The 72,089-nt window shown below is 42.7% G+C and overlaps 2 long non-coding RNA genes across 2 annotated transcripts; both read left to right on the top strand.

Moving 5' to 3' along the window:
- The first annotated feature begins 33,666 nt into the window (after nt 1-33,666).
- On the top strand, nt 33,667-35,319 carry LOC148315960 (uncharacterized). The gene is made up of 3 exons (XR_015840490.1): nt 33,667-33,808; nt 34,467-34,586; nt 35,188-35,319. It is a non-coding gene; the product is annotated as an uncharacterized LOC148315960 (long non-coding RNA).
- Nucleotides 35,320-36,621: 1,302 nt separating this feature from the next.
- Nucleotides 36,622-40,762, top strand: LOC148315959 (uncharacterized). Its single transcript, XR_015840491.1, has 4 exons — nt 36,622-36,793; nt 39,088-39,183; nt 40,146-40,298; nt 40,403-40,762. It is a non-coding gene; the product is annotated as an uncharacterized LOC148315959 (long non-coding RNA).
- The last annotated feature ends 31,327 nt before the right edge of the window (nt 40,763-72,089 follow it).

Here is a 72,089-nt window from a genome sequence, read left to right as displayed (position 1 = left end):
ATTATTATTAGGGCCTGAGCAGCGACCGCTGCGAAGTCCCTGTTGTTTTTGTAGAAATTATTATTATTATTATCATTTTTCCGATTGTACGATCGCATTTTTGACCCCGAAACATGCACAAAAACTCACCAAACTTGGCAGTCTCATCGGGCATGGCGAGAAATTTGATATTTTAACGTCTAATATGAACAGGAAGTGAGTTATGAATTTTTGAAAGTCCGACTTTTGCCCTTTTTTGCATGTTTACAGGGGTCATTCTTTTGCACCCTGATCCTAAAGGCTTCATCTGATTGCCTTAAAATTCTGTCTGTAGCATCTTAAGACCTGGGACAAACACTGGGGCTAAAATCTTTTGTTTCCGAAATACTATATGACGGGGGCGGGGCTTCAAAGTTTTCACTTAAGATTTCCTTCGCCGCAATGGACAAAATGCTTAATAACTCTCCTGCATATGCTGCTAAAAATCCAAAACTTCACATGTACATAAAGAGTCGGTACCTGAAGACATCTATATGTTTATATTCTGTTATACACCTTGCGCCAATCAATAACATTTTTTACATTTTGACGTACTGCACGGTGCCCTTTTAACGAATCCGATTGAAAATTGGCTAGAAAAGACTCAAGACATTGATCTTACTCTATCCCTATTTTTGTGACTTTCCTTCGAAGGGCGTGGCTATTGCGGTGCCGCAGAGTCTGATTATTCTCCGTGGCAACAAAAGTTCCTGCAAAATGATTCAGATGATCCATCTTCTCGAAATTTTTCACATTTGAGGATATTCAGGCCCTGAAGACGGCTGCCAACTTATTTTTGATCGCAGTGGTAGCGCCACCAACTGGTTAAAACAAATACAAATTATTTTCGTTGATGTTTTTCTCCGGGCAGGTTCACAAAATCTACCTTATATTTGCTCGGATGAGTGTTTAGGCCTTGAGGATGTCACAATACGAAAGTCTTTCGCCTTCTTCAGAGTGTCACATGATGGTGTCTTGTGACCCGTCTTTATCAGCTGATGTTCCATGAGGGCGTGACTTACCTTTCACAAGAATGAAGGCAAGTCACACCCCCCGCTGTCCGTTCACTCCGCCAAGATGCTGCTCTAGGTGGTAGAGAGGATGAAGGCTCCCTTGTCTCTGTTCATGGTTTTTATGCCTCGCTTGCAGATCTCAATGGCCTCTCTGATCCAGCGCTGTTGTTTGTTCTCTTCGGTGCGGATGACCCTGCCCTTCTCCCGGTCCATGATGTGGTTTTCCCTTTTGCAGTGGTCAGTGATTGCTGATTTGTAATGTTCATGTTGTGCTTGTTCTTTTACTGCTCTGATTTTTCATTTTTTTGACAGGTAAGTCACACCCTCATGGAACATCAGCTGATAAAGACGGGTCTCAAGACACCATCATGCGACACTCTGAAGAAGGCGAAAGACTCGCCGAAACATGTCAGGTAAAAAATTAACCTAAAACATAATTGTCTGCTTTTAATGAATCAGTCAAATATCAATAATAAGAAGACAAAATGAACCTAATACAAATAAATGAATGCTTAATAACTCCCCTGCACATGCTCCTGAAAATCCAAACCTTCACCTGTAAATAAAACGTCCCGACCTGAAGACATCTTAATGTTATTATTTTGTTATACACACAGCGCCGCCAAGTGGAATCAAAAATGTGTTTTTATTTTAATTTTCACATCCTGCACGGTGCCCTTTTGACAAATCCGACTGAAAATTAGTCAGAAAAGACTCAAGACAATGATCTTTCTCTCTGCCGAATTTTGTGACGTTTTGGCAAAAGGCGTGGCTATTACGGTGCTGAAAAGTCAGATTGTACTCTGTGGCAACAAAAGCTCCGGCAACATGACTCAGATGATCCTATCTTCTCGAAGTTGTACACATTTGAGGATACTTCAGCCCTGAAGACATCTACCAACTTATTTTTCATCGTAGTAGTAGCGCCACCAACTGGTAAAAGCTAATACAAGTTATTTTCTTGGATGTTTTTCTCCGTGCAACTCAACAAGGCCGCCCTCATATATGCTCGGATGACTGTTTCGGCCATGAGGATGTCACAATACGAAATTCGTCCTTTTTCGTGTAAAGTTGTGGGAGTGGCATTGCACTGTTCGGGAAATCAAACAACGCTGATTATGAGGTTCTAAATATGAACGACAACTCGTGAAACTTTACACACACATCAGGCCGAGCAAATTTATCAATATTTTATACGTTAGTTGTGCAGCTTTTTTGAAATGGCTCGCCATGGCCCTCGAGAAATGTTAAAAAAAGCAGCCCTGGTTGAGTGTTTCACCTCGCTTTTTGTAAATTTTATGGAGTACAGTGAACCCTCGGTAATCGCGGTTAATGGGGACAGAGACCACCCGCGAAAACTGAAAATCCGCGAAGTAGCGGCGCACCTTCAAAAATGCTTAAAAAAATATACAATATATATAATAAATATATAAATATATATATATATATATATATATATATATATATATATACGGAGAGAGAGAGAGTGAAATTCATGTTATAACAAAAAAACCAAATTATTATTAAAACGTATTATTTTTTTATTCCCCAGCCATTCTTTTTGTATTTATTTAATTACTCCGACTTTTATCTGCTGGTACGCCGTCCGGTGTGCCCTGTGAAATGAAAGGTGGCATTCTTTATTCATTTATTTATTTATTCTTTTATACATTCATAACTGACAGCTTCGCGCTCCGCTCGTGCCCGGGCGGAAGAGGTGCTCCAATTCGGCTTAACTGTGACACACACCCGCCCTCCTCCCCCGGAGCTTCCATTCGGTTAAACTTAGGGGCCGCTTGGCACCGCCCGTGCCCGGGGAAGGTGCTCCTCTTCGGCTTACTGTGACGCGAGCATGCCCTCCTCCTCCGGAGCTTCCATTCGGTTAAACTTAGGGGCCGCTTGGAATCGCCCGTGCCCGGGGAAGGTGCTCCTCTTCGGCTTACTGTGACGCGAGCATGCCCTCCTCCTCCGGAGCTTCCATTCGGTTAAACTTAGGGGCCGCTTGGCACCGCCCGTGCCCGGGGAAGGTTCTCCTCTACGGCTTAACTGCCACGCACGCCGGCCGGAGCTCTGGTACTGTCCGAACCGCGCGAAACGTCGCCACCGATCGTGTCCGGGGGAACGTGCTCTTCTTCGTCCACTCTCCTCTTCGCCCACGCTCTTCTTCGGCGCACACCGGCCGTCTAACCGCTCCAGCGCCCCGTCGTGCCGCTCGGCGAAACTACAATGCCCCCGAATATTTTTTAGACCCGCGAAGCACTGAACCCGCGAAAGGTGAACCGCCAAGTAGCGAGGGTTCACTGTATGTATAAGACCAAGACCTACAAAAAAGTCTCTTGGAGCAATGAGCTAGGTTTTACAGGAAGTCGGCCATTTTGAATTTACTTAAAAGGGGGCGGGTCACCACAATGGACTTTGTGTAGAAATTATAATTGGGGCCCGAGCAGCGACCGCGGCGAGGTCCCTATTGTTTTTGTAGAAATTATTATTAGGGCCCGAGCAGCGACCGCTACGAGGTCCCCATTGTTTTTGTGGAAATTATTATTATTATTATTATTAGGGCCCGAGCAGTGACCGCTGCGAGGTCCCTATTGTTTTTCTAGAAATTGTTATTAGGGCCCGAGCTGCGACGGCTGCGAGGTCCCTATTGTTTTTGTAGAAAATATTATTACTTTTATTATTATTATTATTATTATTATTAGGGCCTGAGCAGCGACCGCTGCGAAGTCCCTGTTGTTTTTGTAGAAATTATTATTATTATTATTTTTCCGATTGTTCGATTGCATTTTTGACCCCCGAAACATGCACAAAAACTCACCAAACTTGGCAGTCTCATCGGGCATGGCGAGAAATTTGATATTTTAAACGTCTAATATGAACAGGAAGTGAGTTATGAATTTTTGAAAGTCCGACTTTTGCCCTTTTTTGCATGTTTACAGGGGTCATTCTTTTGCACCCTGATCCTAAAGGCTTCATCTGATTGCCTTAAAATTCTGTCTGTAGCATCTTAAGACCTGGGACAAACACTGGGGCTAAAATTGGGGCTAAAATCTTTTGTTTCCGAAATACTATATGACGGGGGCGTGGCTTCAAAGTTTTCACTTAAGATTTCCTTCGCCGCAATGGACAAAATGCTTAATAACTCTCCTGCACATGCTGCTAAAAATCCAAAACTTCACATGTACATAAAGAGTCGGTACCTGAAGACATCTATATGTTTATACTCTGTTATACACCTTGCGCCAATCAATATAATTTTTTACATTTTGACGTACTGCACGGTGCCCTTTTAACGAATCCGATTGAAAATTGGCTAGAAAAGACTCAAGACATTGATCTTACTCTATCCCTATTTTTGTGACTTTCCTTCGAAGGGCGTGGCTATTACGGTGCCGCAGAGTCTGATTATTCTCCGTGGCAACAAAAGTTCCTGCAAAATGATTCAGATGATCCATCTTCTCGAAATTTTTCACATTTGAGGATATTCAGGCCCTGAAGACGGCTGCCAACTTATTTTTGATCGCAGTGGTAGCGCCACCAACTGGTTAAAACAAATACAAATTATTTTCGTTGATTTTTTTCTCCGGGCAGGTTAACAAAATCTACCTTATATTTGCTCGGATGAGTGTTTAGGCCTTGAGGATGTCACAATACGAAAGTCTTTCGCCTTCTTCAGAGTGTCACATGATGGTGTCTTGTGACCCGTCTTTATCAGCTGATGTTCCATGAGGGCATGACTTACCTGTCACAAGAATGAAGGCAAGTCACGCCCCCCGCTGTCCGTTCACTCCGCCAAGATGCTGCTCCAGGTGGTAGAGAGGATGAAGGCTCCCTTGTCTCTGTTCATGGTTTTTATGCCTCGCTTGCAGATCTCAATGGCCTCTCTGATCCAGCGCTGTTGTTTGTTCTCTTCGGTGCGGATGACCCTGCCCTTCTCCCGGTCCATGATGTGGTTTTCCCTTTTGCAGTGGTCAGTGATTGCTGATTTGTAATGTTCATGTTGTGCTTGTCATGATCCGCGTCGGGCATGACAGCCTTTTGTTATTGTTTTCATATGCATGCGGTTTTTGTTATTGTTTTTGTTGTTATTTTCTCCCCTCCTTCCTGCCATGTGCCTTTTCCTGTCTGTTTTGATCAGCTGAGCAGGGGCGTTTCCCCTCAGCACCTCGCCCTCACCAGCCACGCACCTGCTCCTCATCAACGATCACACACCTGCTCCCCATCTGCTCCCCTGATTACCGGACTACTTAAGCCTTCCATGCTCTCAACCCAGTGTCGGGTCATTGCCGAAAATCACGGACAGCCACGACCACCTTTGTTCACGTTCTGCTCCTTGTTCATGTTCATGCTCTGGTTCCCCTCTTCATTCCCGTCTTTCAGTGTTGTTCCTCGCCCTGCCTCCCAGTCTGGTCACGTTAAGTTTGTCTTTTGTTATTTTTCACCCTGCCACATTGTTTGCCCTGGTTGTTTCAGTTAATAAATTCCCTTCACGTTTCTGACCTCTCTGCCTCCTCGCCTTTTGGGTCCACCTCCTCCTCGCCGACCGGCGAGTCCTGACAGTGCTTGTTCTTTTACTGCTCTGATTTTTCATTTTTTTGACAGGTAAGTCACACCCACATGGAACATCAGCTGATAAAGACGGGTCTCAAGACACCATCATGCGACACTCTGAAGAAGGCGAAAGACTCGCCGAAACATGTCAGGTAAAAAATTAACCTAAAACATAATTGTCTGCTTTTAATGAATCAGTCAAATATCAATAATAAGAAGACAAAATGAACCTAATACAAATAAATGAATGCTTAATAACGCCCCTGCACATGCTCCTAAAAATCCAAACCTTCACCTGTAAATAAAACGTCCCGACCTGAAGACATCTTAATGTTATTATTTTGTTATACACACAGCGCCGCCAAGTGGAATCAAAAATGTGTTTTTATTTTAATTTTCACGTACTGCACGGTGCCCTTTTGACGAATCCGACTGAAAATTAGTCAGAAAAGACTCAAGACAATGATCTTACTCTCTGCCGAATTTTGTGACGTTTTGGCAAAAGGCGTGGCTATTACGGTGCTGAAAAGTCAGATTGTACTCTGTGGCAACAAAAGCTCCGGCAACATGACTCAGATGATCCTATCTTCTCGAAGTTGTACACATTTGAGGATACTTCAGCCCTGAAGACATCTACCAACTTATTTTTCATCGTAGTAGTAGCGCCACCAACTGGTAAAAGCTAATACAAGTTATTTTCTTGGATGTTTTTCTCCGTGCAACTCAACAAGGTCGCCCTCATATATGCTCGGAGGACTGTTTCGGCCATGAGGATGTCACAATACGAAATTCATCCTTTTTCGTGAAAAGTTGTGGGAGTGGCATTGCACTGTTCGGCAATAAAACAACGCTGATTATGAGGTTCTAAATATGAACGACAACTCGTGAAACTTTACACACACATCAGGCAGAGCAAATTTATCAATATTTTATACGTTAGTTGTGCAGCTTTTTTGAAATGGCTCGCCATGGCCCTCGAGAAATGTTAAAAAAAGCAGCCCTGGTTGAGTGTTTCACCTTGCTTTTTGTAAATTTTATGGAGTACAGTGAACCCTCGGTTATCGCGGTTAATGGGGACAGAGACCACCCGCGAAAACTGAAAATCCGCGAAGTAGCGGCGCACCTTCAAAAATGCTTAAAAAAAAATACAATATATATAATAATTATATATATATATATATATATATAGACAGAGAGAGAGAGTGAAATTCATGTTATAACAAAAAAAACAAATTATTATTAAAACGTATTATTTTTTTATTCCCCAGCCATTCTTTTTGTATTTATTTAATTACTCCGACTTTTACCTGCTGGTACGCCGTCCGGTGTGCCCTGTGAAATGAAAGGTGGCATTCTTTATTTATTTATTTATTTATTTATTTATTCATTTATTCATTCATAACTGACAGCTTCGCGCTCCGTTCGTGCCCGGGCGGAAGAGGTGTTCCAATTCGGCTTTACTGTGACACACGCCCGCCCTCCTGCCCCGGAGCTTCCATTCGGTTAAACTTAGGGGCCGCTTGGCACCGCCCGTGCCCGGGGAAGGTGCTCCTCTTCGGCTTACTGTGACGCGAGCATGCCCGCCTCCTCCGGAGCTTCCATTCGGTTAAACTTAGGGGCCGCTTGGAACCGCCCGTGCCCGGGGAAGGTGCTCCTCTTTGGCTTACTGTGACGCGAGCATGCCCTCCTCCTCCGGAGCTTCCATTCGGTTAAACTTAGGGGCCGCTTGGCACCGCCCGTGCCCGGGGAAGGTGCTCCTCTACGGCTTAACTGCCACGCACGCCGGCCGGAGCTCTGGTACGGTCCGAACCGCGCGAAACGTCGCCACCGATCGTGTCCGGGGGAACGTGCTCTTCTTCGTCCACTCTCCTCTTCGCCCACGCTCTTCTTCGGCGCACGCCGGCCGTCTAACCGCTCCAGCGCCCGTCGTGCCGCTCGGCGAAACTACAATGCCCCCGAATATTTTTTATACCCGCGAAGCACTGAACCCGCGAAAGGTGAACCGCGAAGTAGCGAGGATTCACCGTATGTATAAGACCAAGACCTACAAAAAAGTCTCTTGGAGCAATGAGCTAGGTTTTACAGGAAGTCGGCCATTTTGAATTTACTTAAAAGGGGCGGGTCACCACAATGGACTTTGTGTAGAAATTATTATTGGGGCCCGAGCAGCGACCGCGGCGAGGTCCCTATTGTTTATGTAGAAATTATTATTAGGGCCCGAGCAGCGACCGCTACGAGGTCCCCATTGTTTTTGTGGAAATTATTATTATTTTTATTATTATTATTATTAGGGCCCGAGCAGTGACCGCTGCGAGGTCCCTATTGTTTTTCTAGAAATTGTTATTAGGGCCCAAGCTGCGACGGCTGCGAGGTCCCTACTGTTTTTGTAGAAAATATTATTACTTTTATTATTATTATTATTATTATTATTATTAGGGCCTGAGCAGCGACCGCTGCGAAGTCCCTATTGTTTTTGTAGAAATTATTATTATTATTATTTTTCCGATTGTTCGATTGCATTTTTGTCCCCCGAAACATGCACAAAAATTCACCAAACTTGGCAGTCTCATCGGGCATGGCGAAAAATTTGATATTTTAACGTCTAATATGAACAGGAAGTGAGTTATGAATTTTTGAAAGTCCGACTTTTGCCCTTTTTTGCATGTTTACAGGGGTCATTCTTTTGCACCCTGATCCTAAAGGCTTCATCTGATTGCCTTAAAATTCTGTCTGTAGCATCTTAAGACCTGGGACAAACACTGGGACTAAAATATTTTGTTTCCGAAATACTATATGACGGGGGCGGGGCTTCGAAGTTTTCACTTAAGATTTCCTTCGCCGCAATGGACAAAATGCTTAATAACTCTCTTGCACATGCTGCTAAAAATCCAAAACTTCACATGTACATAAAGAGTCGGTACCTGAAGACATCTATATGTTTATATTCAGTTATACACCTTGCGCCAATCAATATCATTTTTTACATTTTGACGTACTGCACGGTGCCCTTTTAACGAATCCGATTGAAAATTGGCTAGAAAAGACTCAAGACATTGATCTTACTCTATCCCTATTTTTGTGACTTTCCTTCGAAGGGCGTGGCTATTACGGTGCCGCAGAGTCTGATTATTCTCCGTGGCAACAAAAGTTCCTGCAAAATGATTCAGATGATCCATCTTCTCGAAATTTTTCACATTTGAGGATATTCAGGCCCTGAAGACGGCTGCCAACTTATTTTTGATCGCAGTGGTAGCGCCACCAACTGGTTAAAACAAATACAAATTATTTTCGTTGATGTTTTTCTCCGGGCAGGTTAACAAAATCTACCTTATATTTGCTCGGATGAGTGTTTAGGCCTTGAGGATGTCACAATACGAAAGTCTTTCGCCTTCTTCAGAGTGTCACATGATGGTGTCTTGTGGCCCGTCTTTATCAGCTGATGTTCCATGAGGGCGTGACTTACCTGTCACAAGAATGAAGGCAAGTCACGCCCCCCGCTGTCCGTTAACTCCGCCAAGATGCTGCTCCAGGTGGTAGAGAGGATGAAGGCTCCCTTGTCTCTGTTCATGGTTTTTATGCCTCGCTTGCAGATCTCAATGGCCTCTCTGATCCAGCGCTGTTGTTTGTTCTCTTCTGTGCGGATGACCCTGCCCTTCTCCCGGTCCATGATGTGGTTTTCCCTTTTGCAGTGGTCAGTGATTGCTGATTTGTAATGTTCATGTTGTGCTTGTTCTTTTACTGCTCTGATTTTTTTCATTTTTTTGACAGGTAAGTCACACCCTCATGGAACATCAGCTCAAGACACCATCATGCGACACTCTGAAGAAGGCGAAAGACTCGCCGAAACATGTCAGTGAATAAATTAACCTAAAACATAATTGTCTGCTTTTAATGAATCTGTCAAATATCAATAATAAGAAGACAAAATGAACCTAATACAAATAAATGAATGCTCAATAACTCCCCTGCACATGCTCCTAAAAATCCAAACATTCACCTGTAAATAAAATGTCCCGACCTGAAGACATCTTAATGTTATTATTTTGTTATACACACAGCGCCGCCAAGTGGAATCAAAAATTTGTTTTTATTTTAATTTTCACGTACTGCACGGTGCCCTTTTGACGAATCCGACTGAAAATTAGTCAGAAAAGACTCAAGACAATGATCTTACTCTCTGCCGAGTTTTGTGACGTTTTGGCAAAAGGCGTGGCTATTACGGTGCTGAAAAGTCCGATTGTACTTTGTGGCAACAAAAGCTCCGGCAACATGACTGAGATGATCCTATCTTCTCGAAGTTGTACACATTTGAGGATACTTCAGCCCTGAAGACATCTACCAACTTATTTTTCATCGTAGTAGTAGCGCCACCAACTGGTAAAAGCTAATACAAGTTATTTTCTTGGATGTTTTTCTCCGTGCAACTCAACAAGGTCGCCCTCATATATGCTCGGATGACTGTTTCGGCCATGAGGATGTCACAATACGAAATTCGTCCTTTTTCTTGTAAAGTTGTGGGAGTGGCATTGCACTGTTCGGCAATAAAACAACGCTGATTATGAGGTTCTAAATATGAACGACAACTCGTGAAACTTTACACACACATCAGGCCGAGCAAATTTATCAATATTTTATACGTTAGTTGTGCAGCTTTTTTGAAATGGCTCGCCATGGCCCTCGAGAAATGTTCAAAAAAGCAGCCCTGGTTGAGTGTTTCACCTCGCTTTTTGTAAATTTTATGGAGTACAGTGAACCCTCGGTTATCGCGGTTAATGGGGACCGAGACCACCCGCGAAAACTGAAAATCCGCGAAGTAGCGGCGCACCTTCAAAAATGCTTAAAAAAAATATACAATATATATAATAAATATATAAATATTTATATTTATATATATATATATATATATACGGGGAGAGAGAGAGAGAGAGAGAGTGAAATTCATGTTATAACAAAAAAATTATTATTAAAACGTATTATTTTTTTATTCCCCAGCCATTCTTTTTGTATTTATTTAATTACTCCGACTTTAACCTGATGGTACGCCGTCCGGTGTGCCCTGTGAAAAAAAGGTGGCATTCTTTATTTATTTATTCTTTCATAACGGACAGCCTCGCGCTCCGCTCGTGCCCGGGCGGAAGAGGTGCTCCAATTCGGCTTAACTGTGACACACGCCCGACCTCCTCCCCCGGAACTTCCATTCGGTTAAACTTAGGGGCCGCTTGGCACCGCCCGTGCCCGGGGAAGGTGCTCCTCTTCGGCTTACTGTGACGCGAGCATGCCCTCCTCCTCCGGAGCTTCCATTCAGTTAAACGTAGGGGCCGCTTGGAACCGCCCGTGCCCGGGGAAGGTGCTCCTCTTCGGCTTACTGTGACGCGAGCATGCCCTCCTCCTCCGGAGCTTCCATTCGGTTAAACTTAGGGGCCGCTTGGAACCGCCCGTGCCCGGGGAAGGTGCTCCTCTTCGGCTTACTGTGACGCGAGCATGCCCTCCTCCTCCGGAGCTTCCATTTGGTTAAACTTAGGGGCCGCTTGGCACCGCCCGTGCCCGGGGAAGTGTTAAAGAAATTTAAGTTTGTATGTTCATCTGTTAGTTTTGTTGTTTAGTTTGTCATCTTAGCAAGTTTCAAACTATAACTAATCTTACAGGCCCCCTTTGTTGCACATGCATTCGTATCTTTCTGGCCTCTAATTAAACTTTTGACAGCTACGGGTGCCAGGTACGGCCTCATCGCGAATGTGACTCCCCAACGCCAGAACCCTTTTCTGTAAACACCTCCCTTGGGGTGTTGATGACCTCTTTAACCCTTCGTAGATAATGTTGGGGCCCGAGGCCTCTTAAGGCTGTAACTTATGCATTTAGGGAGGTCCAACACAAGGCTTGGTATTTCTAAAGCAACAATATCGTCATGGCCATAAAATAAGTTCAACATGTTAAGCCTTGTGAAAATACACTACACAGGTCAAATGAATTTCAGAGTGAACATGCTCCCTTTTGCTGTTAGAATAAGCAGAAGTATGAACAAAAGGTGTCTTGTAAGCTGAAACCGTTAGAATAGGCAGGAAGAGGGTGGGCAAGTGGGATGGAGTCAAATGTCAAGTTTTCCATTCTGTATGTATTGCATATTCAAATTGCTTATGCTGATGCAAATAAAAACCATGTGTGCAGTCGAACACGCTGGCTTCGCCTCGGAGTTCGAGGGCTGCCCCGCGCGGAAATGACAGACAATCTTGGCTGGTTGATTCATTTGTTCAGGCTTGTTTTGATAGAAACATCCTTAACATTACTTGGTCCTTCGAATGCCGGATGAAAACGTGTGATCTGCGGTGGACGATTGACGACGACTGAAAACGGCGCCATCGTGAAAAGTCCTCTCTTCCAGGAGGCCGGTCCTCGGCCATCCTCCACCGGAGAGAACACAGACTTCATCCATGAACCGCGAGTGTCTCGACCAGCGGAGAGATTGTCACAGGTCAGTGGTTGTATACAACAGATAGTAAAAAACTTTTTTGGGTTTTTGAAGGATAGTAGGGTTTCAGGGAGTTCCTTTACCCGAAGAGATAGTACATCTTAGCTTAGCTATTTTCTGGAAGAAATACAGATTTAACTTTGCTATTTTGGAAGACTTGTTGGAAGACTCGGACAGTACAGAATTAACTGTTGTTTATTCTGGAAGGCAGATTAAGGCATTCCTTGTCTGGTAGAGAGTACAAGTGTAGTTGATTATATCTGCTCGGATAGTACAGAATTAACTGTTGTTTTTTCTGGAAGACAGATTTAGGGGTCCTTATTTCTGGTAGAGTACAGATGTAATTATTACTATATTTGGAAGTGATAGTACAACGTTTGTTATTTATAGAAGACGAAAATAGTTTATCTATTTTCACAGACACAGAACTGATCAATCTGTGAGTGTGTATGTGTATTGTATGAATGTCCAACGTTTGAGAAATCTAAAACTGACCGAGGGTTGTGAGTAAAAACACCCAGGAATACCCGCTCCAAATTGGGAGTAGAAGCTTGGTATTCAACCCAAAGTCAGGCAATTTGAATTTTTCTCAACACTGAGGAACCATAACTAGACACCATAACAATTAAGACTGTCAGAAATGGCGGCAGAATTGATGAAGGAAGTTAACTGTCAACTTTCCGAATTTGAAATAAAGGAAAAATGTAGGTTAGTTGAAATTGAAAAATATTGATTAGCTTCTCGTTTGTAGCTGTTCAATGTTGAGAACTGTGTGTGTTGTTTTGTGGGCCCGTGTATATGTCTGAGTCTGACTATGTGTGTGTGTGAGAACAAAGAAGAGAAAGGGTGGGGGTTGAGTCAGTGAGCTGGAGTGTGTGCGATTGGGGATTACTAATACCACTTGGTATTTTATCCCATGTAATACAGTAGGATTATAAACAGCAGACTGTTGTGGATGTAATAGACAAGAAATCTCCACCTGAAAAAGTTGAAGTGAGAATTGCCACAACAGGAAAATTGAGTTGCTGTCCTACTGATGAGAAACCAGTTTTTAGAACACCCTAGGTGTTGACAAACTGGTCCAATTTTCTAAAATTGGGGTATTGGGTAGTATAGTAAAGTCCAGGGAAACTTTGCAGTGTAGAGATTGGAAGTTAATAAGAAAAGAAAAGGAATGTGTAAAGAAAGAAAAAGAATGTGTAGAAAAGGGAAAGGAACAATTAATGTTCCATAGAAAGGATTGATGAAGTCCAAATGATAGGGCAAGTGAGAAAGGTGTCATAGGCAGATTTGCAAGTGGAAAACTGTATCGAGTAACAGAATTAGAACCTATGTGGTTGAGGGATGTAAGACACTGAGTTGGTTGCATGAATTGAAAGAGAGAAGTAGGTGTTATGAAAGATGGAATGAAGGTTTTGAAAGTGAACATGAGGAATCTTTGCAAAAGCATAGGTGTTTCCTGATTTTGAATTTTAAGTGGTGTCAAACCTGAGGTGCGGGGGCAGAATTTGGTTCTCTAACTGAGAGGCAAGGTAGGTTGAGAAGGAAAAGCGTAAGTGAAATAGGATGAGCGGAAAGTTAAGAGGGGGTTGGAGATGACTGAGAGGTAAAGTAGGTTGGGCAGATGCCAGAAGGAAAGCGTAAGTGAATTGGAACGAGCGGAAAGTTTAGGGGGAAGGAGCTGTTGCCATTGGCTTGAGATTGCCTGCTCGTAAATTGGCAGGGAGGAGTGGCCAGTAAACTGGAGCCTTTGGTAGGGGGCGTAACCCCTGGCAGCTTGGTTGCCTGGGGACCGCGTGATTGGCGTATGAACAGTGAGGCCCCCCCCCTCCCTTCTTTTTCTGCTGTGAGCGTCTAGGATAGGCTTGCACACGAGGGCGGCCAAGGAGAAGACGAGTAATTTACATAATGAATGAAGGGTTTGAGAACTTGTTTTAAGGAAGTGTACGATTGGGAAAATGAATGACTAGGCCGGGACCCCAGTGGGGCTTCGGACTGCGAGTTGATGTCCAAACCTCTGGATTCCCCCTCTGACAGTGACAACAGTGAGGACATTGAGGAAGATATTAAACATATGTTTGACCTCGAGAATTACTTAATGCGTCATCAAACTGAACCGATGAGATGCAGCTGTTAAAAAAGGAAGTCACATATTTAGGCCGCATTTTGACTGAAAAGGGGCGCATTTTTGGTGACAAGCAAAAAGAAGGCGTTGCCCGAGCCCTAAAACCAATAACAAAGAAGTAAATGATGTCCCTTATAGGTGTACGCAATTATTGCCAGGCATGGATTGCAAAGTACTTAGAAATCACACGACAATGACATTTGAGGAAAAAAAAAATGTTTGAACACTTGAGGTTGACAAGCTTTTGAACTTGTCAAGTGTGAACTCATTGATTAAGATGTATTAGCACTACCAAATTACTATGAGCCATTTGAGCAAACAGTGACTGCAAAAAATGGTTTCATGACCTTGTGTGGCTGCAGACGCGCAGGGCTCATGAAATCACTTGCATATTAGTCACAACAATTGGATCAAGCAGCCTTCACCCACCACATTCACATTGCACGGCGACCTAATTGTCACATTACACTGATAAGGTGCGCTCAGCCCAGCGTCACTTTTTCCCGCACCAGTAGAAGGCACACCACACGACTGTGGAAGCCGAGTCCAAATTACCACCAAACAGCGACCTGACCTCTTGGACACCTTTCTCCCGACTGGAGAGACAGTTTTTTGACGGCCGCAAAGGGGTGGGAATTTTTTTTTTAACAAAGCATTTTGTTTCAAGGGATATTAAAATCTGTATGTGCAGGACAAGCAGCAGAAACTTCTGTGCTGATCCAGAATTGTAAGATGTTTTCTAAAAAACATTTTACAATTTGGACTGACTGCCAAGATATATGTTTATGTGTTCTGTCGACATTGGGCAAACGGCGTTTTAAAAAATCACAAAAGATGAAAGAAAAGTTGTGCATAAAGCACGTCTAAATAAGTATTTGTAAATGCAAAATTTTCTGAACAGAAAATGAAACGATTACAATTGAATACTGCCTCGCTGACAATGCAGCAAGGGGTAATGCGCACACACACACACACACACACACACGCAGCAAATCAACTTGACAATTTGATCTCACGCCAGGGAAAAATACACCACTAATTGAATGCACACATTGGGAGAAAAAAGGTGCAAACATTGCTGAGGAGTAGAGGAGTAACATGAGTGACACATGTGTGTCAACAGGGGGAAGTATGATATGAAATTGTTCCCACATATAGACTTTTCAACAAAAAACTTTTTTTTAGACAAAGTGTTAGTTGTTTGGGTTGCAATATTGTTTGGTTATAATTAATGTGTTTTCAAAATGGATTACGTTGTTTCCAACAACACATGATGATGTTAAAACAGTTGGAAAAAGTGTTGTGTAATCGAATTATCCTGACATTTGGAATTTCAAGAGTGATTTAAAGTGAAAATGATGCATTTTGTGAATAATGTCTGTAACAAGTGGGACAGTTGTTGCAAAATTGACTCAAAGCGTCATTTTGCATACAGTCTGCAGGACTTGTGGAACGCACGAATGGAACTGACTTATCAAGACAAAGAAAAAAAAAAGAGACAATGGCCAGACTGTGTTTCAATCACAGCAATGAGGATAGTGCCAGCCGAAGGAAGGACACTATCCCCTTTTTATCCTATATGGCCTCACACATAGACTCTCAGGTTCATCAGAACCACCAGCGACTGGCACATCTGTCCCAGTCCACATGAAAGACATGTTTGACCACAATTACTGGCCAGTGTGTTTTGATCCACAGATAAACCACGTCCATGTGGGAGACCAACTCTTCCTCAAGGTGCTGAAACGACCTCGTTGGGACAGTGAACGCTGGGACGGCCCTCATCAGGTGATTGCAGTGACCCCGACGGCAGCAAAGGTCGAGGGGCGTGGCGGCTGGAACCATCAGTCGCAGTGCAAGCTTCTCCGGTCCCTGCTGAAGGCTGAGCGACGCAAGTCCCTTGGAGAGGATCTCCACCACGTACACTCCAATGTACCAACAAAAGACCACAGTTGGAAAGAGGGTTTTCCGTGGCAAACACACCCCTCTCGGAAGGATGGAGCAAGCCGCCGAACAGCAACTGGGCACTGCCCTGTCGACCAGATGCATCATCTACTTCCTTGCAGGGCTGTGCCTGGTCAGCGCACAACCTCGAGACCAGGACAACGTCAAACGCAGACGAGTTGCACAGGCGCAGACTGCTGACTACACGCACATCAAATAAAACCTGCAGCCTCTGAAAAAACGCTCAAGGTCACTGATTCATGTAACTTGCATCACAGAAAAGAGTTGCAGTTGTGAATGTTTGATGTTCCGGGTTTATTTTGTACATACATGTATTGGACCAAAAACTGCATTAGCTTTGCTTTATTATCTTTTAATTGTTATTATTTTTTTGGGCTTCTCGTTCGGGGCATGGGTTTCTACCCTTTTCTCCAAGAATTTTTGAGTTTTTGGGTAGTTTTTCTCCCCCCTCAAGCGACAGCCTTTGATGATGAGATTTGAAACTTGATAAACAGGAGGGATATGTTAAAGAAATTTAAGTTTGTATGTTCATCTGTTAGTTTTGTTGTTTAGTTTGTCATCTTAGCAAGTTTCAAACTATAACTAATCTTACAGGCCCCCTTTGTTGCACATGCATTCGTATCTTTCTGGCCTCTAATTAAACTTTCGACAGCTACGGGTGCCAGGTACGGCCTCCTCGCGAATGTGACTCCCCAACGCCAGAACCCTTTTCTGTAAACACCTCCCTTGGGGTGTTGATGACCTCTTTAACCCTTCGTAGATAATGTTGGGGCCCGAGGCCTCTTAAGGCTGTAACTTCTGCATTTAGGGAGGTCCAACACAAGGCTTGGTATTTCTAAAGCAACAATATCGTCATGGCCATAAAATAAGTTCAACACGTTAAGCCTTGTGAAAATACACTACACAGGTCAAATGAAGTTCAGAGTGAACTTTTGCTGTTAGAATAAGCAGAAGTATGAACAAAAGGTGTCTTGTAAGCTGAAACCGTTAGAATAGGCAGGAAGAGGGTGGGCAAGTGGGATGGAGTCAAATGTCAAGTTTTCCATTCTGTATGTATTGCATATTCAAATTGCTTATGCTGATGCAAATAAAAACCATGTGTGCAGTCGAACACGCTGGCTTCGCCTCGGAGTTCGAGGGCTGCCCCGCGCGTAAATGACAGACAATCTTGGCTGGTTGATTCATTTGTTCAGGCTTGTTTTGATAGAAACATCCTTAACAGGAAGGTGCTCCTCTACGGCTTAACTGCCACGCACGCCGGCCGGAGCTCTGGTACGGTCCGAACCGCGCGAAACGTCGCCACCGATCGTGTCCGGGGGAACGTGCTCTTCTTCGTCCACTCTCCTCTTCGCCCACGCTCTTCTTCGGCGCACGCCGGCCGTCTAACCGCTCCAGCGCCCTGTCGTGCCGCTCGGCGAAACTACAATGCCCCCGAATATTTTTTAGACCCGCGAAGCACTGAACCCACGAAAGGTGAACCGCGAAGTAGCGAGGGTTCACTGTATGTATAAGACCAAGACCTACAAAAAAGTCTCTTGGAGCAATGAGCTAGGTTTTACAGGAAGTCGGCCACTTTGAATTTACTTAAAAGGGGGCGGGTCACCACAATGGACTTTGTGTAGAAATTATTATTGGGGCCCGAGCAGCGACCGCGGCAAGGTCCCTATTGTTTTTGTAGAAATTATTATTAGGGCCCGAGCAGCGACCGCTACGAGGTCCCCATTGTTTTTGTGGAAATCATTATTATTTTTATTATTATTATTAGGGCCCGAGCAGTGGCCGCTGCGATGTCCCTATTGTTTTTCTAGAAATTGTTATTAGGGCCCGAGCTGCGACGGCGGCGAGGTCCCTATTGTTTTTGTAGAAATTATTATTAGGGCCCGAGCAGCGACCGCTACGAGGTCCCCATTAACCGCGATAACCGAGGGTTCACTGTATTACTCTTACTCGATCTTGGCGCCGCTTTTGACACTTGATCATAACATATTATTAAAACGCCTTGAAACTTGTGTTGGCATTTCAGGTTCAGCGCTTTCTTGGATTAATTCGTATCTGTCGGAGACGACGCACCGTGTAATTCATGGCAATGCGTCTTCTGATCTTTGTAAGATCACACGCGGAGTTCCGCAGGGATTGGTACTAGATGCTACCGCTTGGTGATATTATACGGAAATATCACATTAGTTTTCATTGTTATGCTGATGATACGCAATTATACATGCCGTTGGATATAACGAATCCGTGTGATTGCTATAAATTAGAGGCATGCCTTGCCGAAATTAAACTATGAATGTCTTTCAATTTTTTGCGTCTTAACTCAGATAAAACCGAGATGCTGATCATTGGACCAGCGCGTCATCTGTACCTTTTTCAAAGACACCACTATGAGTATCGATAAATTGCCCAAAAGGATTCAACAAAAAATCTCGGTCTTATATTTGACACAACTATGTCATTTCAAATGCACATTAAAAATATTACTAGAACTGCATTTGTTCATCTGCGTAACATTGCTAAAATTCGCCCAATTCTATCAACTTGTGATGCAAAAATCTTAATCCATGCGTTTGTTACGTCTCGCCTCGACTATTGTAACGTTTTGCTCTCGGGTCTCCCCATGTCTAGTATTAAAAGTTAGTTCAAAATGCAGCAGCTAGACTCTTGACTAGAACGAGAAAGTTTGATCATATTACCCCGATACTTGCCAATTTGAATTGGCTTCCGGTCCACTTGAGATGTGATTTTAAAGTTCTGCTACTTGCCTATAAAATATTGCATGGCTTAGCACCTTCCTATCTCGTTGACCTCGTGGTACCATATGTTCCGTCCCGAAACCTTCGCTCACAAAATGCTGGTCTTTTAGTGATCCCGCGAGCCAAAAAGAAGTCCACAGGTTCTAGAGCGTTCTCTATTCGGGCACCAATGCTTTGGAATGTACTTCCCTCAGGTATTAGAGGCGCCACCTCAGTAGAAATGTTCAAAACACTATTAAAGACGCATTTATACTCTTGTGCATTTAGTTGAACTATTTGTTGGCCTGTTTACTGCCGCTTTTTCTCTTATCTTCTCTTTTCTGCCCCCTTTTCCCCGGCTGGGGGATTAGGTGACGGTGACCCACTAGGAAGTTTAAGGCATTGACAAACTGGGCATGCACCTGTTCCAGTGATGTCGTCTTCCTGCAGCGCGACATTTATTTATATACTTTAGCATCTAATTTAATTATTTGTTGGCCTGTTTACTGCCGCTTCTCCTCTTTTCTGCCCCCTCTTCCCCTGCTTGGGAATTAGGTGATGGTGACCTGCTATGAAGATTACGGCACTGACCAACCGGGGAGGGACCTTCTCTGCCGAAGTCGTCTTCATGCAGCACCTCTTCTGATTTCCCTATATTTCAGCACTTCGTTGAACTACTTGTTGGCCTGTTTACTATTTCTGTTCTTTTTTTTCTGTTCCCAATTCCACGGCTTGGGAATTAGGTGATGGTGATTCACTTGGAAGTGGCTGTTCTGAATTTACCCCAAACTGACTATTTCAAGATCAAAGGCTCAACCTCGGATATGCTGCCATGGCGATTACGGTCCTGGATGAGGACCCACTCCACTAAAGTCATCTTCCTGCAGCACTTCATTTAATTGACTCTCACATTATCTCATCTAACATTGTATAGCATCATTGTATGTGTCAAATGTTGCCCACTTGGCATCCAAAGCAGCCTGGTCATCCTGGAAGGGGGTTTCCCCCCCATCTGTGGTCCCTTCTCAAGTTTTCTCACTTTTCCCCCAATGGGGTTTTGAGTTTTTCCTTGCCCTCCTGGGGGTTAAGATCAGTGGATGTTGATTGTGGTTATGTAAAGCCCTTTGAGACTGTCTGTGATTAAGGGCTATACACATAAAATTGACTTGACTCGACTTGGACCAGAATAGAAGTGGATGAGGGAAAAAGGGAGGGGCGGTGTTGACTGATATTGTGCAGATGGAAGTAGGCTGACCGGGTTGTGTTATTATGCTTATGGAAAGATAGAGTGCTGTCAAGGATGACACCCAGACTCTTGACCTGAGGGGATGGGAAAACAATGGAGGGGCCAACAGGAATGGGAAAACTGCCAACTTTGGATTGTATTGATTTTGTACTGAAAAGAATAACTTCTGTTTTGTCGCTGTTAAGCCTCATGAAATTATTAGAAAACCAGTCATTGATTTCAGATAGACAGGAGGTGACGGAGGTGGGAGGGAGTGATATGCTGGGTTTGCAGGAGAACTAGAGCTGGGTGTCATCCGCGAAGCAATGGAAAGCGATATTGAATTTTCGGAAAATGCTGCCAAGGGGAAGGAGGTATATGATAAATAATAGGGGGGCCAGGACAGAGCCTTGGGGCAAACCTGAGGTGACTGGGAGGGACTTTGATGAGAAATATTTAAGCTGGATGAACTGAGTGCGGTCTTTGAAGTATGAATGGAACCAGTTGAGGGCGGTGTGGGTGATGCCGATGGAAGAAAGTCTTTTGAGAAGGATGGTGTGTGAGATGGTGTCAAAGGCCGCAGTCAGGTTAAGAAGGATGACAATGGAGAATGAATCTGAGTCAGCTGCAATGAGGAGAGCAGAGGTGACCTTGAGTAGAGTTGATTCAGTGCTGTGAAGTGCACGGAAACCGGACTGAAAGGGTTATTGCAGGTGAGATGAGAGTGGAGTTGAGTGGCGACTACATTATCTAGGACTTTTGAAATGAATGGTAGGTAGGAAATAGGGCGGAGGTTCAGGAAATAGTACTGAGCGGCTTTTTCTTAATCTCATGAGAAAATGTACTCGGGCAAGCACAGTCGAAAAGAGTCGTGCGTTATCTCAGCCCAGCCTCACATTCTTCCCCCGGCACGGGTCTACGTCCAAGGGAAGGTCCTCTCCAGATTAATCATTGTCTGGATGGTTGATTCCCAGCTGGTCCCCAAGACTGGTATTTCACGGCTGGCCTTCTCCGGCGGGCAGTCTCTCCGTCTCTCCTGCTGGTATTCCCCTGTAATCTTGTCAGTGTGCATGTATGTGTGCTCCAAAATCAAATTATGTCTTTCAGAATGTGTTTTTGCAATGGCGTCCCCTTGAACCCTCCAATCAATCAATCAAATTTTATTTATAAGAGCACTTTTCATACATAAAATGCGGCTCAAAGTGCTGTACAATAAAAACATCCAAATTACAACGAAAAACTAAAACCCATTCCACCCACTCAACATAAACACAAGACACATCCACATACACGCCTGAACTCGCACACACACAGAACACTCGCATTCACACAACTTAATAAACCATCTTAGTAGAAAGACAGGGTAAGGCACAGAGAAACCATATGAGAAAATGTACCCAGGGTAGGTCATCCGCGCTGAGAGGGATGACGGCTCACGCCCACAGGGAGCTGCGCCAACACACAGGCCCCTAGCCCAGACTGACCGGGGTAGACCCTACACATAGTGCAGAGGGCCCCGGTCCGCCGGGCCTAAGGAGCTTTCGGGATGAAGCCCCCTGTGAGAAGGCCAGCCACACCTCCCAGCGCGGAGGCCCCCCTTGAGGAAACACTGGAGCTAAAATATATAAAAGAAAATGATAATGCTAAACAAAAAAGAAGCTAAAAATTAAAGGACAATAATATAAAAAGACGAAGCTAAAATATATAAGAAAAATTATGATACTAAAAGACAGAGAAGAAGCTAAAAATTAAAAGACAATAATATAAAACGACGCAGCTAAAATATATAAGAAAAATGATGATACTAAAAGACAAAGAAGCTAAAAAAAATTAAAGACAATGATAATATATAAAATGACAATCCTGAATTAAAAGACTAAGATAAATTATTTAAAAGCCAAACAAAAAAGGTGAGTCTTGAGCAGGGGTGGGCAATTATTTTTTCCATGGGGCCACATAAGAAACATTAAATATTGTGGACGGCCGGGCCAAAAGGCTGAACTCAATTCTGCATAATATTAATTGTATTTCTTTTTTAAAAAGCAGTAAATAGCACTGTTTTGACAAGCTGGCATTAAAGTTAAGCAATGAAACTAAATACCAAATAAACTGAAAAAATGAGGTTGCCTTACAAAAATGTATTCATTCAAATTTCTCAACACAATGGTAGACAAAATATTAACATTTTTTACTATTTGTGACTCATATTAGTAAACATATTCTGTCACATTCACTTCAAAACACATTTTGAGTTCCATATACTGTTGGATAGTTGTGTAAAGGTTCTGAGCATTTTAAAGACATCACAATATTGTCTTTTTGCACCAGACATTAAGCAAGATACAACATATTGACTGTCACTGAACTGTGATTTTGAGAAAAAGTGTCCCAGTTCATTGTTATCTGGTGCCGTTTTTATATTTCTCTGCATGTTTCGTCTGGTAATGCCGACTCAAATTGTAGTCCTTCAACACGGCGATCTGCTCCCCGCAAACTAAACACACAGCTTTACCTCTAACTTCAGTAAATAAATACTTCGCTGTCCAATTTTTGTTGAAAATTCTACATTCGGCATCTACCTTTCTTTTTGTAGCCTGAGCGGACATTTTTGAGGACGAACGTTGTCTTGTTGTGATTCAATCGCGCGCATGTCTTGATAAACGCATTACGTCATTATGTGCGACGCACATTGTGCGGGAATAAAAAAAAAAAACAATTTCAGAATAAAAGCAGTGCAGCTTTCGCCCATGAATGAGGTGAAATTAAAAAGTATGTTTATTTTGAAATTTCCAATTAACCTTACACTCGCGGTCAGAGTCAACCAAAGGTATGTGGCCCGGGCCATACAATGCCCAGGTCTGTCATACGGGCCAGTCAGTGCCACCCGGCGGGCCGGATGTGGCCCGCGGGCCGTGCAATGCCCAGGTCTGGTCTTGAGCCTCCTTTTAAAAATATCAACAGTCTCTGCGGACCTGATGTCCTCCGGCAGGCTATTCCATAGACGAGGACCAGAATGGCTGAATGCAGCCTCGCCATGTGTTCCAGTCCTCACCCGAGGAATAATTAACAGGCCGGTGCCAGAGGACCTCAGGGTCCGCGAGGATGGCCCAAGACCGTTAAGGCATTTAAAAACTAATTGAAGAACCTTAAAATCAATCCTGAAACACAAGGGGAGCCAATGCAGCGATTTTAAAACTAAATCCAGTGCCCAATTTGGTATGTTTGCATCTCTATGTCCTATGTGGAGAATGTGCTTTGTCATATTTGTCCATGAAGTGCTGTCTGGCTTGTCATCAGTTTGTAATGTGCAGACTGAATATGTATGATGTGAATGTGAGTGTAGGTCATGAAAATACTATGTTCGCACATTTATAAACTAAGTAATATAACTTTAGCATGTGAAAATAATATCATAAATCAGTAAAGACCATGACTACAATCAGTCATTCCTATGCGTAGTAGAATTAGAATTAGAATTAGAAATCCCTTTATTGTCATTGTACTCAAGTGTGCAACGAGATTAGAAGGCTCCCCTCTCCAGTGCAATACAACAATAAGACAGACAAATATATAAATTAGATTAATAAATAAGAGAGTGCAATGGAATTTAGTACAGAATAGGGTATATAAAAACACATCACGATGCTGTTCTGCAAGGTAAGGGTGTTCTCGTGTGTGTGTGAGAGTTCAGAATGGAGATGGCTCTCGGAAAGCAACTGTTTCTCAGTCTATTGGTCCTCGATTTGATGCATCTGTAGCGCCTGCCAGAGGGCAACAGGTCGAACAGGTGTGAGTTTGGGTGGGTATTGTCTTTGACGATGTTGAGAGCCCTTCTGAGGCACCGGGCGGTGTAGATGTCCGACAGTGAGGGGAGAGGGCAGCCAATAATCCTTTGCGCTGTTTTGACTGTCCTCTGGAGCCTCACTCTGTCCGCCTCAGTGCAGCCGCTGTACCAGGTGGAGACACAGTACGTCAACAGGCTCTCAATGGACGAGTGGTAGAAGGCTAGCAGCAGCTTCCTGTCCAAGTTGAATTTCCTGAGGACTCTCAGGAAGTGCAGACGCTGGTGGACCTTCTTTACCACTGCTGTGGTGTTGTGAGTCCAAGAAAGGTCGTCGGAGATCTGTACTCCCAGGAACTTGAACGTGTGGACCCTCTCCACACACACGCCTTCGATGCAGAGGGGGGGCGGCACCGTCTTGTTCCTCCTGAAGTCGACGACAATCTCCTTTGTTTTTGCAGTGTTAAGGTGCAGTCTGTTGTCCTTGCACCAAGCTGTCAGTCTCTTTACCTCCTCTCTGTAGGCTGTCTCGTCACCTTCCGAGATCAGACCGACCACTGTCGCGTCGTCAGCAAACTTGACGATGGTGTTGTTGCCATGGGCCGGGCTGCAGTCGTAGGTGTAGAGGGCGTATAGGAGAGGGCTCAGCACGCATCCTTGAGGGGAACCGGTGCTCAGCATGCAGGTGGAGGACGTGTAGGGGCCGAGCAACACAGTCTGGGGTCTGTTGGTCAGAAAGTCCTTAATCCAGATGCGTGTGAGGGCAGGGAGGCCGAGAATGTCAAGTTTGGCGACGTGGATGTCTGGGATGATTGTGTTGAATGCCAAGCTGTAGTCCACAAAGAGCATCCTTGCATAGCTCTGCTGTTGTTCCAGGTGGCCCAGCACAACATGCAGAGCAGTGTTGATGGCGTCCTCAGTGGATCTGTTAGCCCAGTATGCAAACTGGTAGGGGTCCAGAGTGGGAGGAAGGCAGTCCCTGATGTGCTGGAGAACCAGCCTCTCGAAGCACTTCATGATGACTGGTGTGAGAGCAACAGGACGGTAGTCATTCAGGTGGACGGCTGGTGACTTTTTGGGGACAGGAATAATGGTGGAAGTTTTCAAGCAGGAGGGGATGACTGCTTGAGCCAGGGAGCGGTTGAAGATCCTGCAGAATACATGTGACAGTTGGTGGGCACATGTTTTGAGGACCTTGCCTGGTATTCCGTCGGGTCCAGTAGCTTTCCTGGGGTTAACAGCCAGGAGCGCGCGCCTCACATCGTGTTCCTCTACGGTGAGTGGGGGGGAGTTGGAGCATGAAGTGCGGGGGTGTGACGGTTGGGGCGAGTCAAAGCGAGCAAAGAAGCAGTTAAGCTCCTCTGCCAGCGATGCACTCGGGTCTGCAGAGGTCGTGCTGCTGCCACGGAAGTTGGTGATGCTCCGTAGACCCTGCCACACCTCCCGTGGTCTGTTACTGGCAAGGTGGGCCTCCAGCCTCCCCTTGTAGGTTGCCTTGGCTAGCTTGATGCCTTTGCTCAGGTCAGCACGAGCCACCCTGTACTGGGCTTTGTCGCCTGACCTGAAGGCAGCGTCACGGGCCTTGAGGAGAGAGCGAACCCTGCTGGACATCCAGGGCTTCGCATTTGGGAAGGTCCGTATAGTCCTGTGTAGGGACACAGTTTCCATGCAGAACTTGATGTAGTCCACTACACAATGTGTGTAGACATCAAGGTCCTGATGATCAAAGAGGCCCCAGTTTGTGTCTTGAAAGCAGTCCTGTAATTCACTCATGGCGCCGTCACGCCAGGTTTTCACAGTCTTTGTGGTGGGCCTGAATCTGCGCCTGAGAGGGGTGTATGCAGGTGCGAGCTGCAAGGACAGGTGGTCTGACTGGCCGAGGGGGGCGAGTGGGAGGGCCCTGTATGCGTGCTTGATGTTCGAGTACACATGGTCGAGAGTGTTGTCTCCCCTCGTTGGGCACTTGACATGCTGGTGAAACTCTGGGAGTACAGTCTTTAAATTGGCCTTATTAAAGTCTCCCGCTACTACGTGAACGCCATCAGGGTGGGCCCGCTGATGTTTATTGATGACGCACGCGAGTAGCGAGAGCGCCGTGCTAGTGCTAGCGTCGGGAGGGATGTAAACAGCTGTGACAATCACGACCGTTAGCTCCCTCGGGAGAAAATAAGGCCGGCATTTAACGGACATGAACTCGATGTCGGGGGAAGAGTGCTTCTCGACGATCGTGCTATCGCCGCACCAGTTCTCATGCACGTAAACACAGAGCCACCACCTCTTACCGGTGTCCCTTGTCCGATCCGCGCGATGTAGCGAGCGCCCGGCCAGCTGGATGCTAGCATCGGGGACGTCTGCGTGCAGCCAGGATTCCGTGACGACGATCACACTGCTGTCTCGCACATAGCGGTTTCCCAGGATTTGTAATCCCAGGTCGTCGATTTTGTGGACCACGGATCTGGCGTTGGTGAGGTACAGACTCGGCAGTGGTTGCCTATGGGGCTGCCGTCGCAGCCGTTGCAAGACACCGGACCTGCAGCCCCGCTTCTGCTTCCTCTCTCTGCGTCGCCTGCGCCGCCTCCCGGTCCCGATGACAAGCCACGGTGAGCCGGGCAGCCTCGCCAGTTCGTCCGGAATTTTGCGATCATAGCATATTCAGTAAATATAAACCTGCTAAATTAAATAATTGACATTCTGTCCCATAAATGTTTAAAATGCCGGTAATTGCCATACAATCCTTCAAGGGTCGACGAGCGATGTTCGGGAGGAGGAGCAGTGGTGGTGGTGCGTTTCCCTCGGGCATGTGTCGGTAAATCCAGCGGAGTTCAGCGGCAGTGGATTGAAGTTGTCCTGACACAGGTTGATGACATGACAGGAACAGGCAGAAGTGCGAGAAGCAGACTGGCCTGCGGGTCCACATGGCAGACAGGTGCTAACTTTGATAGGTAAGCTAAACTTTAGCCACAGTAGACGCGTCAGCGACTATGCAATCGGTGGGTGGCATTCATGAGAATCCGGATCGCTCAACATACAGATAATAATAAATAAAATCACTGTAACTGGAGGGATTGTAAACTGCTAAAGCAGGTACAACAAGCGGATCCAAAAAATTTCTGAGAGTTACCGGTGAGCAGTGGCAGCCAAACGTGCCAGCGTCCACTCAACCGGGAGTTGATTCAATATTCACAATATTTTATTATTTTGTCGTACAGTTGTTTAAAAATGGCTCGCTATCGCCCCCTAGAAAAAAAAAACAACAAAAAAAAACAGCCCCATATCTCTGTTTCACCAAACTGAAAATTTGATGAAGTGTGTACAAAGCCAATACCTAATAAAAAGTCTCATGGAGCCGTATGCTAAATTGAACAGGAAGTCGGCCATTCTAAATTTATCAGAATCCGAAATCCTTTTATTGTCATTGTACAGTGTGCAACAAGATTAGGGAGCTCCCCTCTCCAGTGCAATACAACAATAATTTAATCAAATATATAAATTAGATAAATAAGAGAATAAATATTGTGATGGAAAATAGTATGAAATTGGAGAAATACAACACAATACGTCGCTGTTCAGCAAGGTAAGGGTGGTCGTGTGTGTGTGCATGTGTGTGAGAGTTCAGAATGGTGATGGCTCTCGGAAAGAAAATGTTTTTCAGTCTATTAGTCTTTGATTTGATGCACCTGTAGTGCCTGCCAACAAATTTACTTCAAACATTGACGAGGCTTTGAAAACAAAAGCTGCTCTAACTTTAACTACAAGCAAATTCCTCTTGAAGATTCCTCACGTTATTTCTCGGAAATATTTCACATTTCCAACGTGCCAGTACCCCAACGTTGTCCGGGTGGCGAGGGCCCTTTATAGCTGCTCGCAGCTCTAGTTTTTAATTAATTTTTTTAAATCAATGGTGATGACAGTGAAATATGTCTTGTCTGGTATCATGATAGCTGGAGGATATTTTGTCATGATATTTTAGTCAGGCCTGATAACAGTGATGTATGCTGATTTAAGGCTACTTTTATTTTGAAATGCCGTATCACATTTTGGTGGAACCGCATTTGATGGACAACTGGGGTTGTCTAGTGTCCCCCAAAATGGGTCTGATATCACGATAGCTCGAGGGTATTTTGAAATGATTATTTTAAAATCAGTGTTGATGACAATGAAATGTGCATATTTCAGGTGGGTTTTTTTTATTGTGAAATTACACATCAGATTTTGATGGGACCATTTTTGATGAACAGCTGGGGTCGTCTAGTGTCCAACAAAACTAGTCTGGTATTACGACAGCTCCAGCTCTTTTATTTTAAAATGCCTCCTTACATTTTGATGGGACTACTTTTGGTGGAAAGCTGTGTTGTCTTGTGTCCTCCAAACCTGGTTTGGTATTACCATAGCTAGAGGATATTTTTTAATGAAATTTTAAAGTCAGGCATGATGACAGTGAAATGTGCAGATTTCAGGCAACTTTTAGTTTGAAATTACAAATTAGATTTCGATGGGACCACTTTTTATGGACAGCTGGGGTAGTCTCGTGTCCCACAAAACTGGTCTGGTATCACGATAGCTCGAGCTATTTTTTTTTTAACTCAGTGGTGATGACCGTGAAATAAGCGAATTTCAGGCTACTTTTATTTTGAAGTGCCACATCACATTTTGATGTGACCACTTTTGGTGGACAGCTGGTGTGGTCTAGTACCCCAATCCTGGTTTGGTATCACGATAGTTTGAGGATATTTTTTAAAGATTTTTCTTTTAAATCAGTGTTGATCACAGTGCATATTTCAGGTGATTTTTTTATTTTTAAATGCCACATCAAATTTTGAAGTGACCACTTTTTGTGGACAACTGGGGTGGTCTGGTGTCCCGCAGAACTTGTCTGGTATCACGATAGCTTGAGGATTTTGTAATGATTTTAATTTTTTTAATCATTGGTGAAGACAGACAAATAAGCAAATTTTCACGCTTTTATTTTTAAATATCCCATCAGATTTTGATGGGACCACATTTGTTTTTACGGTTCCGTCACCACGCGAGTGGCTACCTGCTAAAGCAGCACGGCTCACTATTTGAGCCTTTTTCGCGTGTTTTTTCCTTTACCCAGTTTTATTTATTTTACCTCATCGCAGCAATGGACATCCAAATTGCGGTGGTTTTATTGCTGCTGGGGGCTGTTTTTTGCGTGATCGTGTCCGGAGATGTCACTGGGAGCTACGGATCAATCGTTTACACAAGAGATCAGCTGTTAGCACTTCGTGCTAACCCCGTGCCGACTCCCGGAGCGAGACCCGATATCCCCCACGAGTTGAGGAGGAAGAGACGGGGGATGTCGCGCGGGGGCGAAACGCCAGGCAAAGAGGAGGCGTGACCACCCCGTCCTCCTGTCCGTTTTTATGGGAAATGTTAGATACCTTCCCAAGAAAATGGACGCGGCACGAGAGGAACTTCCAATGAGCTAGCTTGCTGATGTTCACGGATTCATGGCTAACAGACCTAACGCCGGACACCGTCGTGGAATTTGACGGCTTCCAAATACTACTTGCGGACAGGACACTGGAAAGCGGTAAGAGGAAAGAGGAGGGCTGGCTGTGTTTGTTAATGATAGATAGTGTAACCCTAGGCACATCACAGCTAAGGAGCAACTTTCCAGTCGGGACAATGAGCTGCTAGCTGTTAGCATGCGTCCATACTTGACAAGCATCGCGAGTTAACAAGGACGTGCACGTAACAGGTGCGTGAGTAAACTGCTTAAAACTTTGATCGTCATTCAGCTGACCTACAAATTGAGACGCTACAGTCAGTTTGACGTTTTTGTTTGCTTGATTGTGGATTGACATGGAGGAACAAGACAGTGGAAAGCGGACATTAAAAATGACGGAGAAAAGCTGTAGAAGATCACAAGCCTAAACGGATGCAGGCACGCAGGTGCAAATTTGCTCAATTGACCTCCATGCAACGTCAAATTGAACAATTGATGGAGGATGATGCAAATGTTGACGCTGTAAAAAACTGAGCTTCGTGTTTGCTTTAGCGGCATGGAGCAAGAATTTGTGGACCTCAATTCCGGTGTGCAAAATTTAAAGACTGAAGAGGATTTTGCCGATGACCAAAATAACTGGTTTGATCCAAAAAATGTAATTAATGGAAATGTGAGCAATGGAAGAAGGACGTTTTGAAACGTGCAGAGGAAGGATGCAATAAACAAATATCACCTGCTGATAGTAGATCTGCATCAACTAACTACACCCATAGAAGTAGAAGTAAAGAATCTAACAGACAGAAGCTCACTTCTGTCAACGTCTTCAATTAAATTAAAGGCTCAAATGGAACGAGCATGTTTAAAGGCAAAGGCTGCTGATTTACAACAAAGGTTGGCACTTGAGCAAGAAGAAGCTGCAATTAAGGCAAAGAAGCAAATGCATGCAATGCAAACGGCACTCCCTGAGTCTGATGCTAAATTGGATGTCTTGAGAAGATATGAAAATACCCAGGAGGATGGTATCCACATTCCTGATGAGTGTGTTACAATTTAAACAAGGAAAAACATTCAATTACCATCACAGCCTATCAGAGCAACAAGCAGTGTTGACCTGAAATGCTCCCACTTCGACTATTCCAATGGCTAGATTTCCACATCAGACAGAAAGTAGAGAACAACAGGGACATGTGCTTGATGGCCTTTGCCAAGCAATCTCACAGCAAGCCAGTGTCGCAGAATACTTAGCAAAGAGTCAAAAAGCATCGCTACTTCCCGAACTTTCCATTCCTACGTTTAAAGGCGACCCTCTGCATTATAAAACCTGTATAGGTGCCATTGAACATGGGATTGAAGGCCGTACAAGTGATAACCGTGATCATCTTCAATTTTAGCTGCAGTATACTAGTGAACAACCACATGAGTTGGTGAAGAGCTGCATCCATATGGAACCTCTGACAGGATATACCAAAGCAAAACAAATCTTGAAGGAGTTTTATGGTGATGACTTCATGATAGCAGAAGCATATTTAAAGGAAGCCATGGATTGGCCAACAATCAAGTCTGAAGATGGTGTTGCACTTCAGTCTTTCACATTATTCCTTATGGGCTGTTTGAACATAATGGCAGATGTTAATTACATGGAGGACTTGGACAACATGGCTAATATAAAGGCATTGGCAAACAAACTTCCATACAGACTTATAGAATCTTGGAGAAAATTTGCCTGCAATCTCCAAGAAAGAACAAATAGAAGAGTGAAGTTTAAGGATTTTGTTGACTTTGTTGACAAGCACGAAAGATTCTATAAAACAGAAAACAAAATCACAACACACAGAAACACCAAAATCAAAGAAAGTCTTCACAACAGTCATTGTGCCCGCCAAGATGGAAAACAACAAAACCACCACGCCAAAGGCAGAACCTGTTTCAGTGGATGCTATTGCCAAACCATGTGCTAATTGTAATGGAGAGCAACAGTCTCACAATTTGTAAGGAATTTAGGAGAAAGCATCACAAGGATAAGATTGACTTCTTGAGGAGCAAGGGTCTGTGTTTTGCATGTTTGATGCACGGTCGCATTAGCAGTTGCTGGAAACAAAAGCTTCAATGTCAAGAATGCTCTAGACTGCATCCTACAGCACTACACATTGTCCATAAACTTCTGCAAAGAAACAGCCTAAGACGATTGTGAATAGCAGTACCTATTAAGCGCCCTCGTACAAACAACAGAAACCTGGGGTGTCACTGGGGCCTGTAAATAGGACTGCATCCTTTCAATAATTCCGGGATGGGTCAAGGCACAAAAAGGAACCAAGACAGTGACGACTTACTGTCCGGTTTAAAAATGCCCTGACGCCTTTTTTAGACTGAAATAACTTACTAAAGTTTTCGTTTTGTGCCATTCAGAATGGGAGAGGGAGCCAGGAGGCGAAACAGCCGTCTTGCCAGTTCAATCCCGCACACCCTCTGACTCTCACCCTCCGTTCTGCCTTTTTATTGAAACTAACTCATCAATAACTAATCACCAGAAGACAGAAAAGCATCAACAACTAATCACCAAGAGACAGAAAACATCAATAACTCACGGTATAAAGGTCAGTTTAACTAAAGCATCAATAACTAATCACCAGGGACTCCAGCAGGCAGAAAATCATAACCCAAGGTCAGTTTAACTAAACACATCTTCAGGATACGGTGTCTGTGTGTGTGTGTGTTAAAATAACAAGTAAGTGTCTCTGTGTGTGTTAAACATTAATGAGTGTATAAAAACATGATTATGAATACACAAACTGATTACCTATCCTCAGCCCATCTTACATTTCCCCCCTGTTGTGGATTTAAAAATCATGTCCTTACGGCTTTAAGACAGATCATCATAATGAAATCATACAACAGTGTGATCATCAGTGGAGGAGCGAAAACCTCACATTAGGGAAAAATTCCCCTCCTCCCTTCCGGCGTAGAATGAGATCCTCATAATTTGATGACCATCAAGGGAATAAAACTTGTCCCTGGGGTGACTTGGTGGAGGCCCTTGCCTCGTTGTAGGAGAGGACAGCCGTCCTTACCTCCCGGATCTTCGTGTATGGTGTGTGTGTGTGTGTGTGCGCACGTGTGTGAACAGGGGCAAGAAGTCCATGTGTTTTTACGTTTTAGTGTCCAGTTTGAGTTCGTCATTCTCAACATTAATCAGGTTGTAACGGTACATTTGGGCAACAAACCTACGATTAACCATCATCTTTGTCATAAAAATAATGCAACATGAACAGACTAAACATAACAAAATGAAAACTATAATTATCCTTATATATTGTTTTTTTAAATTCTTCATAGTGGTCATAACATCAATAATTGTTTCATTTTTATTAAAAATTTAAATGCAGTAATGTACTCCAATCAAGGCTGATATTCCTTTGTTATGTACATCATTAATTTCCAAACAATATCTAATCTTTTTGTTCTGTGGCTTCAACATATTTATCATCTCATCAATATTAGCACCACAGAGTACTGAGTTTCGAGATCCTCACAATAGTCGTTCTCAAAATGATATATTTTTTTATCAATTTAGCTTTGTTAAGGTAAGATATTTTATTGACAATCTAACATTAATATGCAAAGAACATGTACATTAGTACGAAATGTAAAAAAAAATTGTGGTGGGGGGGGGGTGCGAATTGTTTTCTTCTTGGTAGGGGGGGCATGACAGGAAATAATTGAGAACCACTGGTCTAGTCACACACCAGCTCGGGTTCATTCCCTACCAGAGAAATGACATTCCATGTCCCCAGAGCTAGGCGCTTTATGTTGCCGGGGATTGGACTGCCTTTGACTGCCTCCTAGCTCAAAGGAAACCCAAATTCTTTGGTCCCGCCCACTGGTAGTGAGCCGAAGCCCTTGTATTAAATAATAAATAAATACATAAAATAAAAAATTTAATAAATTTAAAAAACGGACCGATCCACTGCTTGGGTTAGTTTGACCCACCTTGAGATCCGTTCCCACTCAGTGACAGTGTCTACAAGCCACTGCCACCAGGCCAGTGAACCGACGTCCAGGCAGTGACAAAAAACGTGATCAAATTACATTGCTCATCATAAGGTGTTTGTGAGACGCTCTTTGTATGTTTCCTCAATTAAGACCTGTTTTCCATTGGTGTATTTGAAAAAAGTGGTGAACCTGTTAAATTCACTACAAAACGTTAAGAAGATGAAAGTAATGTTTGAAGGAATATTATTTTTCTATCGACATGCCGGCGGGCGGGCACAGATAGAGAGTGATAAAGCAGCACCACCCGCGCGGGGCGTGCTGACGAAAGGCAAGCCCTCCTCCTCTCATCGCGTCCTTATTAAGACCGAAAAAAGACGCTGTTGAATTTGACCTATTCGCAGTTTGAGCAGGTGCTTAACGCTGGAGAATATCACCACTTCGAAGTTCGAACTGCTGTTGAAACGGAGAGGTAAGTGTTTTTCGTTTGTTTTTATTCAAAACATGCCTCGAGTGCATTTGTTCATGGTTAGAGATAGTTGTGTGGAAAACACTATACAAAGTAGCACCATGGATGTGGGCCTACAACACTGGCCTAGCAAACATGTGCTCCTACATCGACATAATTGACGAGCTCCAGTTAAGCATTGAATAATTATAAAACGTCATGGTGCTTTTACTCATTTAAAGAACTAAACCGACGCGTATTTTCATCCGGTGGTCAGGTTTGCATTGAATGTGAGCACGAGGGACGCTAGCTTGTTGCGTTAGCTTTGCGGAGCTAACAGCTTGCACTTTTGTTATAGAACAACAGAATGCAAGTACCATGATAATTTCTGTCATTAATTTTTGTGTAAGACACGATGTTCACTGGTTAATTACATGATTCTTAAAGCAAAGGTTACTGTGAATGCAATTTTGGTAAGATTTTTGTAGTCACACTGCATAAATCTGTCTGTCTGTTGTTTAAACTTCAATATAAACTATTATGGTTGAAATCGTTAATTGGGATGGAGGGATTGATATTTTTTTAATTTATAATTTATTTTTCTTACACTGATATTGTTAAAACTCCATTTAGCCTATAGTATTAATAATTCTCAACACAAAACTGTCTTTTTTCTTTATAGAATAAACAATGCCTTCCCTGAGATGCAGGAAGTCCCCAAAGCAGGATACTATTGAACATGCAGTCAAGGGTCTGGACAAGACTGCAGAGTTAGAAGCGAAGTATATAAACTCATTTAAAGGTATGATGTTAACGCTTTTGCTAAGATATATTATTGTTTTCTGATAACCAAGCTGACATCGTTTTTTAAGTGGTTATTTTACATTAAGAGTGTCTTGACCTTTTCTTTTGTCAGTTTCAAGTTATTTCAGTGAGCGTGAAACCTGATGGTAGGAGTTCTATCTAAATTAAGGCTGTACTTGATGACGCCCTCCGGCATTTTTATACCACAATAGACCGGTGAACAAGTCCGATATTGATAGTCTAGTGTAAAGCACGTTATACGTCACAGAGATCACGTGACGCGATCCAATATGACTGTGTATACAGTGTATGTCATTGTTATGAAACTAAATAATCTTAAAGTTTTTTTTTTTACGTAACCAGGTGCCATTGACATTTGTACTTTCAGTCCTAATACATACTGGCTAATGCAATGCTGGAAAATGAATTTTGGCTGGTCTGTTCCTTTAAAATCATAAAGAAGGGCTCTGCTCTATCCCTCACAAGAAGCAATGTTTCAAACCACCCTACATTAGTATAGTGGCCCAAATGAATATGATGACTCCTTATTTGTGTGCTTAAAAATATGACGAAGCTATCTTGATTTCCCTGTTAACTAGGTCGAGGAGTATTTACCAAGGCCCCTTTCAGGAAAGACGACTTTATTCTTTATTATGGAGTACAGAGGAAAATTGATAGATTCTGATAAATCTCAACGCAGGAAGATGGATGGAAGAGGCACTGTCTTTTTGTTTGACTTCCGCCGGCAAGAAAAAACTTGGAGGTGAGGCAAAGATTGAGATGTTATCTTATTTTTGTTTTTATTTAAAAAAATAAACACATACTCATCCCATAAGTGTTAGGGGAAAAATCATTCTCTAAGCAAAAATGTATACCGTATTTTCGCACCCAAAAGACGCGCCGTGTCAAAGGGCGCAACACCTGTTGAGGCCGCTATTTCTGTCTTTGTAACATATACTGGACGCACCGCCTGACAAGACGATAGCACAGCTGCTGTTAGCATAGCATGAACTTGGCAGAGCTGCCCACACTGACACAGCCGATAGCAGCCTACTATGCCCCAATAACATGGGCAATCACCCCATTGTTGCAGCAGACGCCAAGTCTCTATTGACAATAGCTGACAATGGCTCAGGCCAATATTAGGTGCATTGGCAATAGCCTACAAAGCAACGTCAGGGGAGGGACTTGGCTGCTCACCACACTCCTTAGAGTCACGGTTTCAAAAAAAAATAAAAAACTCATCATACAAGCAAACAATGAAACATAGAAATAAGATTAACACAAACATGTATCTCTCATGCCATCAATATACCCAAAAAAAATGAAAATAATACAAAAGCCACTCAGCCTTAGCTAATTCAAGCAATGCATTCTGGGAGCAGAGACCCACAATCCCATAGCTGTTTAGAGAGATTTGCATGGCTGTTTAAAGAGATGTGCTGTTATGCTTTGGACTTTTTGTCTGTTGTCTAAACCTGGGACGTTTCTTGCTTGCAATAACATAAATGATAAGACAGACTAAAACATTGTGGACAGCTGCCCTTTGTCCAGCTTTTTCCAACACCATCACCCAAACATTATAGTCAGATGGTGTATTTGTCACGGTCGATTGTAAGCATGGACAACTCACTCTTTGCCCAGCAGGGTGTGCTAACATGCACTTCCAACAGCTCGTTGATGACAAGGGCTGATGGACGTGAGTGGTACTTTGTCCATTTAATGGACGCATCGACTGACAGGGCGCTTTGTTTGCTTATGACTGCGAAAATACGGTAATTACTTTTATTCATGCGTTGAATCTGTACAAATGAAAATATAGACCATGAAGTCTCAAAGACAAGCTGTTAATAGGGTCTGATTCCAATAGAAATTTCTTGTATGATTTGATTTAGAAGATTTAAAAATTGTGGATTTCCTATTTTTATGTTTTGTGTACACAAGATTGTCTCAAAGATTAATTTCTGACATTGATTGAATAATTGTTTTTTTTTTTTTTTTTAAATCTATTTTAAGTGTTGATGCCGCTCAAGAAGATGGCAGTCTGGGAAGACTGGTTAATGATGACCACATGCACCCCAACTGTAAAATGAAGAAGAAGACAACAGAGGACAGACCACACCTCTGTCTGTTTGCGCTCCGAGACATTGATGTTGGCGAAGAAATAACTTAAGACTATGGACCAGCTGGCCTTGGAGAAAACAGGTTTGTAAGATGCATCTTTAAGTACAATAACAGAGCCCACTTGTGGTGTTCTGGTGATGTAGTTTCCAATTAGTTTGGCAATCTAATAAATGTATGTTGAGGTTTCTATGGAAGTTGAACATGCTGACTGACTGGGGGAGTTCTCCATTGTCCACTATCTGTAATTCAAATTTGTGGGTCTGAGTCAAAGTTTGGCTCTTCAGGAACAACGAACTGGTCAGGGAGTGACAGTATTACAAAGTTCTGCGTTACTCTTTTCTGGGCGGTGGCCCTGTTAGGCCATCATATGCCATATTGCAAATATCCCCATTGTGGGACTAATTAAGGACATCTTTATGTTGTGGTTTCCCTACCAGAACCAGCACCAACCCTGTATATTCATGATATAAAACACTGTTTCAATTTGATATTTAGCCTTTCTATACTGTAAAAATAGAAGACCCCAGGCTTTCCTGCGCCCCCTTGCCCAATTGGTGGTGTTCAGGAGACAACCTGGGACTGAAATATCAGTCACAACCAGTGTTGTTTTCGTCACTGATGACTATGACGAAAATACTTCGTTAACGCCCCTTTTTTAATGACGATGACAAGCTAAACGAGGTTCTTTTATGACGAAAACATGACGTGATGTACATGAATTTTTTTCGTTGACGAGACAAAATTGTTAGCATGTGGTTCATAAATTATTTTATGTTGCTTTTAGTGAAATAAAGCCACAACAGTTGCCCAACAAAATGTTTTGCTTCTCTGCTTATTTTGGAGCAGTGAGCATTGATTCCACTGTTGCCACTTTTTTCTGTTTGTAATGAAGAATCCTTTGTAGTCCATCCAAAAGTCTTTGTTATTGGGTGGAAACCTTGAATGCCTTGTTTTAACTCAAATGGACTTAAACCCATCCATCCATCCATCCGTTATCTGTACCGCTTCTCCTCACTAGGGTCGCGGGGGGTGTTGGAGCCGATCCCAGCTGTCTTCGGCAGTAGGCGAGGTACACCCTTGAATTGGTGTCCAGCCAATCGCAGGGCATACATAGACGAACAACCATCCACGCTCACACTCATGCCTAGGGGCAATTAGAGTGTCCAAGCAACTTGCCATGCATGTTTTAAGAATATGGGAGGAAACCGAATTACCCAGAGGAAACCCACGCAGGAAGGCCGGAGCCAGAATCGTACCTACGACCTCAATATTGTGAGGCCATCCTGCTAACCAGTTGGGACACCGTGCCGCTTGGACTAAAACCTTTGTGTATAAATTGACGAAAACTAGGGTAAAACTTTTTTTGCGTTTCCGTCGATTAAAACTGGACTAAAACCCTTTTTTTAGTTTTCGTTGACTAAAACTGGACTAAAACTATAACGAATTGGGATGACTAAATGTGATGTAAACAAATCAGCACTTTGTCCAAATGACTTGGACAAAATCTAAAATGCCTGCCAAAAACAACACTGGTCACAACACGTGTCTACAGAAGATTAATTGGCATGGGCGAAATTAATTAGTTTTATTTCATTCATGAGCTTATGTTTTGTTTTGGGTGGCTAAGGCTTAAAATGTGTAAAAATCTAATCCAACCTCAAATATAATTAATTCAATAAATTTATGATGCTACTAAAACATCGAAGCAGCCTCCTCCAGGCTTTACAGACTCAGAAATGGAGGTATGCGTATCGTGTACTCATCCTGTCGTGTCTCGAGATGTTAAAATTGCAGTTAGATAGACGTGTGCTGATTAGACAAGACTTCTAATATATCTGGTGTCACAGGATATTTGTCAGTGAATGTGTATGTCTGGTTTGAGGCTCACTCAGCTTTTTCTTGTGTTGTGGGGTCCAGTTGAGTTGAATTGCGTGTCAGGTATGTTGGCCATCTGACACCCAACTGTCAGGTTTGTGTTTGTGGGGACCCCGTAGAGCCATTTTTATTGTTGACATAAATCATAGCTAATCATCTTTTCCTTCATTATCATATGAAATACAGTTAGGAGTTGTATGTGCCTTTACTATGTTATAATCTTAGAACCTACCAGCCACTACAGGTGTCCGACAAGAAGACTTTTGGCTGTCCTGTGCTCCATTGCGGCCCTGGTGGCGTTCAAAAGACAACCTGTGACTGAAATATCAGTCACAACATATCTCTACTGAAGATTAATTGTCATGCGCTAAAGTAATTGGTTTTGTTTCATTCGTGAACTTGTTAGTTTTTGTTTTGGGTGGCCAAAGCCTAAAATGTGTAAAATTCTGATCCATTTTCTTTTTTTAATTCATTAAATTAATATTCAACTTGTTCATTAGGATGGAGGACAACCGACAATGACTGAATCGGCTGAGGTTGATGCCACCAGAACATCGAAGCAGCCTTCTCAAGTTTTGACAGACTCTGAAAAGGAGGTATGCGTATCATGTGGTCATCCTGTCGTGTCTTGAGATGTTAAAATTACAGTTAGATAGACCTGTGCTGGTTGGACAAGTTTTCTAATATATCTGGACATAAATCGTAGCTAATAATATTTTCCCTCATCATCATATGATATACAGTTATGCCTAGTATATGTCTTTACTATGTTACAATCTAAGAACCTACCAGCCACTACAGTTCTCTCATTGGGAGACTTAAGCTTTCGTCAGGTTGTCGACTGCTGCATTGCCCTCTTATTGGCTTTAAGTACACAACCTGTAACTGAATTATCTGTCAGAACAGAACCTATGTGTCCACAGCAGGTGATTTGGCATGTGGATTCTTCAGATTTTTAGAAAATAGGTAAAATTGTGATCAAAAGTTTAAAATGTCTAAAATTCTGGTATAGTTTGCAATAGTATATCTATTAAATCATTTCAAAACTTCTTAACAAGGATGGAGAACATTGGCTGTGACCGAATTGGTTGAGGTTTAGATTACCAGGACCATTGAGCAGCCTCCTCGGGATCTACAAATTTAGGAATGAAGATATGCATCCCATGTTACAATCCTGTTATGGCCCGAGGTTTTGAAGTTGCAGTTACATATTGGGCTGGGCGATATGGCTGATAAGTACATAGCGATATAAGTATTTCATATGGGTCCATCGATACACATTGAATTCTTTTTTTATATTATTTTATTTATTATCGTTTTTATTTTCCAATATTTTCACTGCCCTGTTAAAAAAACATTTAATGTAGTTTTCCTCCCGGGAGCTTTTTGTTACGGTCAATTAATTTTGTTATTACATTATTTTGTCATATCATTCATCAATATTTTAGTTTTTTTTTTTTTTTTCAAATAGAATTAAGACCTTTTTCTGTGCAGATTCCTCTGGGGATTAAGTATTTAATGGGTTCTCAATTTTCTCTTGGACTCTGATGCAACCCAGTCTCCTCCCTTGGACAAAAAATATGGGCTGAATCTTCCTTGGAATAACGACACAGATTCTGACGAATCATTGTCAAATCCTGCCCCTGAACTTTGCGCCTCAGACCCAGACCATATTACTATCCCAAGGCTCAGGAGGACCAAAAGTATACAGGTAAACAACCCATATAGATTTCAGGGAATCTTACAAGCAAATTGCATGTATTTTATTGGTCTCCTGCCTTCTATCCTTTATATTTCGTTGTTGTTGTTTTTTAGATTAAAAAAACAGGCTGACTTTGGAATGGATAAGCATTATTACTCCAACTCAGATGACAGTGGAGATGAATATATTCCGGATACAAGTGAGGCCTCTGATTCAGACGGAAGTGAATCTTTGAAAATTGTGGACCCTCTCTTGAAGTCTAAGAATGCCTTCAGAGATTTTTCTCCCACACCACGAATCTCAAAAGCCACCTCAACGCAGGTTGTTAATCAAGGGCGTTCACCCGTTCGGAGGAGTAGCAGCACTGGTGTGATTCTTGAATTCTATGGCTCTTCAAATATTTGTGCAGTTTAACACAAATCATCCAAAATAGAATTCAAGCACATCTGTGACAGAAATTCAAATTCAGAAGTCAAAGAGAGAGAACAAAAAAAAAAATCTAATGCTGCGCTTCTTCCGAAGACATATACTGTAAACATTAAATGTATGTTAGGACAATCTTGAAAAAAGTATTAGAACACCCTTTACTTTTATTTCTTGTTAATTTTATTAACCAAAATATGTCCATTTTTATTACAGATTAATGAATACAAAATTAAAACTCTAATCAGCTACTTTTTAATCGTTATATTTGTATAAACAAATGTTATACATCTGTGTGTTAACTTATACAAGAAATGACGGAAAAGCAAGGGTGGTTTAGTATTTTTTTATCGTATATAGTCTGTATAATATCTTTAACCTATGCTGATGCTGTTTAATACTGATTTAAATAATAATAATAATGTCATAATCTGTTGGTTTTACATGAACAAAACCTTTCAAGCACTTTTTAAAATTCTAAATACTACCTCTTGTCAGTAAGTTGGTTCACAGCACTGCCTTGGAGTGAAAGTGTGTAGTGCTGAGACAGTCGGTATGTGCTGAGTCGTCTGACGTTTGTGTGACTGGTACCCAGGAAGGTAGCAAAACCAGGCAGTGTGTATGTCGTACCCAGGAAGGCAGAGAAACCAAGCAATATGTATGTGGTACCCACGAAGGCAGAGAAACTAAGCAGTGTGTATGTGGTACCCGGGAAGGTAGCAAAACCAGGGAGTGTGCATAGATACAGACCCCAAAAGTGATTAAAACCAAATAAAGTCCCCAGAAGATCATCTGTAGTCAGGTGAAGGACCCTGTACTTTGTTCAACTCATTTACTCCCTTAGACGTACAAAGACGTCTTTTAATGCAATGGCGCCCTCTACCAAAGACGTATAAGTACGTTTCCTGTCTTTTTTACGTCATAGTGTACATAAGGGTCTGATGCAACCTCTGACTGAGAATCAGCCTTGTCCGCATTGTGAATCATGTAAAAATCACCCAGCAGGGGGCAGAGGTGCAAAAGATCTGCCTTGAATCTGCGCCAGAGGTACAAATGGGGGGCGGGATCCTGGGGTAGACTTATAAGTGTGGAGAGCAGCGTGGGTAGCAGCAGCATCGGCAGCACTAGCAGCAGTCGCATTAGTAGCGTTAGCAATGAAATCCTCCAAGCAAATGACGATCGAGGAATGCTTTTTTGTAAAAAAAAGCTTCCTAAAAGCATCAAGGCGATGGAGACGCTTTGGTTGAGAGGATGACGCTTCGTCGTCGTCACAACAAACAGGCGTCTAAAGAGGGTGCGCGTGCCTTGCGGCCTGCATCGCCTGCCTTCGGACAATAGCCAAAGCAGCTGAGAGTCCTCACCAGATCCCCCCGAACGAGGAGGTAAGCGCTCGCAAGTTACCATTGAACATGTGGTTTTACCCCTCATGCTTTTATTGTACATATCATGCATCTTGCGGGCAGAAAATGTCGCATAAATGTGCAGTTAGACGCGAGCGTATCTCCTCCCCGACGAGGAAACAACAATACTGAATGGTGTGGTAATCATGCATACTTTCTAAAATTCACAGATTGTGCATCCCGCGGCAAGAAAGTTCCTCCTCGTCTTGTTGGTGTAAAGAAAGGTAAATTATAATATGAAACTTCACACGCCAGCAATAAAATGCAGCAATAAATATATATTTCCAATTGTTTATATTTCTGTAATTTACAGGTTGTGCATCAGGAAGCAGTGGTTCCGGATGGCGTCACACTGGATGGCAACCGAGGAAAATCGACTTTACAGCAACCCCTGGACCACTGAATGCCGCTGCCCATTTGGAGTCTGAGGAGCCAGCTGATTTCCTGCAGCTGTTTCTCACGGATGAGCTTCTGCAGCACATCGCGGATGCCAGCAATCACTTCCCAGACAATTATTTTCACACAAACCCCAGTGGACAAACACAAGCTCGCCTATTTTCCACGGACCAGCAAAGCCAGACCACAACGAAAGTGTCGGGTCTGTTTGCGCAAAGGCAAACGGAGTGAAACAAGAATGTGGTGTGAACTATGTTGTGTGCCCTTGCATCAAGGCAATTGTTTTATTTTATATCACACAAAAAAAAAGTATGTATGACACTGATGCATTTCATTTTTGTACATAGTTCAACAGTTCAGTCGTTTAGTGTTATGTGCAAATAAATTTATTTTATCAAAAACATATTTTTTGTGCTTTTTTTTTGTGATTTTATAGAAGGCATGCATTATTTAGATGTTAGAGGTGTCATAAAAGCCATAAATAATAGTGTCAAAGTTCAAATTATGGTCAAAATGCATCAGTTTACAAAAAGCTCATTTTCTCAGTTTTTTCCCCAGGGATTGGAGTTTTCATGAAATTTAGCTATTTTCAAATGCCGATTGCTCAAGAATGGAAAAAGATAGGAACAAACATTTTTTTTCTGTTGAAAGAAGAGAGTCTCATCTTTCTTCGGGTGTGCTCCATGTCTATATAGCATTAGAATACAATATTCTGTGGGCCTTGCAATATTAGTCAAAACCCAGGAAAACTCTGGGATTGAGTGGGTTGCTCCAGTGAAAATGGCTGGTATTTAATGAGTTAAGACTGGTTAGGACATCCGGCTCGCAGTCCCAAGGTGCAGGGTTCGATCCCGGGACCCAGCTTTCCTGTGTGGAGGTTGCATTTGTGAGTGAGTTTGAGCGCAGATGGTTGTTCGTCTTTGCGTGCCCTGCGATTGGCTGGCAACCACTTCAGGGTGTGCCCCGCCTACTGCCCGTTGACAGCTGGGTAGGCTCCAGCACGCTATCCTTGTGAGAATAAGCGGATTGGATATTACATGTATGTGTTTATGCCCTAGGCCAGGCGAGGGCAAACTACGGCCCGGGGGCCACATGCGGCCCGTTAAAAGTTTTAATCCGGGCCGCCGAACTTGAAAAAAATTTAATGAATAAACCTTGTTAATGTTTTCTTTTCTAAACACTGTGGTTTTCAAAGACAAATATTATTGTTGGAATGCTTTTATTCACTTTCATATAAAATTAAATGTATTTTTTTTCTCAGATGAGGTGAGGTTTCCAAAACACTCCATCCATCTGCTCCTGGTCCGGCCCCTCTGTCATATTTTAGAACCCATTGTGGTCCTCCAATCAAAAAGTTTGCCCGCCCCTGCCCTAGGCTTTGTGTCTTTGCTTGGTTGACTGTGTAATGAGTGTATGAATGCATTTCTTTCTACCAGACACCTTGGACTTCCCATGGCAGATTAATAATCTATTTTATCTATCCATCAGAGTCACGAATGTCATTTGATGAGTAGAGAATTTAGAGTCTCCAATTAACCTAATATACATGGATTTGCGCATGGAAACCTGAGAAAAAGCCCTTAGTCCTACTTTTCCATCTGAACCACTTTATCCTCACGAGGGTCACAGCCGTGACATCCCAGCTGACTTCAGAAAGTAAGTGGGCGACGACTCATGATCTCTTGGTTGAATAATATTGTTAGGGGCTCAAAATGGCCCTCTACAATAAAATGGCAGAAGAATATTACATACTCTCTGGCAGAAGAATATTGCGTTTTTTTGTTTTGTCCAATTAACTTAAATAAAACTTGGGAAAATTTAATGATTACATGTAAACCAGCTGGTCTTCCCCATACCAAGCCCTGGCTAAAACTGACTGAAAAATGCATGATGTGTGCCTTTTAAACTCCTCGGCCCATCCACTATGCCAGGGATGGGCAAACTTTTTGATTGGGAGGGGGGGGGGCACAATGAGTCCTAAAATACATTTAATTTTAAACGAAAGTGAACAAAAGCATTACAACAATATATATGTCTTTGAAAAACCACAGTATTTAGAAAATAAACCATTAACAAGGCTTATTCATTTAATTTTTTTCAAGTTTGGGGGGCTGGATTGAAACGTTTAACGGGCCACAAGTGGCCCCCGGGCCGTAGTTTGCCCAAGTGCCCTAAGCCAATTGATTCTAAAAAATAACAGTTTTCTTCATCAAAACAACATTTTATGATCAACATAAATGTTAGTGAGTACATAAAGGTATACTCATTCGATCTATCATAACCCCATGCACTTAGACTGTACAAAAAAAAGAAAATTTTTATTTTAAAACCTAGTATTTCGCCATGACGTCACACGCTAGCGTCAAGTGCTTGGCGCTAAAAACCCGGAAGTAACAGCGGCGCTCGGTTTGAAAGTGGAGAGTTGTGCATGGTAGGCGAATTCGGGAGAAATGTTTGTTGAACACGAGGACTGTGGCGTAGAAGATGGTTTAACAGCGATCTAGTGCGCACCCAACCGTGATGGCTGACCAACGAAATAAATGCGGACCGACGGAGTGGACTGACAGGACGTGGAAAACAGGTGTGTGGCATGTGTGCGTGTGCACGAATGTGGGAGCGCGTTCACTATGGTGGCAGCGATCGCAAAGCAGCAGCACCACTCCTTGACAAAAGTATTGTACTTTCTCTGATGTTTTGGGTTTGCTCTGCTTTGGGGTTTGTAGTTCTGGCCACGCAAAAGTAACAAAGCAAGTTCTTGGATGTCTGCTTTTTTCTTGAACTGTTAATTGGTTAACATCGTGGCTCTTATTTTTATCTAATGTATGGAGTTTGGTGGCTATCTATATGCACAACTATATTAGTTGCACTTGAAATTGCATACAGAAAATTTGTATAAATAGGTTACGCTATAAAGTATAACAATATTAACAATCGTTATTGTTGTTACTGTTTATTTATTTTATTTTGCAATAACTGTGCTCCAAGCTTAGCTGTTGTGCCAGCTGCCAAGTAAAAATATGTAATCTCACTCAATAATAGGAATAAATACTTAACTAACATCTCAATTTTTCGGGTTGGGCTGTGGGGGAGGGGAGGGTGGCTGCCTGACAAAAAGCAGACTGTCCTGCACATGCGCAGACCAGCCGAGTGTGTGAAGTGTGCGTAAGTGCAGTACCGGGACCGACCACTAGACAGCGATCCTGAGTAATTTTTCGCACACACATTTCTAGCACACTCGTCTTGTTTTTGTGACCTTCCTGGGAAGCCCTGAAACTTTGACAGGACCTCCCCCTGAGCTTCTTATCACTGAATTCAATGCTCTTTTTTGTGGGGCCCAGATTTTTGGTCCCCACAAAAATTTTGGTCCCCTACAGTGGGTGTGCTGTCCGATGTTGGTCCCCAACATGTAGCTTATACAAACACACACACACACCCCTACTTGTTTTTTTTGACATTGTTGGGCCACCTGAGCAAAACTCACATTGTGGGAACCACCCTTTCTAGTGGTTGTACAGCTCTGAAAAAAATCAGGCAGTGTCCAGGAATTTAGTTAAACACAAAAACCACTTCAAATTACCAATTAATGACCTGGAGGTCAAATGAGTGACTCAAGTGCATGTAATTCAGTCACTGTAGCCCAAAGATTCTCTGGGCCAGTGGATGAACCATTATTCGTCTTGGACAGCATTGAAGCAGGCCGTAGCCTGGTTTCTAAAGCTGAAAGACTTACTGACAGAGTAAAGGAAAATAGAAAGGAGTTAATCACATTAGGTGAAGAAGGCAAGATGAATTTATTCAAGAGAACTGTCAAAGGAAAGTATTTGACCTGCGACGACTTGGATAAAGCAGAAAGAGAACTTGTGAAATACTGTCAAAGGCGAAGTTTCAAAAAAGATTTAGCCATATTTGAAAAACAAAAAAGGGTGAAGAAAAGTAGCCCACTTTACAAGTTCAATATAGTACTTCAAGATGGTGTCATGAGGGTTGGTGGACAGTTGAGCCACGCAGCCATGCCTGAAACAGCAAAACAGCAAGCCATCTTGCCAAGGATTCACATAACACAAAGCTAGTCCTGAGATACATTCATGAGATTACAGCTCACGCTGGAAGGAACCACATGATGGCTAATCTGCATCAACAGTTTTGGATACCTCGAGCTGCTAGAGTCATCAGAAGAGTGCTACCTGACGATCCGCCTTTCAAGAGAATTGGCGTTGATTATTTTGGTCCATTCTAAGTAAGTAGGGTTAGAGGACAAGTAAAGAGATACGGCGTGATTTTTACATGTCTCGCTGTACGAGCCGTACATCTGGAAATTGCATCTTCACGTGACACAGATGCTTGTCTCAACGCAATCCGAAGATTTCTTGTCAGAAGAGGACAAGTGAGAGAGATGTATTCTGATAACGGAACCAACTTTAGATCAGCTGACAGTGAAATGAAGAAATCAATCAAAGAATGGAACACTAAGTAAATCGAGAAACACATGCTGCAAAAAGGTATTCAGTGGCATAGCAATCCCCCAGCAGGTTCCCACCACGGAGGAAGCTGTGAGCGACTTATTTGGTCTGTGAGAAAAATCCTGAATGTCACTGTAAAAGAACAAATTTCGGGTGAAGAAAGTCAATATACCTTGCTTGGTGAGGCTGAAGCAGTTATAAACAGCAGGCCTATCACAAGGACATCTTCCGACCTCAACGACTTGGAAGCACTCACACCCAACACTCTGTTGTGGCTGAAGGTCAAACCTGAGTTACCTCCTGGAGTCTTCTGTAAAGACGACCAATACGCCCCAATACGTACCTCTGGGAATGAGCTGGTCAGCTCTTTAAAGAGTATTATGTAAGTTGAAATACATTAATCCATTTTTCTTTTTTGGACCATCTTTAACTGTGTAGTGTGTAATGTCTAAAATACAAAATGATCTGATTTTAGGGTGCAGTTGACGACTGTGGCACAGGTCCTCGCTCTACAAGTGCTAATAGTCTTCGGCAAAGAGAAAAATCTGCCATAAGGTACAGAAAACATTGGCATCAGAGTAAATGGATGCATGTTTTTGCAATGTGCGAGGAAACTGGCGAACTCAGAGAAAACTACGCAGGCTTGGGAGAACATGCAAACTCTACACAGGAAGGCCGGAGCCGGAATCGATCCCACAACCTCTGCATTGTGAGACCATCGTGCTCACAAGTCGCCCACCGTGGCGGCCGTCCATTATGAATGCCATCCCACCATCCATTATCTGTACGGCTTCTCCTCACAAGGGTTGCGGGGGGTGCTGGAGCCTATCCCAGCTATCTTGGGGCAGTAGGTGGGGTACACCCTAAACTGGTTGCCAGCCAATCGCAGGTCACACAAAGACAAACAACCATCCGCGCTCACACTCACACCAATTTAGGGTGTCCAAACAACCTGCCATGCATGTGTTTGGAATGTGGGAGGAAACCGGAGAACCCACGCAGGCGTGTGGGAAACATGCAAACTCCAAACAGGAAAGCCGGAATCAATCCCGCGACCTCTGCATTGTGAGACCATCGTGCTAACAAGTCGCCCACCATGCATCCCTGCTAAATAAATGATTAATTTTTACATTTTAGTATTTGTAAGCGATCTTGTGTTCATGACAGCATTTTCAACAGTGTGGGTGTTTGTATGAAAGCATTTCACTCGTGTATGGGCATGAGCATGTTTCAGTTGTATTTATGAATAACAATAATTTCACAATTGTGCCTGAGCGCCTTTCACTGGTGTGTATGAGAATGTTTCACCTATGTGTATGAGCGCATTTGACGAGTGTATGAGCAACAACTATTTCACTAGTGTGTATGAGAGCGTTTCACTCGTATGTATGATAGCGTTTCATAAGTATGCATGAGCAACAACAATTTCACTGGTGTGTAAGAGTGCATTTCAGAAGTGTGAAGCGATTCCTGACTTTTGTCCCCAACGGCACCTCATACTCCCCATCTCCCGCTCACTTCTCCTGACCCCATGAGCCATCCCCGTTGCTACTACATGGAGATTTGATGTGTTTTTTTGTTTTTTTTGTTATTAGCTTCTTCAACATCTCTTCTGATTCTCATCTCTTCTCTGGCGCTCGTCTCCGCCTGTCTGATTTGAAGTCGACCTCAGAATTTGCACTATTTTGACATGACTTCTGTGGTAATCACTACTGACATATTGTGTCATTTGCTCAATAATACATTAAAATTATAATAAATAATAAAAATGGGTCCGGTGCCGAGCTCTGGCTTCATATCTTTAAAAGTGGTCTTCTCAAATCTGTTACTAATGGCCTCTAAATCGGTTGTGGTAGAGAAGGGGCAAATTAGACCTTATGGCATCTTAATTTGGTCAAGTCTTGTACCCATTTTCAAGGCCAGCGACTATTGCTTTAGCTATATACAAGAAAAGGATTACTCTGAATATACACAACAACAAATCCCAGATGTCCATCCCAAATGTTGTTTCAAAATAATCCAGTTCAGATGATAAACAAATGTATTGGTATGTTGAGGTCATTATTTCAAATCAAAATATACACTTCTTTTTCAGACAATGGGGAGGATCGAAGAAGTGGAAAAGTTGCAGGAGTAACTTCAAAACAATGCAAAGAGACAGAATCTGGAAGAATGTCAAGTTTGTCCATGTTTATATTTCTGGAATTTAGTGGGCGTGCATCTCGAAATGTTTGGGGATGGTTCGGGCTGCCAGACAAGACTTTCACTGCGAGCGCTGGACCACTGGATGCTGCGGCAAACAGCGGACTTCTTGCAGCTATTTATTACCAACAAGCTACTCCTGCACATCAATGATGCGGATGGCACAGACTGCTTTGCAGACAATTATTTTGAGGCAAAACCAAGAGGTCTGTAAGCACTCTGAAAACAAAGTAAAATATTTGACACCCACGGCAAAGAAAGCCATGCTACAGCATAGGGCTGGGCGATAAACCGAAAATTTACCGTTACCGAAATTTATTACAATGACCGAAATCATTTTGCCCATGTCGGTAAATTCGATGAATAAAAAAAGAAAAGCCTTTTGTCTGCGGCAATGTTCATGCCCCTTTAAGACCGCTACAGCGCCTCTAGTCATGTGACTCCACCCGTCTGTCGCTCTCGTTGCTGGCGATTCAAATCCAGAAGCTTTCTCACCACCCACAACACAACCATGCTGTGCTGAAAGTTCAAAGTGAGAAGCAAGGTTCGACAAGTGACAACAGCCCATGAACGGAGGCGACACCATACGAGAGAACGTCTCAGAGGTGGACGCGATAGCCTAGCACATAGCTAAAGATAAAGCTCCTCTAGTTACGTGGCGCGCACAGGATTTAAACGCTTCATGAAAGCCGTATTTCCCGATATGGACTACATCGGGCCGGGAGCTTAGACATGTCAAGCATTTTGCATCTACATCCGACTTGTGGTCGGGTCGCAACATGGATCCCTGATTGAGCCTAACTGTGCATTACATAGATGACAAGTGGCGACTGCGCAGCAGAGTACTCGAGACGGCACATTTTCCCCGATAATACCCACTTGTTTATTTGGCTTGCATTGACATTTTCTTTCATTTTATTTCGCGTTTTTTTATTTGCCATTATTTACATCATGAGAGCATCTTGGCGCAATCTATTTGCAGAAAAAGATTTCGCAAGAGGTACCCTTTTTCTTTGTGACATTGTTCAAGTCATGCAAAGCAAGCTCAGGGTTCGCGGTTAACCGCTTCCCGATTGCCCGGGGCAAGTGAAATTTGGCCACGGGCAAGGTAAAATTATGGGCAACTTGCCCGACCGGGCAAGCATTTTTTAAAGCAGCCAAATATCTTTAATTTTGACGAAAACGGTGGTGTGATCTGTTTGTGTGCACTGTATGGTGATGGTTTAACCCAGACAACCCCTTATGTTTTGGTATGGTCCATTGGCCTTATCGGGGGTAATGGGCGGGCGCTACGGGGATCAGTTAGTTCAGTGAATGTCGAGTTAAAGTGGACGTCAATAAATCCCGCAGTATTGGAACTCGCTGTCGTAGCATCCTCATTTGAAGTTTGAAAAACACAACAAAAACCTACGATATTTTGGCCGAAAATTGACAGCCGGAAGTTTTCTTACCTTCTGCGCATGTTTACGAGTGGCGACGAGTTCGTTCAAATCCGAACATTTCGGATTCCTCTGACATGACTAAAATAGCTCGAATATTTTTAAGTAGACAATTCAGTTGTGAGTAAGGAAGGGAGTAATATTTGATTATTGGCTGTTAATTCATTAGCTCCATGATGTGACCTGACATAGTGTCAGTGACTGTGTTCTGTTTATGCTATGAAACTTATGGAGGCAGCACCACAGGCACTGGTCTTAAAGGAATACACAAATTTGCCACACTCATAATTTACTCATGTGATTCCTCAATTAATACGCTCTCCTGGACTTAAAATTGATCATCTGGATTGCTGTAATATCATTTTCCCAATTTAACATGCAGATTTGTTAATTATTAAAACTACAATTAACATTTTCAATAACTGCACAGGATGATACATTTGCTCTTGTGAGTAGGGTTTCATGGTTGATGATGAAAACAAGATTAATTTATGCTTATCAGATTATATGTTTATTTACATTTGTGGCGCACATTTTACAACCATAAACATTTTATTCTTAGAGAAAAAAAATTGTCACTTGCCCAAGTCGGGCAAGTAATTTGGCCACTCGGGCAAGGCAAATTTTAGTGGCACTTGCCCTATGGGCAAGCAGTTTTTAAAGTTAACCGCGAACCCTGCAAGCTATTTGGAATGTTCATACAAATGATTTTTGTACTTTTATTTTTCATTGAAAGTAAAGTGTACCAGTTGGTCAATAAAAAAAACAGTCAATATGCAATTCCTGCATTTATTTTGATTTTAGTCCACGTGGGAATTTATTGTGCATTTATCGTTATCGAGGTAAAATTGCTCGATTTCTCGCGATATTGATTTGAGGTCATATCGCCCAGCCCTTCTACAGCATGTATACAGTGTGAGACGTGTTGTGTTCACTTGCTCCAAGGCAATTGTTTTTAAGTGTATACCACATACCCAACGAATTGTGTAATTTGTATGGCGGGGTGTACACATGCGTTGCAAAAACACATGCACACACTGTCACTCACGCACTTCCGTATATAGTTTATTTCAGCACCTTTTGTCATGCTGTTTTTATTTTATAGAAGGAAAGCATTATTTTGATGTCTGAGCTGTCACAAAAGAAAAAATAGAACTGTTGAAGTCAAGTCAAGCTTGTGCTTGAAATGTTTGTTCTTAGTTTCTCAGTTTTTCGTGAGCAATGGGAATTCAGTTATATTCAAACGCTGTCAGGTAAAGGCTCCATATTTTTATAGCATTATAGCACACTATTCTGTGGGCGCTAGAATTGAAGGGTTTGCGTTAGTAAAAATAGGTGGGATTAAATGAGCTGAAGTGTATCTCTTGAGTGCTCCTTAAATATTTGCCTGTGTTGGTATATTTTATTTTGGTCGTGTCATGTTTATTCTTACGCTGAAAGAGACATGAGGTGTTCGAAAAAAATAAATGATTTTTTTTTTTCCCGGTCAAAACTACCAATGGTGTCTGTTTTTTTTCCCTCCGTGAAATGTACGAGTTATCACTTTGACGCGCATGATGTCACGTGGCTGGAGGACTGGAAACTTGCACGAACAACATTTACGTTGAAATGTAACAATGACACATATATCGACATCTAACAAACATGCATGGGCATCTAACATTGACACTTACATTGACGTCTATAACATAAACCATTACAATCACATCTAACAAACACGGACATCTAACAGACACATCGACATCCATCATAAACATTTACATAGACATCGACATCTAACCAACCTCTACATAGACATCTTACACACATCGACATCTAACAAACATTTACATAGACATCTAACATAAACACATCTAATATAGACACATAGATTGACATCTAACATCGACACATTGAGATCTAACATAGACATACATTGACATCTAACATAGACTGTTACATCGACAACTAACATCGACACAAGGCTTTGTCAAATGACACGTCATGACGACATATACAGAGACACAAGGCACAACAGCATATTTTTGGTACAAATTGAACCCGATATGTTAGCTACCTCGTTCGACTTAAAGGGTTAGCGAACTTGTTATGGTGGTTGAGGCGTGGTGGCTACCCAGCTCGTGTAGTGTATATTAAACTTAAGTTAATAATTTATGACCAGTAAACACGGATGTTGTAACGCAAAACAATGTTCAAATGTTAGTTTTTTTTCAACACATTTCATGAGAAAAAGCTCTACTTGTCTGTGAGAAATGTATGTTGTAGACCCATTATATAACACAATATTACACAATTTTACATTGGAATTTCATTTAATAAAACATTGACAATTATCTTTACAAACACTGTGTATGATTCATCTTTTCATTTGTTGTTCAATGAGCAAAACAGTGGCGATCAAAACAGTGCAAATTAAATGACATTTTATAGGTATCTGGTTGCAATACAGTGAACCCTCGCTACTTCGCGGTTCACCTTTCGCGGGTTCAGTGCTTCGCGGGTCTAAAAAATATTCGGGGGCATTGTAGTTTCGCCGAGCGGCACGACGGGGCGCTGGAGTGGTTAGACGGCTGGCGTCCGCCGAAGAAGAACGTGGGCGAAGAGGAGAGTGGACAAAGAAGAGCACGTTCCCCCGGGCACGATTTGGGGCGACGTTTCGCGCGGTTCGGACCGTACCAGAGCTCCGGCCAGCGTGCGTGGCAGTTAAGCCGAAGAGGAACAACTTCCGCCCGGGCACTAGCGGGGCGACATTTCGCTCCGTTCGGGACCGTGCGAGAGCTCCGGAGGAGACCGGCCGGCGTGCGTGGTTGTTAAGCCGAAGAGGAACACCTTCCGCCCGGGCATGAGCGGAGCGCGAGGCTGTCAGTTATGAATGAATAAATGAATAAATAAATGAAGAATGCCAGGGCACACCGGACGGCGTACCAGCAGGTAAAAGTCGAAGTAATTAAATAAATACAAAAAGAAGTAATTGAATAAATACAAAAATAATGGCTGGGGAATAAAAAAATGTTTTAATAATTTTTTTTTTTTGTTATAACATGAATTTCACCCTCTCTCTCTCTACCCGTATATATATATATATATATATATATATATATATATATATTATTTTATTTATTTATTTTTTTAAGCATTTTTGAAGGTGCGCCGCTACTTCGCACTTTTTTTTAAAAGCATTTTTGAAGGTGCGCCGCTACTTCGCACTTTTTTTTTTTTAAGCATTTTTGAAGGTGCGCCGCTACTTCGCGGATTTTCAGTTTTCGCGGGTGGTCTCGGTCCCCATTAACCGCGATAACCGAGGGTTCACTGTAGTAAGTTACATTCTAATTTACATTGACAGGTAATGGAAATGACTACTGGTAACCTCAATTGAACTGTATTTCAGTCAGAATGCCTCAAACATCATAAAAAAATAAAACGTTGAGTATTATTTCTCCTTCAAAATGTCAGAAGAAATACTCTATAATGGCCTGACGACATTAACATAGCTTATAGTATATAGCAGGGGTGGGAAAACTTTTTTATTGGCGGGCCACAATGGGTTCTAAAATTTGACAGAGGGGCTGGACCAGGAGCAGATGGATGGAGTGTTTTGGTAACCTCATCTCATCTGAGAAAAAAAATACATTTAATTTTAAATGAAAGTGAACAAAAGCTTGTCTTTGAAAAACCACACTATTTTGAAAATAAAACATTAACAAGGTTTTTTTTTTTTTTTTTCAAATTCGGCGGGCCGGATTAAAACGTTTAACGGGCCGCATGTGGCCCCCGGGCCGTAGTTTTCTCACGTCGGTATATAGCATAGCGGCATAGGTTCCCTCGTCAACATCAAGTGAGTTACCCTCTTACCAAGACCAAAATACGGGGCTCTCCATCTCCCGGTCACTTCTCCAGACCCCAACAGTCACCCTCGTTGCGAGAACTTGGAGATTCGATGTTTATTTTTTTTCGCTTCTTCAACTTCGTGTCTGATTCTTTTCTCTTCTCTGGCTCCAGGATTCCGCTGTCAATCAGATGACGATTGAGGCGGGACTTCCGGTTCAAAGTCACCCTCAGAGTTTGCAACCATTTGAGATGGCTTCTGTGGTAATAACAACTGTCATAGGTGCAATTTGCTCTATAAAGCATTAAAAAAAAAAAAATAATAATAAATTACAAAAAATAGTCAAGTACAGCACTCGTCTCATAAACTAGGTAAGAATTTAGCGTTACTAACGTTGCTACACTATAAAGAGTGTTTTACTGACTAGCTAAACCCAGTTTGCTTAAACTGATCGTACACTGGACGAAATCTTACCGTTGTCTTTTTACAAATGGATTATGAAATTGTTGCAGAAATTGTTTTGCTGTGACGGAGGGCAAGTTTTATAAGGTTCGTTCATCGGGAAGGTTTTATATTAGACGAGGATGGTCTTGTTCTTCGGATTTTTTTTTTATTTATAAAAGGCCGAGCATTTGTATTTGCGCTCAGACTGTGTTGCACAGTGCACACGAACCAAAAGCTCTAAAGAAAACACAATACCCGATCCAAACGGAGGGACGTGTTATCTTTATCTTCCACACCGCCTATCTTGTACTGGCTTGCGGGGAGGTGCTGCCGCCTATCCCGTCTGACTTTGGGCGAAATGCGGGAGGGACGACCTGAACAGAGAAATACAAAAAGAAGCAGTACAGCGTCAGTGTAACTCCTTACGGGATAATATCCTCGTCGCATAAACAAGGTAAGAATTTCACGGTATGCATTTTGGTGAACTATAAAGCGTGCTTTACTGACTGGAGCGACGTCGAGTTAGCCTAAATGTATCGTGCATTGGACTAAATCTAGCAATTTAGAATTATACGATTTGTTCTTCGGGAAGGTTTTATATTAGAGGAGGAATTAAGATCTTGCCCTTCGGACATTTTTTGTGATAAAAGGCCGAGCATTTGCATTTGCGCACAGTATTAGTCCACGAAACAAGAAATACCCATGTACAAATAACTTGCAATTATAATAGTTGGAGCTGTAACAAAGTGTTTTTCATACGGTGTTGTATAAATTAGCAGGAAATTAGAACACAAATTAAAACACGTACAGTAGATACAAGAAGAACAACGACAGTCACATGTTGAGTCGAAAGCTAAAGAATAAAAATGTGTCTTCAAAACGTTTTAAAAGTGGACAGAGAGGGGGCTTGCCTAACATTCAATGGAGAGTCAGGGAATGGACTCCGAGTGCAAGTTTCAGGCCATCTATCTCAAGAAAGAGCTTCTGATGCACCTCAAACGGGTACTGCAAATTTAGTAAGTTCAGCGCATAGTTAATTCCCATGAGCAGGAGACTGGCAACATTTCCACAACCTCATTTTCTTAAGCAACAATGGAAACAGAGGCATGGGATGTGTCTTCTTGTCCCTCACTTGCTTGGAAGACATAGAGTACGTGTGTCAAACTCAAGGCCCGGGGCCAGATCTGGCCCACAACCTAATTTTATGTTGCCCGCAAAGGGCAAATCATCTGCATCAACTTCCTGTTTCTAGCATATTTTCTTCACAACAACACTGAGATATGAGATATTGCCAATTATTTGTTACCAATCCTCCCCTTTTAAAATAAATTGAAAAATTGTTGAACAATTACTTACTAGCTTCTGATTTCAAAACTGGCTTTCCAATCAATTTATATGGGTTCACAGTCCCTCTGAGGGAAACCACAACTACGATGTGGCCCGTCCATAAAAATGAGTTTGACACCCCTGACATAGACCTTCAGTACTTGCTTGGCCTGGTCCTCTTTTGCTTGTTCTCTGCTGACTTCCTGAAAGAGCATATACATCCATGGTTAGGTGCATAATGTCCCAAATTTGTGTTTGCTTTTTATAGTTCTGAATATCGCTGTCTTCAGGCAGTATCCAAGAAGCTCCAGAATCTTCACCTTGCAGGAGACTTCCAATGGCACGTTTTTGCAATCATTAACACTGCATCATCCAAAGAGAGCAAACCATTTTCAACATTTGAGATTGGTCAGTAATATTTACAAGTAACACCCACTCGTGTGGATTGACCAATAGATTAGATCTAGAAAAACATGAAATTACTCAAATTATGACAACATGTTTCAGCCGGACACCAGTGATATGTGACAGTATTTGCAATCTGCATTACATGTTTATAACAGCATATATGAGAATCAAAAAATAAATAAAAAGGGCAATGAAAACGGAAATTAAAATAGAAACCTCAACCTCAAGGATAGGATTTTTGTCGAAATCTCAAAATCGAAACTTTGGACCTTCTGATTTATTTTGTCAATTACCCGAAAGTAACCTTTGCCAAATGCCAACCCTTTAGCCAGAGCAGGTCACATACTGGCAGCAATTAATTTATTTGAATATTGTGACAAATAAAAATGTTTGCTGCACAGTCTATGAGTTAATTGCAGCTTTAAAAACGTAATACTGTTGTAATTTACCTGGTAGTCCGTGATGAGTTCCTCTGCAGACTGTCCGAGGAATTTCATCAAGGAATGGATTATGCCTTCCAGCTTCAACGTTTTGCTATTTAAAAAGACACAAGATGATTAAGTGTCTTAAATAAATAAAAGCTCACATATGCATTGCTTACATCCCAAAAAGTGCATCTCAACTTTAAATAAAAAAAATAGCAAGATATCCATAAGCTCTAACAGATCTTTTATTGTTTTATTCTGTTAATGCTTATGATGGACTTATCCAAAATAGTTTGATGCAAATTATATTTGCAGTAATAAAACACAACCCTCTTACATGACTGAGTGAACTGAGCATAGGTCTTATTTCAGTGCCAGTAACTCGGCCTTTTTTTCCAAGTATCTCCTTCAATTCCAGGGTGTAAAGTTCCATCTTGGTTAGCCAGGTTCTCTCAAATTGAACATATGTAATTTGTTTGAACTCTTTCTTAATCTGAAACATTTTTCCCTCAATTAGAACATTTTCAAAATTAAGAAATCTAAATCACGATTTAAATTTTGATTAATCGTCCAGCACTAGAAGATACAGCAGCAGGTATTACTCCTCCTCTAAAATAATAAAGGCAGTACAATCATCACTTAATTTGACACAGAGTTTGGATTAATTGCTGGACTATGGTCTGATATTTGTCCCACTTGAAACTAAATCTGAATATTGGTTATTTGAATGTGAATATCTTAACTTTGATATTTGAATTGAAACCTGAATGTTTTGAATTGAACACTGAATTATTGAATTGAAAAACTGAATTCGAATTACATAAATTGTATATTTTTAATTTGATTCTGAATTTTTCGATCATAATGTTTTTGTTAAGAACTATATCCCAATAAACTTGAATGTAGGACTTTAAAATGCGTTTTTAATTCCTCAAAAAAAAGGTCTCCTCACCAAAAATTCAATACTGCATATGCTCAAATTCAGTTTACTAAGTAAAAATTCAAGACTCAGTGACAGACATACGGGAGCTTTAGGGTGCCTCAAGGATGTGCAATGGATTCCAATCACCTTCCACCTATCACATCAACCCCCCATCCTTCAGCAGATCCACTGGCTTCCAGTCAATCAACAAATCATTTTCAAAATTCTTCTATATATTTTCAAATCTATGGCTGGCGACCAGTTCAGGGTGTAGTGCGCCTTTCGCCCGTAGTCAGCTGGGATAGGCTCCAGCACCCTCCCGTGACCCTGTACCGGATAAGCGGTGTGGATAATGACATGACACATGACTTTCAAATCTCTTCACAACCTCGCCCCTCCCTACCTTTCAGACATCATCCATATTCCCACTCCATCCCGCGCTCTCCGGTCTTCATCCTCCTCACTCCACCCCTTGCCTGCCACCATGGGGGACAGAGCCTTCAGCGATTCGGTTCTCCAGCTCTGGAACTCTCTCCACCTGACCTCTGTAATTGCACCACCCTCCCTGTGTTTAAAACTAAACTCAAAACCAATCTGTTCCGCCTTAATTACTCTCTCCAATTCCAGATATGTCCCTCATCCACTTTATTGTATTTTATCCTGCTTGATTTACGTGTTGGTGTTTCTACCCGTATTTGTGTTTTTACTTTCGTATTTTACTCTGTACAGCGGCCTTGAGTGTCCTGAAAGATGCTTCCAAAAAAAAAAAAAAAAAAATATATATATATATATATAAACACACACACACACACACACACACACACATATATATGTTGTTTGTTTTTTTTTCATGGTGGAAAAAAATTTCATCTAAATAACTCTAATGAATTTGTCTTTTATCATGGTGGTCTGTAGGATGAATTGGATCAAGAGCCTGCCAAGTGCACCATGGTGGTGTTTGTTGTCCGGGAGGAAGAGGATCTTCAGCCACCACATTACATCGGGGCAGTTATTGTAGGTGTGAAGGTTCTTTGTCAGTTGCCATCTCTTGCACATAGATGTGTGATGCTGTTTGGCCTCATCTCTCCACTAAACCTGTCTTACCTAAGTAAGTTAAAACACGCTTTTGATGCACCACAAAAAAATACTCATGGAGATAGAACCAAACAAATTGACACGAATAGTGTGCGGTTTGAGTGTCAAACTAAATATTTGATAGCCCAAAAAAAAACCATTTCAGAATGTCCTTTTTAACCGTTTGTAGGTTGTATTCAGAGAAAAAAACTACAGCATTTTTCTAAAACAAAATTACATCAATTTAATGTCTTTATTCCAAAGTAACAAATATATATATATATATATATATATATATATGTGTATATATATGTGTATATATATATATATACACAGACCAGTTGTCCTTTCATTTTACCATGAAGAGTCCTGAGACCTCTATGGCCCTGGTTAGACGACCACCCACCGCTGTGTTGTTGGGAATAAATGTGCAACATTGTTCACCGAACATAGCACAAACACCACCTCTCTCATTCAACAATACATCAACAGTCATCCTGTTTCGGAATGCCATTAGAGATTGGTTGATAGCCGTTCATGCACAGTTTCAAACCCACTTTGCGTCCAATTACCTAATTTTTGCACGTTGTGATGATGCAGTTGACCTGTCTGCGTTCTTTGTTCTTCGTTCGAGGACTCAAATCCTGTTACTTGATCTGTTAATTTACACTTACTTACTTACTTACACTAAGGAGAACACCGATGGCTTCCATGTATGTTGAATCATTTTTTTTTTTTTTTTTGCCGTGATACTCTGCTTTCTCTTTTTTAACGTCACCGATGTCCTGTCATGACATTGGACAGTTCACACAGTTTATTAACAAACAATATAAAACATACCATTTACGATCAATCAATTACATTTTGTGAAATGGCACTCTCCAGAAACTACCAATAATTTATAAGCAGGGCCTAGTTATGAAAAACACATACAGATATGCACTAAGTCTCAAAACCTTTTACATTTTTGGGTGATTTATCAAATGATCTATCATATCCACACCACCACCAGATTTCCCCTCTTGATAGTGATTGAAGTTTATTTCAACCACTATCAAAACCAGACACAGTGGTGGTGAAAAGATTCCTAACCGCTTAGCTCTGTCAGCAACATTAATGCTATTTAAATTTTCAAGAGCAACTATCATAGAAAACATGTTCATCTACATCAACTCTAGTCACAGGATACACGCTGACCCAATCCATACATGTATTATCAAGATAAGCATTAATATAATATCAATAATACAATTTCATTTGCTTATTTTGGATATCTCGTTGTCCAATTGCTATCTTTTCACGAAAGTACAGACTTTCTCCTGTAACTTTGTTCTGTGGACCAATAGTTGCCCACTTGAGTATTACTCATGGTTCCAACTCAAATCTATCAACATGTCGTCCAAGCTCCACAAATATGTCCCATCACTTTTTTTTTTTCAATTATCTGCTTGGTGTTTGCAAATCCATTTTGATTAGTAATTGGGATTCTTACTGTTGGTATTGTACTATAGTCACATCATAGTTTGTTTATGTAACTCTGGGTTGTTCCCACATATAACACAACAACAAAAATATCAGAATAAAATTGTATACATCCAACATAGAACAGCTGCTTTTAACCACTTCAGGGTCATTTTGTCTGAAATATCCCCTCTACTTAGTCTGGTGTCTTATGAAATAAGACCACCCTATCATCAGACTTCCGCTCATCTCCTTTGTAGGAGATTTCAACCAAAATGACCTTTTTACATGTGTCAAATGAACCAATGTTGACTCTTCTACTATATTTACAGCTGTGAGAGCTGTCAATAAAACAAAACATGGCATTCCCCCTTGGGTAATTACATATGTCTTATCTTCAAACTTCTTTCAAGCATCCAGTCTCCTGGCTCCACTAGTTTAGTGCCCTGCTAGGAGACAGAAAGATCCTCACCACTCTAAATTTGTGCCTGTCTTTGTTTTTCTAACACTTTTCACATGTAGTCAGCTAAAGTTGCTTCAGCATCTATTTCCCATTTGTTCTTAAATTTGAGGTATTCTATAAGGCCTTCCAAACAATGTTTTACAACGTCTCGGTCCTAAATACAATGAAATACAATACAGTGCAACTCTCTGTATATAACTCAAATTAACTCACATAAACACATTTACAGTAGATACCAGAAAAACAACAGAACAGCAACAGTCTCATGCTGAGTCAAAGGCCCGAATATTCATCTTCAAGCGAGGTTTAAAAGTGGACAGAGAGGCGACTCGCATAACATTCAATGGAAAGTCACAGTGCTTGTCGTTTTTACAAACAGTTTTACTAATTTCCATACACTGTGTCCACTGCCTCCCCGTTTCCTCAATGCATAGCCTTTTCACTTTTTTTTTTTTTGTTCATTCTTTTCACCAATCCAGAGCTTTGAGGGTGGTAAGCACAATTATCTTTCAAATCAACGTGAAACATTCCTATCTCTTTCACAAGTTAGTTAACAAAATGGGTACTATTATCACTGTTTATTATTTTCAGGAATACCATATCTCGGAATGATATCCTTACAAAGTACTTTTGCCACTGTCAATGCATCTGGATTTGTTGGTTAGAAAGAGTTCTAACCATTTCGAATTCACATCTATGATGACCAAACATTTATTTTATTTTTTTTCTTCACTTTGGTTTTTATCAAATAAGTCCATATGAATAATTTGAAATGGATATTGTGGTGTAGGAAAGCGTCCTCTGCGTGGACTCAAATTACCTTGTGAATTGTGTTTCGCACACGTTAAACATGCCCTACAAAAATGTTTCGAATAAGCATTAAAGCCGTAAGCCGTATAATAACGTAATATCTGATGCACCATTTCCCCTGTTGAGACATGTGTTATCCCATGACTCAATATAGCAGCCCATTTGTAAAGATTATTGTTTGGTCATACAGAGATCACGTAGCGATGTTACACCATTTTCCTCCAAAGCCTTTGTTTAACTTTGGGACTTCTATCACTAAAACGTGTATGTCCGCAACAGCTTCTTTAGCTGTATTGTCTGCAATGTGTATTCAAGGAAAACACTTATGCAATGTATGCGCTACACATTTTAAGACGACTATATGTGTAAATAGTAACACAATTTACTCTCTTTAGTTTACACGCTTTTGTTTAAGATACTAATTCTGTTGCATGAGCTGAGTAATTTGAGGAGTAACTGCTAAGTTCTTTTTCCCAGTGTCATTTGATACAACTACAGTATTTTATTCATTTATTTATTTATTTATTTCCATCTACAAATAGCACTTCTCCGTTTTCTGAAGGCGAATCTTTTTGATGCCTTTACTTTTGGTTACTTTTTTCTACTAACTCATAACAATCTAGTTTTGTACCATCCTCCTGACATAATAATGACAGCCGTGTTTAATGTTGTACATCTCTCTATAATCAGATGTGGTTTTGATAACAATGTATTCATACACTATAAATGTCCCGCCGGTGACAAAAACGTCATGTTCATCAGCAAAAGCAATGCAGAAACCGCACGTGGTACTCTCAAAACCAGAGGATGGAACAAAACTATGGTTGCACTTGTTTCTGCAATTTCCAGATTGTGGGACTAATAAAAGACCATCTTTATCTTAATCTTATATCTACAGCAATAGATACTGCATTAACTGTTCTCATGCAGTGCTTCAATGCACATTCTACGTTGTCTAGTTTGGAATAGAAGTATGCGATTGGTTTCATCTTATCTCCATGTTTCTACACTAAAACTAAGGCCTTTTGCATCTGGACAAAGGGTCAGTGCCATACTTAATACGAACACTTGTTTCCTTTCACAAAAGCTGAATATGCTTTATCAGTCCAGTGTAAGGACAATGTCATTTAGAGGTTTTCCTCATTCATCATTTTACTCAGTGGCACAGTAATTTCTGCATAATTTGGAACTCAGACTTTACAATAATTTGTTAATCTTAAGCATGTTAATTTTATTTTTATTTCCTATTTTTCTAACTTTATGACTCATTTTACTTCAACCAGTTCTACCTCAAAGTGAACAAGTACACATCAATGTTATTTGTAGTCTCTAATTTCTTCTCTGCTTTAATTCCTTGGATGTTAAGATGGCGGCGCGCATGGACGCAGCGGCTAACAGCTCCCCCTCACAGTGCTCCTTATTACTTTTTATTAGTGTTTGCTTGCTCTTATTGGCATCAACTGAGGCACAACATCGATATACCCGCCAGGACATCGTGAACATTGGATATCGATGCGAAATAACCATCACAGAGGAATTTTGCTATGATCGCAAAATTCCGAACAAACTGGCGAGGCTGCCCGGCTCACCGTGGCTGGTCATCGGGACCGGGAGGCGGCGCAGGCGACGCAGAGAGAGGAAGCAGAAGCGAGGCTGCAGGTCCGGTGTCTTGCAACGGCTGCGACGGCAGCCCCATAGGCAACCACTACCGAGTCTGCACCTCACCAACGCCAGATCCGTGGTCCACAAAATCGACGACCTGGGATTACAAATCCTGGGAAACCGCTATGTGCGCGATAGCAGTGTGATCGTCGTCACGGAAACCTGGCTGCACGCAGACGTCCCCGACGCTAGCATCCAGCTGGCCGGGCGCTCGCTACATCGCGCGGATCGGACGAGGGACACCGGTAAGAGGAGGGGCGGGGGGCTCTGTGTTTACGTGCATGAGAACTGGTGCGGCGATAGCACGATCGTCGAGAAGCACTCTTCCCCCGACATCGAGTTCATGTCCGTTAAATGCCGGCCTTATTTTCTCCCGAGGGAGCTAACGGTAGTGATTCTCACAGCTGTTTACATCCCTCCCGACGCTAGCACTAGCACGGCGCTCTCGCTACTCGCGTGCGTCATCAATAAACATCAGCGGGCGCACCCTGATGGCGGTCACATTGTAGCGGGAGACTTTAATAAGGCCAATTTAAAGACTGTACTCCCAGAGTTTCACCAGCATGTCAAGTGCCCGACGAGGGGAGACAACACTCTCGACCATGTGTACTCGAACATCAAGCACGCATACAGAGCCCTCCCACTCGCCCCCCTCGGCCAGTCAGACCACCTGTCCTTGCAGCTCGCACCTGCGTACACCCCTCTCAGGCGCAGATTCAGGCCTACCACAAAGACTGTGAAAACCTGGCGTGACGACGCCATGAGTGAATTACAGGACTGCTTTCATGACACAAACTGGGACCTCTTTGATCATCAGGACCTTGATGTCTACACGCATTGTGTACTGGACTACATCAAGTTCTGCATGGAAACTGTGTCCCAACAAAAGACTATACGGACCTTCCCAAATGCGAAGCCCTGGATGTCCAGCAGGGTTCGCGCTCTCCTCAAGGCCCGTGACGCTGCCTTCAGGTCAGGCGACAAAGCCCAGTACAGGGTGGCTCGTGCTGACCTGAGCAAAGGCATCAAGCTAGCAAAGGCAACCTACAAGGGGAGGCTGGAGGCCCACCTTGCCAGTAACAGACCACGGGAGGTGTGGCAGGGTCTACGGAGCATCACCAACTTCCGTGGCAGCAGCACGACCTCTGTAGACCCGAGTGCATCGCTGGCAGAGGAGCTTAACTGCTTCTTCGCTCGCTTTGACTCGCCCCAACCATCACACCCCCGCACTTCAAGCTCCAACTCCCCCCCACTCATCGTAGAGGAACACGGTCAACCCCAGGAAAAGCTACTGGATCCGACGGAATACCAGGCAAGGTCCTCAGAGCATGTGCCCACCAACTGTCACATGTTTTCTGCAGGATCTTCAACCGCTCCCTGGCTCAGGCAGTCATCCCCTCCTGCTTGAAAACCTCCACCATTATTCCTGTCCCCAAAAAGTCACCAGCCGTCCACCTGAATGACTACCGTCCTGTTGCTCTCACACCAGTCATTATGAAGTGCTTCGAGAGGCTGGTTCTCCAGCACATCAGGGACTGCCTTCCTCCCACTCTGGACCCCTACCAGTTTGCATACCGGGCTAACAGATCCACTGAGGACGCCATCGACACTGCTCTGCATGTTGTACTGGGCCACCTGGAACAACAGCGGAGCTATGCAAGGATGCTCTTTGTGGACTACAGCTCGGCATTCAACACGATCATCCCAGACATCCTCGTCGCCAAACTGGACACTCTCGGCCTCCCTGCCCTCACACGCATCTGGATTAAGGACTTTCTGACCAACAGACCCCAGACTGTGTTGCTCGGCCCCTACACGTCCTCCACCCTCATGCTGAGCACCGGTTCCCCCCAAGGATGCGTGCTGAGCCCTCTCCTGTACGCCCTCTACACCTACGACTGCAGCCCGGCCCACGGCAACAACACCATCGTCAAGTTTGCTGACGACACGACAGTGGTCGGTCTGATCTCGGAAGGTTACGAGACAGCCTACAGAGAGGAGGTAAAGAGACTGACAACTTGGTGCAAGGACAACAGACTGCACCTTAACTCTGCTAAAACAAAGGAGATTGTCGTCGACTTCAGGAGGAACAAGACGCTGCCGCCCCCCCTCTGCATCGAAGGCGTGTGTGTGGAGAGGGTCCACACGTTCAAGTTCCTGGGAGTACAGATCTCCGATGACCTTTCTTGGAGTCACAACACCACAGCAGTGGTAAAGAAGGTCCGCCAACGTCTGCACTTCCTGAGAGTCCTCAGGAAATTCAACCTGGACAGGAAGCTGCTGCTGGCCTTCTACCACTCGTCCATCGAGAGCCTGCTGACGTACTCTGTCTCCACCTGGTACAGCGGCTGCACTGAGGCGGACAGAGTGAGGCTCCAGAGGACAGTCAAAACAGCGCAAAGGATTATTGGCTGCCCTCTCCCCTCGCTGTCGGACATCTACACCGCCCGGTGCCTCAGAAGGGCTCTCAACATCGTCAAAGACAATACCCACCCAAACTCACACCTGTTCGACCTGTTGCCCTCTGGCAGGCGCTACAGATGCATCAAATCAAGGACCAATAGACTGAGAAACAGTTTCTTTCCGAGAGCCATCTCCATACTGAACTCTCACACACACACGAGACCACCCTAACCTTGCAAAACAGCATTGTGATGTGTTTCTATATGCCCTATTCAGTCTTATTTATTTATCTAATTTATATATTTGTCTGTATTATTGTTGTATTGCACTGGAGAGGGGAGCCCTCTAATCTCGTTGCACACTTGAGTACAATGACAATAAAGGGATTTCTATTTCTATTTCTATTTCTATTTCTAATGTAAATACTAGCCCTTCTTATCAAATTACCATCTTTTTTTTCCGTGTCATTTCCATCTGTGCATTTCATTCCAGTTACTAACTACAGTTACCTTAATAGAAAGATCATCAACTGAAGTATGAAACATAACATATTTATTTCTTCAAATCATCCTTACAGCAGAACCTAATTCTTATCCTTATTCATTTGTTCAAGTCACACCTTCTTCAATCACCAAACTCTCTCTCTGACTTCCTCCCCCTACTTGGGAACGAGCATCTAACTTCAAAGAGCTGTTAACTCTTTGTTACAGCACACTCATGAGTTACGATTACACCAATACCCATTGCCCTCTGTCAAACTTTCCTCACTCCTTTTTTTTTTTTAATTTTCCAAATTCACTGTAGCCTTACCAAAGCCACTCAAAACTATCAAGGTATCAAATCAAAAACTACAAAATCAGGAAACACCTATGCTCCTACAAGGGTTTCTCATGCTCACTTCTTCATTCAATTAAGATTTCACAACACCTACTCCTCTCTTTCTGAAAAAGACACAAGTATACAATTAAGTAAAACAGATCATCAGAATGATATACCTTGTCTGTCGGATCATGTAAGTATAAATTGTGCCATCAATAATCTTTTTCTGTAAATTAATCACATCCCCACAACTTGGGCTCTCATTGTTCTGTAAAAGTAAACCTAATTTCAATTCATGCAACCAACTCAGTGTCCTTCTGGGTCCCTCAACCACACAGGTTCTAATTCTGTTACTCTAGACAGTTTTCCACTTGCAAATCTGACTATGACACATTTCTCTTGCTCTATCATTTGGAATTAATTTATTACAAGCAATCCTACATGCACCAGTGTCACATAAAAAGGTAATTGGTGACCCATTTACCAATAAGGTTATTTCAGCTCAGTTATTTCATCAAAGGCCAATATCTCTTGTAAATTTAGGAGGACCTCTTCATCTAGAAACTCATCTGTTCCTTGATCAGCCTCTAAATCCTGTTTAGATGCTTCCTATCCTAGTCATGCTGAAGGTTGCTTTTTCTCAGGGCAATCTCTTGCTATATGGCCTTCTTTACCACAACGCCAGCAGCCTGATGTATTTTGCCTGTTTGCTCCTCTTCCTATTCTTCCTCCTCTCTGTCGTCTGCCCCTTTGTCCTCTAAAGCTACCTAGGCCCTTTCCACCTCGATAAAAGACCTCCTGTCCTACCTGTCCTACCTGACCTGTCCTGTCTATAGACCTCTGCTTCTTTTTATTTTCTATCTTCTCAGCATGGAGGGCGTGATTTACATACTCCTCCAGGGTACCTGTTGGCAGGCAAATGAAATGTTTATTTACCCACTTATGAATTACCTCTCTTGAGCCTGCATGTAAAGCATTCTTCAACTGCTGTTGAAATGGCCCATTTACATTACCATTTTCCTGTAGCCCGCTGTGATTTTTAAACACAGCTGTCATTCTCACTTTGTGTTGCTCAAAAGTCTCATCATCCTTTTGTTTTACTCTTCCTATTTCAGTGTAATTTGCTCTATCTGACTTTTCGCATTCCTTTCCTTTGCTTATTTTGTTTTCATTCTCTTTTTGTTTCCTGTATCCCTCTTCTCTTTTTAAGGCTACCCTCATCCAATATTCTGTTTCCTCAAAGCCATTTTTCTTCATCTTTTTGGGGTCTTTTTCGTCTTTCCTATGATTGATCCCTGCAATGCGGCTATTTTTTGTGTATTTAACTGACCATTAAAGCCATGTTCAGTTATCCATGTATCTAAATACTGAGTTTTATCAGGATCCTGTTTTTCGATGAACTTCCAATCTCTACACTGCAGCGTATCCCTGGGTTTTATTTTACTACCTAATATCCCCATTTTAGAAAATTTGGACCAGTTTGTCAACACCTAAGGTGTTCTAAAAACTGGTTTCTCATCAGTAGGACAGCAACTCAAATTTCCTGTTGTGGTAATTCTCAATTCAACCTTTTCAGGTGGAGAATTATTGCCTTTGCATCCACACCAGTCTGCTGTGTACAACCCTACTGTATTACATCGGATAAAATACCAAGTGGTATTTGTAATCCCCAATCACACCGTTCACTCACTTTACATACGGTTTGCGCAAACATTCACACACGGAATTTAAGTGTACACACAGACTCCGCCGTCCTACTTTCTCCACGGAATTTCTCGGACTCCGCCGTCATATACCTGCCATTGACTAGTATTCACAGGGTTTTTTTATTTCTCACTCCACTGTCCTTCATGGACCTGCCATCGACTAGTATGCACAGGATTTCTTATCTATACACAATTTCTTTCTCTTTTCTCTATCTATCTTTCTTTCTTTCTCTTTTCTTATTTCATCTCTACTTCATGTCTTTCTTTGCTTTTTTTTCTTTTTTATGTTTTATTTTTATTTATTTATTCTTAATGCTCATTTATTTATTCTGAACACTTATTTATTTATTCTTAACGCGCAATGACCTCCAGTCAGTCACTTCCCCCCTAAAAAAAAATATCTCACCACTGTTGCCTTCCCTCCATTGGATCGCCGTCAACCGCCAGATCCCAGCTGGTGGGGTGAGGTCCAGTCCTGGAAAAGGATTTTTAGGCTCTCTCTAGTGAGCCTGCCATGGCCATGGTCTTTCTGGAGTTCACCACACCCGCTGGAATCCTCAGGTATCTTGGCTTCCCGCTCGAAGGACCAAAATAATGTCAGGTTCAATCACCTAAGCATTCACTGAACAAAGGCAAAATGAATGAAAGGAAGACAAGAGTTGATCTTTTACTCGCGAGGAGAACGAACGGAGGTGTGCTCAGTTACATCTCCAACTTCGTTCTGGAGCACACTCCGCCGAGCCCTCTATTTTATTTGGGAAGTCCCTAAACAATACAATGTATTTGCACTAAGGAACGAAGGGGGGAGCACCAGCAGGAACATGTAAACATTTCAGACACAAGAGGAAAGACAGACATCAATGGCAGTCATTTACTGATTGAAAAGGCAGATATGCCTTTTAGTGCTCTGGCACTAAAGTCTCAGTCCTTTTGGTTCAGAGGTGTGTCTCGGCACACCTCCTTTGATGTTGTAGACGTTGATCCTGTCTTCAGGCATCCGCTTCTCTTGAAGTCTTCTCATCCATATGGTCAAACATAGGTCACGCTGTGGAACAATTCTTTTGCAATACTAATAGAGTAAAATATGGGATAAAATATATCTTCAACCTAACAATAGTGTAAACTGACATACTGAAGTCATTAATTTGATTGTCCAGTCTTTCCCTCATGAGATAATGCTTCACTTAGAAAATGTGTACAGCGCGAGCTGAAAATGCATTTGCAGTACTAAACTACCACATTTCTATAACAGCTTAATTCAACGTTTCCAATGTAAATTTCTTCCTTTATATAGTGTAAACTGACATACTGAAGACTGGACAGTCATTAATTTGATTGTCCAGTATTTCCCTTATGAGATATTGCCTCACTTTGCAAATGTGCACAGCGCAAGCTGAAAATGCATTTGCAGCACAATAAAAACCCAAACTTCTATAACAGCTAAACCAAACGTTTCCAATGAAAGATTCCACCTTTATATCGTGGAAAAAGACATCCTGAAGCCTGGACAGTCATTAATTTGATTGTCCAGTATTTCCCTTATGAGATAATGCCTCACATAGCAGAATCATAAAAACATGGACGTGATGGTAAACTGTCCATTGTGCCGATAGATGGTATTCTCATGAGGTTAGGCTTGCTATGGAGAGTGGCATGGGGGTTGTGTCTCATGGTTGGAATGGGAAAGATGTCAATTTGGGACACATCGTCAGTAGTGTTCCATCAAATCACTGGGTGTTTCGGCCTTTATCACTAGACACCCTCATCGATGGTGGCCAGCGGCCGGTTGATCACGCCCGCGCTTATGTCCCATGCCCAATTAACTGTGGTGGATGGTTCTGCCCTGGGTACTCAAGTGGGATGACGCAGATTAGTGGTGGGATGGGGAGGGGGGACGGGGGTCATGTTGCTGATCTATGAGCCCAGTAGGGGTCCTTCCTCTTCATCCAGATCCACTGGCTGCTTCTTTCAGCCGCTTTAGAGAGCGATCTGACTGTGTGCCGCAGAGCCTGTCCATGGATTCCCAGGTCTTTCAGCAGCTTGATGGTTGATGAGGCCAGAAACCCTCTGCATCCAACTTCGACGGGATAGACCTTGGCTTTCCACCCTCGTTGTTGTGCGTCCGCCGCCAGTTCAGTGTAGCGCAACTTCTTACGCTCATAGGCCTCTTCAACTGCATTTTCCCACGGGACTGTGAGCTCTGCAATGTAGACAGTCTTCAATGAATGGGACCACAGCACTAAGTCTGGCCTTAGGGTGGTGGTTGCAATCTCTGCTGGGAAGATTAGTTGCTGACCTATATCGACCAGCATCTTCCAATCCCGAGCCTTGGTTAGCTGACCAACTTCTGGCTTGAGAAAAGGATGGTTGGGCTTTTCCTGTCCCTCTCGGACAAATTTTGGTGCTGTAATGGTAGTGGTGGCTCTTAAGGGCAAGGAGTTGATGGTAGTTCTCCTGCTTTCAAGCACTGCTGCCAAGCTCTTGAGGACCTGGTTGTGCCTCCAGGTATAGCGGCCTTGTGTGAGGCTGGTCTTACAACCAGTCAGGATGTGTTTGAGAGTTGCTGGTGTTGGGCAGAGGGCACAGGTTGGATCTTCGCCATACCACTGGTGGAGGTTTTTTGGGGATGGCAGCACGTCATTGGTAGCTCTGATGATGAAGCTGATGTTGCTAGCTTCCATCTCCCAGAGATCCCTCCAGCCAAGCTTTCTTTTCTCCAGGCCTTCCCACCTCATCCACTGTCCCTGCTTGGCAAGCGAGACAGCCTTTGCAGACCTTTCAGCCTCTTCCTGGCGGCGCACCTCCTCCACGACCATTTTTTTCCTCTCTGCGGTTGAGGCCTTACACCAAGTTGGTTTGCTTGCTGTAAGGCCAAAGCCTCCTCTTCCCCTCTGGACGTGTCCCACAATATCGCTGTGCCTCAGGGCTGCTGTGGCATGCTGCACTGCACTGGATGGTGTCCATTTCCGTGCAGTTGACAGGGGTGGTGCCGTTTCACTGATGGTCCGGTCTCTGGAGTCCGTCAGCGTCATCTGTAGTCTCACTTTAGAGCACTTGTATTCTTCAGTGAGACTTGTGATGGGCAGTTCGAGGACTCCTTTGCCATAGAGGCTGATGTTATTCAGACAGCGTGGGACACCAAGCCACTGTTTCACATATACTGTGATGGCTCGCTCCATCTTCTCCACAGTTGTTAGTGGGACCTCGTAGACAGTGAGTGGCCACATCACGAGAGGGAGAAGCCCAAATTGCAGACACCAGAGCTTGAGCTTCCCTGGTAGTGGAGTCTTGTTGATGTTGTTCAGGTCGTTGATGATATCCTGTCTTAGCTGCTGCACCTGGTTTTTATCCTTAAGACTTGAGTCATACCATCTGCCCAGGCTTTTGACAGGTTGTTCTGCCACCGTTGGTATTGGTTCGTCACCAATGCAGAACTTCACGTCTTTTAGCTCTCCCTTGATTATCGAGATGCTACGTGACTTGTTCGGCTTGATTTTCATCCGGGCCCAGCTGATGTTTTCCTGCAGCTTACCAAGTAGCCGCCTGGTGCAAGCTGCAGTGGTGGTCAGAGTGGTCATGTCGTCCATATATACTCGGACGGTGGAAGGCGGATCCCGTTCCTGGTTCGCTCACCCCGCCACCCATTTTGAGGCCCTGATGATGACCTCCATGGCCATTGTAAAGGCCAGGGGTGAGATCGTGCAACCTGCCATGATGCCTACTTCTACTTG

This window comes from Idiotropiscis lumnitzeri, unplaced genomic scaffold, assembly GCF_059441095.1.
Source record: "Idiotropiscis lumnitzeri isolate Australia: NSW breed Sydney's pygmy pipehorse unplaced genomic scaffold, RoL_Ilum_1.0 HiC_scaffold_29, whole genome shotgun sequence".
NCBI lineage: Eukaryota > Metazoa > Chordata > Actinopteri > Syngnathiformes > Syngnathidae > Idiotropiscis > Idiotropiscis lumnitzeri.
This window is presented reverse-complemented; position numbering and strand designations above follow the sequence as displayed.